Genomic DNA, 63466 nt, shown 5'->3' with positions numbered 1-63466 from the left:
CAAAATCATGGAATATCGACTTCATTATTATTTTGATAAGAAAGGAAAGAAAAGACAAAAGGAAAAATATCTCTTACGGGCCGCTGATTGCCGTATTTTTTATTAAGTCTGTAATTTACATTTTTTATTTTTTACTTGCGTGTGTGTGTGTGTGTGTGTGTGTGTGATTTCTGACTATCATCTGGTACACTGTTACATAGTGAATTGCAATATATATATATCTATATATATATATATATATATATATATATATATATATATATATATATATATATATATATATATATATATATATATATATATATATATATATATTCCCCGTGTTTCAATAATGTTTTTTAACATGACGCAATTTGTTAAAACGTAATAATTTAATACACTATAAAATAATTTAAGGCCATGAATATAAAACAAACATGGGACTCCGAAATATGTCAGGACTTATTCGATTGTCCTCGCTGATATTATTAAAGAGTTTCAACAGAAATGTACATCAGAAAGTGAAAATGAACTAAAATGTTGCTGGAAATAACAAATGGGATAAAATTATTTAATTAGAGAACGAGAGAGTGTATGTCATTATGTTTAGGAGAAATTACATGAACTTCAATTACTATTTAGCACATTTTGTTCCACTTCTAACATTTAGTTATTTAGAGCCAGGCTATGGCAGAATAAAAAATTATTATTGTTTACATATATATATATATATATATATATATATATATATATATATATATATATATATATATATATATATATATATATATATATACCTCGTGCATTTAATAGCAAAGCATAATTAATGATTCATTACAAAAACAATTCTCGTGGATTAACTAATATTTTTGTTTAAGGTCAATTCAGCAATAATGAGCTTTTTTTCATAGTTGACAAAATTGAGAGATTTTGTCAAATACAACAACTTGCAGATTTTGATATCGGCCAGTTGCATTTTCTCTATTTCAGATCAGGGGAGCTTCTAAGATGATACTTTTTTGATGGGATTTATTTTCGCAATCTCAGAATGAGTACGCACCGCCAAATATTTTCTTCTCTAAAAATACCTAATTCGCGGTTCATAGCTTTTAAGTGATATTTGGATTTTAATTGGAATATGGAAATTTAATAGTGAAGGCTTCTTTAAAGAAAGCAGAGATCATTAATATTTTTTAAACACTATCTACCTTATGTAAAATAGACCGGTTTACGTAATCATATTTTCTATATGACCGGTAAATAGTCTACGTTCAACGAAACCGTATTCTTATTGTGACATGTATACTAAGTGAATAAAAAAATGTACCAGCATTTTATTGGAATCCACTGTGCATTTTTAAGATCGATGAATTTAAATTTTCATTTACATAGCTACGAAAGTTGCCATAATGTCTTTATTCCTGGCATCACTAATTTGCATTTGGTCTGTCGCCAAAGAATTTAAATGACGGTCATTTTCGAAGTGTTAAAATTATCGCACAGAACAATGATTGCAAAGTATATAGTAAATGATGAATTCAGAATATGGAGTTATACCAGAAACCAGTTTATAAGGTTGTCAACCATTTCCGAGATCCTTTCACTTTTGTCCTTGGCAAGATAATTAAGCATGTCTGGTTGTAGTGGTTTGGATTATGCAGATATTTTTTTTTACCGTATATCAATATGTTACCAATATGCTGCGAGAAACTGCTAAGACGTGTACTCTTTCATATGAACCGAAATATATCAAAACTAAAATGCAAACTTTGTAACAACTATGGTGGCGCTACACAGGTAGTATAGACTTCTGAGAGAGTGACGGGTGCAAGGTGAAGTTGTTTGCTTTCGAAACACGCACAGTGAAGAGAATGTTGGTATACTTCGATGTCACTTTCATGTACTGAGGCTGTGATGTCTTTGATTTTTTACTTGTGGACATTCTACAATTTCGAAGCATAACGCTAATCAGCCAAAATAAGTCTAAAGTATACTATCTTTTATTACGTATATGTAATTTAATTTCTTATTGTCAGCAGTTATTAAAACAGTGAAAATGAATTTTTCCAGATTAGACCAATACCAGATACGGAAAGAGAAATGAATGAATTATCAAATATTTACAATCTAAAATGGTTATCTGCTCTGTATTTTTTGCAATTAACCTTTGAAGTCCATGAAATGAAAGTGACCATGCGGAGCTAGCAGCTTTTTTTATACATGTACATCTGAATCAAAGTCAAGCTGTATACTTAACAACCTATATTAACCCATTAAATCATATACCAAAATAAAGGAAATTAACGAGTTTTTAACAACACCTAAGATATACAATGTCCATTTTAAAAAGCCAGAAAAACTACTGAGGAAAACTTGTGAAATTCTTTTTTGTTTAAAACATCTAACTGTGCAAAACACGAAACTCTGTGTGTGTGTGTGTGTGTGTGTGTGTGTGTGTTATAATTTCAGATATAAAAAGAGTACGTACATCGAAACGAAATGCGATTTGAATGGAAATAACACTTTTCATGGTTTGTCAATACTCCTTTTTTCAACAATGGAATTGTATGTTCTCAAAATATTCCCATCAAAAACAGATCATCGGATTCTTCAAACAAAGACTTTCTGCTAAACTCATCCTCGGAATATAGCCCCCTTAATGTAAGTGTATGTCTGTCATCACACATTTTAAGGGACTCTTAACTCAACCAAAATGAGTTTTCCAGACAATCGTAGGAATCCGAAATACAGTTTCTCCATTGAATTATTCACAAAACAAAATGTTTCTAAAGACAGAAAAAAACACAAGATAGATTAATTATTTCACAGATTAGTTTTGAATTGTTTCAAAAGTAAGAACTGTACATGATATTTACATATTAAAAAGAAACTGGTCGTAAAGAATAAATTGTAGGGAATGCTCCAAATGGTTATTTGCAGTGAGTATCCCAACTGCATAGTGCACATAGCATTTTGTTTAAGCTAAATGTATTTGGCAGCATATAGTATTTCGTCAAAAAATGATTTCATTAACAAGAAGGGTTCCTAATTATTGTAGTTATTAATCTGTCGGCAATATGTATTAATAGGAATGTGTGGTATTTCGGGCAGGCAATAAGTTATATCTATTGAGGGTACAAAACAGTTATGGATGATTTTTTTTCTTCAAAATCATATGTAATGGCATTAGCATTCGTAGAAACGCAAATAAATCAAGCCGTATTTCCTCTCTCTCTCTCTCTCTCTCACTCTCAAACTATCGACAGTACATTTCCTTTTATTTGGAACACTTCTTTAGAGGGTACTCTACATATATTCTGAACTTTTAAGAGAGTGACAGGTGTAAGATGAATTGGTCTACAGCATTTGCAACATGCACAGTGGAGAGCATGTTGGCACACCTCCATCTTAATTTCAAGAACTTTCGCTAAAATATCTGTCGATATAGCTCTTATGAAAATGGCGATGTGTGTGTGTGTGTGTGTGTGTGTGTGTGTGTGTGTGTGTGTGTGTGATTTGGATTTGTAACGTAGCTTTTACAATTTTTCAGTCATATCGCTTCATATCGCTACGATGTCTGCAGTGTGGCAGTTTATAGTGATGTCTAGCACTGGGGAATCATGCCGCAGACATGTAGCATGATGTCCCACCCAGCCACATTATCCTGACACTAAACCGACCAGTCCTAACACTATACTCTTAATGCTGAGCGCCAAGCGAGGCAGCTTTTAGTACCATTTTTAAGTCTTTGGTATGACTCATTCGGGGATCGAACCCACGACCTCTCGCAACTGAGGCGGATGATCTAACCACTAGGCCGCCAGAGCGGTCGAATAGTTTAAATGATCTAAGCACACGGTTAAACAATATGACTGTTCCACTGTGTTAAAAAAATCAGCCTGAATTAGTCTAAAGTACATTAATTTTAGCAGTTATTAATATCGGGAAAAGGAAGTTCGATAGATTAGACAATACCAACTTCTGAAAGTGCAATGAATGAATTATAAAATATATAAAATGTAAAGTAGAAAAGTCTTCATCTCTGTTTCACAATTTGCCTCCGAAATCCAGGAAGTGAAAATGACTAAGCAGAGTTAGCAGTTTTTTGGATAGATGCACATCTGAAGTAAGGCTAACCTGTATGCTCTATAACCCATATTGTACCCACCACTCATCCACCAAAATAAAAGGAATTTACAATTATTTTAGCAATACCATAGATACATAAGGTCACTTTTACAAGACAGTATAACCAGTGAGGAAAACGTGGGAAATTCTTCTTCTTTAAAATCTAACACTATGCAAAAATACGAAACTATAGCGTGCCACCTTTGCCGCTTACCACATATCTCAAACACCTCTTTAGCCGCTTACTACTTATCCCCATATATATTTATAACTGCTTATCACTTATCCACGTAATCCCCGTAAATATTTTAGCCGCTTCATAGTTATCCCCGTAAATAACTCATTAGATGCATACCACTTATCCCTTTAAATACTTTTTAGACGTTTACCACTTATCCCCGTTAATATTTTAGCCGCTTACTACATATCCCCGTAAATACTTTCGTCGTGTACCGCTTTTCCCCGTAAACAGTTCTTTTCCCTCTCACCACTTATCCCCGTAAACACTTCTTTACCTTCTTACCACTTATCCCCATTTAACCACTTACCAATGATTCAGGTAAACCATTATTTAGCCACTTACCACTTGTCCCGTAAACACTTATTTAGCCACTTACAACTTATCCCCGTAAACACTTATTTAGCCACTTACAACTTATCCCCGTAAACACTTATTTAGCCACTTACAACTTATCCCCGTAAACACTTATTTAGCCACTTACCACTTGTCCCGTAAACATTTATTTAGCCACTTACAACTTATCCCCGTAAACACTTATTTAACCACTTACAACTTATCCCCGTAAACACTTATTTAGCCACTTACAACTTATCCCCGTAAACACTTTACTTCTTAACCTCGTTAAAATTTACTCCATCAACAAAAATCCCATATTTACCATTAAATATCTGCACAATCTTACTTCTCTGAAAGCTGTATGTATATTTTTTATGTATGTATGTATGTATGTACGTAAGTACGTACGTACGTACGCACGCACGCACGCACGTAAGTACGTGTGTCTGTATGTATGTACGTACGTACGTATGTATGTATGTATGTATGTATGCATGTATGTATATAGGTAGGAAAGAAAGTAAGTTGGTAGGTAGGTAGGAATATATGTATGTTTCATATGTGTAGGTATGTCAGAACAGCAAGATACGTATATAGAGACAATCTGTGTTAAGTAAGAAGTATGCATATGACAAACTGAGGATAAGTATAAAAAGGTGGTTTTGTGGGTTCGTTCGAAAGGATGTACATGGATGGGGAAAATTAAGACAAACTGCATCATAAATTAATCACTTTATCTATATGCCACAATAATAATAATGACAGTAATACAATTTTAAACTGAAAAGTCAGCATATATAATCACCGTAGAAGATACAATAAGGAGTGTGATCAAATTGACACTCCAACGTTCTAACAATAAATAGTGTAATCGAATAGATACTCCGACGTTCTGACAATAAGGAGTGGAACCAAATAGATGCTCCAACATTCTAACAATAAGGAGTGTAATCAAGTGGATAATCCAAAGTTCTAACAATTAGGCGTGAAATCAAATGCATACTCCAAAGTTCAAAAAATAAGGAGTGGAATCAAATGGATACTCCAACGTTCTAACATTAATGAGTGGAATGAAGAAGATACTCAAGAGTAGCAGTAATACTGGAATAACGAAGTATGTGATTATATATTATATTCGTAATATATAGAGAACTGTGTTAGGGGCTCCTGACACAGAAATGCTAACAAAAGGCTTGAACTGAAGTTTACACACCTACGGAAACGGACAACGCACACACTACGTGCCACTGTCTCTGTGGCACAACAAATAATGAAATTAGCGGTTTAGTGTCAGTGATTTTATTTACTGAAAACAACGGCCTTCTAGCAACCAGTGTTGATTCAGTTTTAATTTAGCGAGATATTCAACCCGATAGCATAAAATGTTCACTAAGCAACATAACATAAATTGCCAACTTTTAATTAAAGGGATTCATGTATCGACATTCAAATATGATTGCAGATTACCAGAGTGGTAAAATTATGAATACAATTCTGAACAATAAATTGTGATTCTAAAACGCATTCCATTATAAAAAAACAACTTGAGCATACAATACCAATGTAGAAGAAGTTGTGAATATTTGTATCAGTTATACTTATCTCTGGAAAATTTAGCAAGAATGCTGGGAATTTGATGCAATATATGATCCGGGCCTTCGCTAAAAGCTGAACAAAAGGAGCTTTGTAAAACTAGGTTTTTTTTATTACCAAATACGACACATATCAAGAATTTACAAGATAATATAAATGTATCTCTCTTCTTCATTTTCATACAATGTTCTTGAAATGTTCACAATATACGGATGAATATTGTTTCAATAACTGGAACTACTTTTTTATTTTATTAAAAGCATCGATTTGTAAAGAAATAGATAAACATATTAATCGAAAGAGGATATTATGTGGTTTTTTTTTTTATTATTCCCGATTGATCCTTAGTTCGAGTGCATGTCAGGGGTATTATTTTATTTGCTTTCGAGAAGCAACCTGTATTATCGCTGACAACTATGAGTACCGAATACATCATTTAAACTGGCATGTACGTTTATCAGGAGATTAATAAACTCGCACGTACATTTCTGAATCCGTTAAAGAGATATCGTCAAGTAGTGACAATATGAGATACTGCCTGGATTACTTATAACTAACTGACAGCTAGTTAAGCGATTTATCCGTCTTTCTATACAAACTTGTTACGGTAAAGTCTTATGTCAACTTTCTAAGTTTTTTCCCACATGAACAATATTACTAATAACAATTCACAAAGATGACTTGTCTTAGTTCTCTAACTGGATTGTTGCATATAGGAAAGAAAAGAAAATTTCAACAAGTATCTCATAAAGAAGCCTTGATCAAATACATTTGTCATTGTATAATCCAATCTTCTGCGACATAAACGTCTTGGATCTTACAAAGCGGATTGATTGATTGAGTGAGTGAGTGGTCTTCCAGCGCACAACACCGTAAGATTAAACAGCGCCACATAGCTTAATTTAATGTATTTAAAAACTCACAAAGGATGAAAACAGTATGGCTCCAAATGTTTAAATGTCGAAAAATAATCTACACACCAAATTATACATACCAATGAATAAAGAGTATCCAAAGCAAAATTTTACATCATGGGTACAGATATAACGTAGTCACCACGCTCAGAATTTAATGGATCACAATAGACAAAGACACTGATATAGGAATGTTTACAGCATGAACGGCCGAGCACTTGCACACTCAAAACTTTAAAGAAAAATTAAATAATCAGAATCTAATATTACCATTTTTACGAAGATTTCCAAAAACATAATGTAAAGAATGTATTTTAAAGTTACAACATGAAGATATTGTGTCAAATAACAAAGACTTTAAATAGACGTGATGTCTACCTCACAGAACAAAGTCATTAGTTACAAAATTAGCTACTATGTGCTTTACGCTTATTTTCTAAAATGAACACAACGCTCAGTGCACAAAATGACAAAAGTAATTCAATGCGGGCATCGGCAAAGACGGATATAAAATTGGCCTGACGAATTCAGCAGGGTTATAGAGACGCTTGCCATCCTGTACCAATATTGTTACAGCTGCTTTTCTTGCAGCGTGTGCGAAAGATTGTTCCTGTTGCAACTGTCTGCGTTTTGTCTTATATCGTCTGTTCTGGAACCAAATTTTCACCTGGGTTTCCGTCAGTTTCAAGCTTTGAGCTAACTCTGCCCTCTCTGGGCCACTCAAGTAACGCTGGTGCCGGAAACGACGTTCTAACTCAAATACCTGCGCATGCGAAAATGCTGCCCGTGACCTTTTCTTTCGAGGCTTCGGATGGCCTGGACATTTATCGGTTTTCCCATCGATATGTGCGTATTGGAATTCCTCGCCCTTGTTTATATTTTCATCTTTGTCATTATTTGAATCTGAAAAAAATTCGAAATTATATTGTATTCACCACAAAAATTGACTCAGTTAAATGAAGCATGGTGGATAGTTTTATGTGAAGAGTGTTGGGGAAATATTTTAGACTAATATTTTACATTTCTTTCTTTAAATGCACGAATGTAAAGTGCATTATGATTAGTTATAATTATATTTTAAACTTAAGTCACGCGTTAGCTTAAATCACCGTATATTTCTTTAATTTGATTAAAGCGAAGAAGATTTCGAATAATTTGACATTTGTATACCTCCTCAGGACTATGGTACGAGCATATAGTGTTACCTCTGTCTGTCTGTCACACTTTGGTTACGTTTTGCGTTTAGGTCCTTTCAGTCACTGCGGTTGGACATCCATGTTATGCAAATACATTTTAGTTTCGCACGAAATTCGTCATGCAACCTCGACCTGTTTAAAATTTCAGCGTTATCTAAATTTCTTTTTACCTTAGACACTTTTGGTAAGAAGACATTCACGTATATATATATATATATATATATATATATAATTTCAAAGAAAAAAGTATTTTACCGCATTGAAAATTTATTAAGTCGAGGGATTGAAAAGAATATTGTGAATAAAATCTGCTAAAAAATTTGAGTAGTTCCATCTTGAAAAATTCTTCATTGATGAGTTCCTTGTTTTATAATTTACAATAGTGTAAAGAATATGTATGTTTAAAACATGCCAGTATTTGTCTGGGAGAAAAACCATCTGTACAATCGCACATTAAGTGCCACTTATGACTGCTCTGGGCTTTTATTATCGGCTTACGATGGCCTCGAGAGGCCCGATCACGTTCTATATCACGACACGAATCTTCCCACAATATATCTGTCTATTATCGGTGAAACTTGAGAGCTTCTTGTCATTGGATAATAATAATAATAATAACAATAATAATAATAATAACACCAGCAACGACTAAAACAATAATAATAGAGCAAATGCATATGTAGCATTGGTAATAGTAGTTACAGTAACAGTTGCTGTTTTGTAAGTTTTCATACCAGATCCTAACAAGAAATAAAAAAGCTATCTTGGGTTGTATCTTAAAGACTGGACTCAGTTTTGGAGTCGTTAAATGCACTAGATCTAAAATCTTCTCCAAACAGGAAAACATGGCATTGAGCATACACAGAAGAATTCCGACGTACAATTGAGGCAAACTACAACATTCTAGATACAAGTTTGCAAGACGTTGTGCAAAAGCAACACACACAAAAATATCAAGGAAAAGGTCCATGATTCCATGATTCAGCGATATGGAGAATACATTCCTATTTCCTAAATTGTAAGTAGGCAATGAAGTGATGAATCTCGTCCAAAAAAGTTTAGAGTAAGTATTCAGAATATTTAACACAAATTTAGGAAAGATACAGAATAAGAAATTATAACAAAAGAAAAAGCAGGATTCCGTTTCAGTACGATTTTTATAGTTCCAAATTTTTTAACAATTCTATAGATTAGTTTAAATCGCACCATGTGACACTGAAAACTAATTCCATCAGTATAATTCAGCCAAGGCAATCAGTACCAAACAGACATATCTCATGGAAATAATATCTATATTGTCTATATCCCTGCTCAACAGACCACAATAATGTAATTTGGTAATATAACACGATGACACGAAGCCTAGTTTGTGAGTGACGTATTGTCAATGTGTTGCCATGCAGAAACCTATGATGCGTGTATGGCACTAATTTATAATGATAATTTAATAATTCCCTGAGATATTTTGCTTAATAAAACTTGTCTGGTCTGTAATATTACAGTATATCCAAAGTTTAAACATGTTACGTTAATGCAGTTGCAGTTTTGTCCAGTATACAATGCAAGCTCTTCGTGAAAATTTAAGAAACTAAAAGAAGGGAAAAAGAAGAAAGAAGACAAAAATAAGAATATGGTTATAATGGCAATGATAATAAAACAATAAAACAAAGACGAGGAAGATAAGAGAGTTGGAGAATAAAGATGAAATAAAGCAAAGCTACAACAATCTACAGTATAAAATTGACGCCTCTTTCATTTGATTTTATTTTTCAATAGTTTCCGTCAGATAAACCTGTGATCTAAATTAGTTTGGCAAATAAATGATTTCACAACGTCACGATACAGACTGACATTTGAAAACGGTTGTTTTTTTGTACGAATTCAGTATTAGATTTAAGAAGCAACATGCCTATTGAGAATTATTTTTATTTAATATATGAGGAATATTTATATCAACAAATAAAACAATCCTTGAGCAAGTATTTTTCAAACTCCAATATAAAACCGTAGTTTAGGGTTGGTTACCCAGTTATAGCATGCAGGATAATTTATATAATCAGTACTCAGTTACCGAATTCAGGATAGTATATAATCAGTACTCAGTTACCGAATTCAGGATAGTATATAATCAGTACTCAGTTACCGAATTCAGGATAGTATATAATCAGTACTCAGTTACCGCATTCAGGATAGTATATAATCAGTACTCAGTTACCGAATTCAGGATAGTATATAATCAGTACTCAGTTACCGTATTCAGGATAGTATATAATCACTACTCGGTTATCGCAATCATGATAGTATATAATCAGCACCCAGTTATCGCATTCAGGATACTATATAATCAGCATCCAGTTATCGCAATCAGGATAGTATATAATCAGCACCCAGTTATCGCATTCACGATAGTATATAATCAGCATCCAGTCATCGCATTCAGGATGCTATATAATCAGTATGCAGTCATTGCATTCAGGATGGTATATAATATGCACCCAGTTATCGTATTTAGGATAGTATATAATCAGCACCCAGGTATCGCATTCAGGATAGTATATAATCAGTACCCAGTTATCGCATTCAGGATAGTATATAATCAGCACCCAGTAATCGCATTCAGGGCAGTATATAATCAGCACCCAGTTATCGTATTCAGGATAGTATATAATCAGCACCCAGTTATCGCATTCACGATAGTATAGAATCAGCACCCAGTTATCGCATTCACGGTAGTATATAATCAGTTTCCAGTCATCGCATTCAGGATAGTATATAATCAGCACCCAGTTATCGCATTCAGGATAGCATATAATCAGCACCCAGTTATCGCATTCAGGATAGTATATAATCAGTATCCAGTTAACGCATTCAGCATTGTAAATAATTAGTGTCCAGTTATCGTAGTCAGGATAGTATATAATCAGCACCTATTTATCGTATTCAGGATAGTATATAATCAGCACCCAGTTATCGCATTCACGATAGTATATAATATGCACAGTTATCGTATTCAGGATAGTATATAATCAGCACCCTGTTATCGCATTCAGGATACTATATAATCAGCACCCAGTTATCGTATTCAAGATAGTATATAATCACTACTCAGTTACCGCATTCAGGATAGTACATAATCAGTACCCAGTTATCGCAATCAGGATACTATATAATCAGCACCCAGTTATCGTATTCAAGATAGTATATAATCAGCACCCAGTTATCGTATTCAGGATAGTATATAATCACTACTCAGTTACTGCATTCAGGATAGTACATAATCAGTACCCAGTTATCGCAATCAGGATACTATATAATCAGCACCCAGTTATCGTTCAAGATAGTATATAATCAGCACCCTGTTATCGTATACAGGATAGTATATAATCAGCGCCCTGTTATCGCATTCAGGATAGTATATAATCACTACTCAGTTACTGCATTCAGGATAGTACATAATCAGTAGTCAGTTACCGCATTCAGGATAGTACATAATCAGTACCCAGTTATCGCAATCAGGATACTATATAATCAGTACCCAGTTATCACAGTCAGGATATTATAGAATCGGCATCCAGTCATCGCATTCAGGATAGTATATAATCAGTACCCAGTTATCACAATCAGGATAATATATAATCAGCATCCAGTCATCGCATTCACGATAGTATATAATCAGCACCCAGTTATCGCAATCATGATAGCATATAATCAGCACCCAGTTATCGCATTCAGGATAGTATAGAATCAGCATCCAGTCATCGTATTCAGGATAGTATATAATCAGCACCCAGTAATCGCAATCATGATAGTATATAATCAGCACCCAGTTATCGCATTCCAGATGGTATATAATCAGAACCCAGTTATCGCATTCAGGATACTATATAATCAGCACTCAGTTATCGCATTCACGATAGTATATAATCAGCACCCAGTAATCACATTCAGGATAGTATATAATATGCACCCAGTTATCGCATTCAGGATACTGTATAATCAGCACCCAGTTATCGCAATCAGGATACTATATAATCAGCACCCAGTTATTGCATTCACGATAGTATATAATCAGCATCCAGTCATCGCATTCAGGATACTATATGATCAGTATGCAGTCATTGCATTCAGGATAGTATATAATTAGCACCCAGTTATCGTATTCGGGATAGTATATAATCAGCACCCACTAATCACATTCAGGATAGTGTATAATCAGCAGCTAGTTACCGCATTCACGATACAATATAATTAGTATCCTGTCATCAGAAAAGTATACAACCAGAACCCGGTTATGAAGGATACTATATAATCTGTATTCACGATACTATATAATCAATATCCATTTTTAGTATAAAATGTACATTATTAATAGTATCCAGTTATCGCATACAATATATCATCAGCGTGACGCTGTCAACTTTTCATCAGAAAGTCCACCTCTGAACCATACGGCAAGTTTCAAATTTACGCAAAATAATTTGATTTCGTATGCATCCTTACTATTGTTGAGAAGAAAATGTTTGACGAAGCAAAAATTATTAATCAAGCCATACGCCATTACTAACACAAACATTCATACCTTAGACAATTTTTTCGTGTTTCTATGGAATTTTTATATCAATTATTTTAAAAAATTTAACTAAATCTTTTTAAGACGTATTTTTATTACGGGAGGTTTTAAAGAAAAATATCGTATCTTTGGAAAGAGGTCAAACTGTAGGAACATATTTCTTATATATATATATATATATATATATATATATATATATATATATATATATATATATATATATATATATATATATATATATATATATATATATATATATATATATATATATATATATATGTATAAGAAGAGACACTGATGTAGCTCGTGTCCTAGGCTTTGATTGTACGGATTCCTAAATATGTCAAGGTGTTGGAAAGAAAACGTTTCATAAACTGTGTTATTTTCGTACAATTTTATACATTGTCTCTCTTTCATATCTTGCTGACCTTCTACTTCCACGTTTGGTGAGACAAACAGGTATAATCTTATCAATAGGAATAATTTTAATCAATTTTAAACTCTAAATAACTTGATATATAATGCTTGGAATTCACTCCAGATTCAATAAAAGGTGAAAGTAATGAGTCCGTCTTCACAAGAAAAAAAAAAGGGGGGGGGGGGCTAAGACAACAGAAATACCAATCCATTTCTTAGTTGGTAACAGGATATTATCCGTTCTGAATACAAGAACCAGAAATAACTCTAGTTATATCCATAATTATTTATATTCTAATCATTAAAAAAATAATACATGTTGAGCTTGTGGAGGGGATATAGAAAATGCACATCATCATTACATATGTATTTACTTTATTGAACATCGTAGGAAACTGGTTTAAGAGCTAACTCATCTCGATATACCAATGACTTTTTTAAAAAATTGTTATATGGAATATTCAAAATTCTCTGTCTGTCTGTCTGTCTGTCTGTCTCTGTCTCTCATGCATATATCCCTGAATCTTGTACCCTTATATATCATTGTGTTAAGCCATATTAATTCATTGCCGATATCCATGAAAATTTATTATAGATTGCAGGGGAAGCAATCTAAATTGTGAGATCTTGTCGCCCAAAGATTTTCGTCAACATTTATGGAAACAACATATGTTTAAACTATCAGCACAAATAATATAAAAGAACATAAATAATATAGAATTATACAAATATTATAAAATATCATAAATATTAAAATATTATAGAATTATACAAATATTATAAAATGACATAAATATTATAGAATTATACAAATATAATAAAATGGCACGAAAGATGGAAAATGGCACAGAAAATATAAAAAGGTTCTCTTGTGTTATTTGTAACGCTCTTTCTTTCCTCTTCACCTTTTCATTTTCATACAATTGTGTAAATAGTGATGTAAATCATTTGCACACTTTTTCCAAATATTATGAATGATAATTTGCGATATGTTTGTGCTTATATGAAGAGGAAAAAGAATTTAATATCTTGTGTCTACCCCCATTTATGTTGATATTATTTTTTTTTTTTTTATTTTTTTTCAGGGCCAGTAAAGCACGGCTGAAGTAAACTGTAGAGTACATGATGGGTTAGTTCTCGGAGTGAAATAAATGTGTTAGTTTTATGTAATAATTGTATTTGTTTCTTTATTCTTTCATTCTTTCTTTACTAGACTGTAATTTACATACTTGTTTAAAAAGATAAATGGATCAATTGCATACTCTGTGCAGATAAAAATGAAAAATTTGTAATATGTCTGATCCCTTCCCTTTTATTTTAAGGCCAAAAAGTATGCTTGAACTTAGTTCAACCGTTCCTCAGAACGTGTGTGTGTGTGTGTGTGTGTGTGTGTGTGTGTGATTTGGATTTTTAACTAGCTTTAACAATTTTTCAGTCATATCGCTACGTTGTCTGCAGTGTGGCAGTTTATAATGATGTCTAGCATGATGTCCCACCCAGTCACATTATACTGACACTAGGCCGTCCAGTCCTAACACTAACCTAAGTGAGGCAGCTGTTAGTACCATTTTTGTAAGTCTTTGATATGACTCGAACCCACCATCTCCCGCATCCGAGGCGGACGCCTAACTACTAGGCCACCGGAGCGGTTCCTCAGAACTAGAAGGATTATTTTAAATATATACTGCAATATTGGATAATTGTTGTGGAATATTTATTTATTTATTTATTTATTTATTTATTTATTTATTTATTCATAGACTTGATTTTAATAGTCAACTATTGTGATCATGCATAATTTTATTGTTAGTTAAAAATTATTCATGACACTTTTATTGAACACTCAAGTTAGAAACAAAACTGGAGAGGGCCGATGTGTCTGCTGTGTGTCTTTATACCTTCTTTAAAAAAAAAGTCATCTCCTACTTGCATAAAACTGTACATAAGCAGCACGTAAAATTCCGATATTTGAGTACAAAAGCGTATGACTTCAAAACCATTCAAAACCAACCGGATTGTGAAGTAATATATAAAAGGAATCACTAAATGGTCCTTCGAGGGTGGTCATCCATGATACAATTGATTATTTAAATGTGTTTTTATAAGACTAAATCACAATAATTCTTTCGTTTGAAGCAATGAAAGTTGATTGTTTCCATTCGTTATGAAGGAAATGCAGACCATTTTAAACAGGCGTGTGAAATTCAATGGGTTACTGGGACTGCAGATGACGAATGGACATTCCCTTATGAGGCACGGGGTTAACAAAACATAATTTTCCTTTTGTGCCGAGGCGGATCAGACGATATTTTTAGGGTTCAGATGAAAGATGCTTTATAAGATATACGTATATTAGGTGAAACACGAGAGTGTTGAACATATGTGAAATTTAATTTTTTAAAAGATAGCTTTCATCTTTTGCATTTTCAAAGCATTTCTCAAGAGCTAATCTTATGAAAACATCATTATGCATTTCTTCTGTTTGTGTTTGTTTCTTACGATTGTTTCTTATGGGCTTTTTTTATAAAAAATTATTAAAAAATATTTCTGATTTCAAATTATCAAAAATACATGTTGCACCGTGAAACAGCTGTTGGCTCAAGTCGTTTGATGTACCAAACAACGTCGATGGTAGTGGATTGAACGTCATTTCTTAGCACATGACAGACAATATATATATGATGGCTAGTATATTTGGTGGAGGAAGAACTCAGAAAGACTCGAACACACGTCAACAGAAGTGACATGTCGGTGATCCGGAGGATATGACCAGCAATAAGTGAATTGTCAGTGGTCCGGGGAACATTGCCTCTATCAAGGGAGGTTTAGTCTATGAAGAATATATATATATATATATATATATATATATATATATATATATATATATATATATATATATATATATATATATATATATATATATATATATATATATATATATATATATATATATATGTATGTATGTTTAAATTACCTCTTGCCGGTTCCTCGTTTCGCTTAGTTTATATTTCCAACTCGTTTAAGTAAGCAATCACTATGCTAAAGCCAGAGATTTCACTGTTCAACTATTTTCTTCATTTAAACCATTTTTCTTGTTTAAATCATACGTGTGTCTTATATTCATTTAATCAATAGGAATGGGAAAAAAAACTAAAAGAAGCAACTTATCAATTTGTAATGGAGATTATTGGCAAAAGGTTAAGAATTACATGTTGCAGCGGTCACACTTGACACGGCTTTGCAGCGTTCATTCATTTCGTCAATACACAGTTGATTGTAGTCAATTTTAACTGCTTTGGAAATACAAGAATGTAGCTGTGCATCTGAGTTTGTTTTTGCGCTATGATATAATCAGAAAGAGGGAATTTGTGGAGTACATTTGCGCTGTGATATAATCAGAAAGAGGGAATTTGTGGAGCACATTTGCGCTATGATATAATCAGAAAGAGAGAATTTGTGGAGTACATTTGCGCTGTGATATAATCAGAAAGAGGGAATTTGTGGAGTACATTTGCGCTATGATATAATCAGAAAGAGAGAATTTGTGGAGTACATTTGCGCTGTGATATAATCAGAAAGAGGGAATTTGTGGAGCACATTTGCGCTATGATATAATCAGAAAGAGAGAATTTGTGCAGCACAAAAGAACAGTATTGGCATTTGTTTAATATCACATATATCCGAATATATTTCAAGTATATTTTTGAATGATCAAAGTAGAGAATGGATTAAATTTATTTGCAGTAAAAGGTGGAGTTCTTTATGTGGACAATTTCATTCTCAGAAACATACGTTCGAGGATTATGCTCGAAATATGCAGATATTTTTATGAATTTATTTTGGACATTTTAATTTCACACTACTTGTTTTTATACTAAACGTTTTGTTTTATTTGATCATTTTTTACTTAAGAGATTATAAACAACTATATATGTAGTTAATTTGATTGCATTTCAGTGACGAGCTTATAAATAGCTAGAGAAATAGTTTATTTGAACGCGTTTAAGTGAAAAGGTTATAAATATATCGACTTGTGATTAATATGATCGCGTTTTAGAGAAGAGCCTATACAGAACCAGACATATATTGAATTTGAATGCATTTTAGTGAAAAAAACTTATGAACAGCTAGACATGTAGTTAACTTTGCTGCATTTTAGTGAAGAACTTATGAATAGCTAGACACGTAATTAATTTAGTTGCAGTTTAGTGAAGGGCGTATAATCAGCTAGACATGTCGTTAACTTGGTCGCGTTTTAGTGAAGAACTTACGAATAGCTAGACATGTAATTAGTTTAGTTGCATTTTAGTGAAGGGCTTATAATTAGCTAGACATGTCGTTAACTTGTTCGCGTTTTAGTGAAGAACTTATGAATAGCTAGACATTAATTAATGTATGGTATTTTGTGACGATGCAATAATTAATGCATTCTTTTTCTTTAAAGATCCCACTAATAAAATATATTTTGAAATTTTCGGATTTTTCAAGCATTGTCCTAAATTGGTATGGTTAATATTTCTTGGGGGGGGGGGGTGAGATTTCTGCGATATTTGTATTAGATGCACAGAATCGTAAGTCTAAGACAGATGAGCTCAGTTTAAGTAACGCTTCTTAAAAATGTAACTCCACCACGAAAAAATTAACGAAAGCAAGGAAGGGGAACAAGAATATCCCTTCTGATTTATGATATTCAAGAAACAATTGAATGACATTTCGTTATTTCTGTTAATTATATAACAAGTTCATGACTTGTTTTCGTTCCCGTTAATGTATTGGAAGAGATAAAATTTGGAAGAATAAAAAACAGCTCTTATTTTTTTTTTACTTTTCTATCCGAAGAATATATAGAGGTTAAAAGAAGAGACGACAGAAATCTCTTCCAAAATTTAATACTGTATATGTTCGACAGCTACAGGCATACCTTACTCTAAATGTATTTTACAAACATTACGAAGAAAATTAAACTAAAGTTTTTGATACCTGAAACACTTTTAAAAAGGAAATAAAGGTAAGCGAAGCATCAAAGGACACAAGTATAGTCTTTGTTGCTTCAAAATCTAATTTACAAAGTTATGTTTGATATTCTTTCAATTTTTTTTATGAAAGTTAATATTCAGTTTGAGACACTATTGGAGTTTTGTTGCATAATTCTAGCTAAAGAGGCACTGTAGTCATTTTTTTTACTTTGTTTTGGGGTGTGTGTGTGTGTGTGTGTGTGTGTGTGTGTGTGTGTCTTTTTGGCAAATTATTGATATTTTATGTTTAGGATTTTTGTTTACTTTGTTATCTCCAAATTTTAGAAATTGTTGACTTTTCTCACATAGTTTCAAAATCCACGTTAGCAAGAGGCGTCCGCCGAAGCTACAAATTGACGTTTGACATGGATGATCTATATACATTTCTTTTTTCTTTTTGAAGATGGTCTTAAATCATTCTTTAAAAAAAGACAATTCCTAAAATAGCAGTATTCGGTTCTTAGAATATTGAGGTTGACAGCACCTTGTTGGAATATAAGTATATTTATTAAAAGCTATAATATGATACCTCAGCAGAGACTTGAATCAGCAATCAACTTTCCTTTGCCAATTAAACATGCTTGATCATGTTTTTGCTATATATTGCTAAAACATTTGAAAATACGTAGACCTCTGTTTTACTGCTTAAATTGTTCGACAGTATTTGTAAATATATGTCAGAAACTTCCATATCATGCGTGGAGTTAACTAATAATTCAAACTTATCACAAGTAATCGTGGAAAAATTTAATAACACTTATGAAAATAACTGAGAAAAGTTAAAGAAGTTCATTTCAAAGATACACTCGTTAATAAGTGTCAACATTTAATCCGAGAAATTCTTTTTTTCGGTCCATGATATTCTATTGGACAAAATAACAAGATTTTGCTGATTCTTACTAATAATTATCTTTCTCTCTGACAAATCAACTGACAGTTTCTTAGGAAAAACTTACCGTCTCTCGGTTTCTTGTCCTTCCGAATGTGTTTGAATTTGTCTGAATGATATATGTGCATTTCGTCGTCGTCATCATCATCAACATCGTCGCTGCACCGTCCGTCGATGGACGCCTTTCTCTCCTCGCCAGTCCTGGAATCTCTGAGGTTGTTTCGGAAGGAGGTTGCCCGGTCTAAGGTCGGAGAACCCTCATCATCCGACGACGTATCTATATTATCAGACCAAATATCGCCTTCCTCTGCTTCAGCCTCTATATAATTTTGTAAATTCTCAATAAGACAGTCAGGTTCAGTTTTAATAATACGAGTTACATCACACTTATCATGAGCTACGAGTTTGTCACTGTTACGCACCATTTTATTAAAATCATATCCGGAATCATCGGCGCATTTTAATTCGTCTGACGTACATTTCTCCTCACTTTTCTCGAAATCAAGATTTGGACGAATTGTGAGATCCAGTGCTGATGAACAGTTCGACTCGTGGAAACCGAAAACTTTACCTTTCCGGATGAGGGAATCTTTCGATGAAAGGTCCCCTTGCCTCATGGTAAGAATGTGTTCTATTGAAAAGGGGGACAATGAAAACCCCTTCTTTTCCTCTGTCAATGCAGCCGAAGTTGGAAGGACTGCTATATGGTTCTGTTCCATTTTCTGTGTGTGGATAAAAATGTCTCTTTTCATTCAAAAGTAAACGTCTTTCCCCGTTAAAGAATCGTTTTATTTTTATAACTTTTCCGTTATGTTTCGAGACGTAAGATTCCTAATTTACAAACAAACATAACCGTTATTCCTTAAATTAAGTTCTATTAACGTGAATTATCACAGCATTTTTCTTTATCATCTCCTGCGAAGCACAAAAGAACTAATTCAACAAGAGTTTCTTTCACATAGAGACGAATAAAAGAGAAAGACTGCAGCGTACATTTATGTGATAATCCCCAACAGTTACTCGTCTGTGTCAATCAACGGAATAACAGCAATGAAGTCCAAACTTGTGCAACACTTTCAAAGTTCCTTCTTTATCTATTTAATATGCTAGCATTATGTGACAATAAGCAGTTAAGATTTCATCTAATAGATAATAGTTCATATCTGAAGCCAAGTTATACGAGCCTCGTTTTGGGACTCAACTTATTTTTGATTGACAGCCAATTGGAAGAAGGGGATTATTTTATCACTTTAACCAGGCGGGGGAAATGAGCAGCCGGCAACGGAACATTTGAGACTATTGCCAGTAGATTTACTCGGTAATCGAGGCAGCTAATAGTAAACACACAAGTCTGTGAGAGAAAGCAGTCAGCGAACAACCTGAAATCAATAAATACCATGCAAATCACATCGCTATCAACAAATTAATTTCTTGACGCCTTAAGGTATATCATCGTATGGCTATTACAACTCCTAATTTAAAATTATAATGTTTTCTCCCCTTCAAAAAGAACACGAAGTGGTTTCTAATTGTTTGAATGTAAATATTTAAGAAATGTATAGCTGCATTTTGCCAAAGGGTGTAAAACTAAAGAACTGTCGAAACAGGTGGAGAGGTTGTTTATAAATCATGGGCTAAAATTCAGTGTGGTACTCTATTTCTATATTTGAAATTGGCAGAAGGTATTCCACAAAAGTTAACGTTCTTTTATTCTGAAGAAATACAAGAAAACTAAATCGTACAAAACCTACACTGATGTAAACGTAGCACTTCGTTTCCAGAAGAGTTCCCAGCTGTTTCCATCGGCAATGATTGGTACTCACACTTTTATAATACATTGACTTTGAAGTTGCTCTTTGACTACACATTTGCACACGTGTGTGTGTGTGTGTGTGTGTGTGTGTGTGTGTGTGTGTGTGTGTGTGTGTGTGTTTCTGTGCTAGGTGTTTGACACGGAAGTTCATATAACAAGAGTGCAGCGATTGCAACAGCATTAGTAAAGACAGCTGAGGTAACAGCCAGTGAGGTAAAAACTATTTATTGAACATAGCTGTAGCTGTATCAGATTTGTGGCAAATTACCTCCATAAACTGAAATCAAACAAGAATAATAATAAGCTACAAAGCTGCACGTATGCATATAGCAAATTAATGGATTGTGACAAATCTAAAAATACCCTTAATTCTTTTTTCTATAGAAGTTAATCTGTATATTCCATTTTGCTGCAGCTGTCATTATTTACACTGTCATTGTGTCCAATGTTTTTAAAACGGCATCATTGACTTTTGGAGCTGTCCCGTTTTCTTTCTTAACAATGCACTTGTACTCATCTTAAACTTCTTCTACAGTATAATGATACTACTACTGCTTGTGCTACTAGTAATATTTCTGTGGTTGCTATTACTAATGGTGTTGCTACTACCACTGCTATTGCTACTATTACTGTTGTTGCTACTATTACTGATTTTTGCTACTATTACTGTTGTTGCTACTATTACTGTAGTTGCTACTATTACTTCTTTTTGCTACTATAGCTGTTGTTGCTGCTAGTACTGTTGTTGCTTACTGTTGCTTCCGCTACTAATGTTGTTGCTATTATTACTGTTGTTGCTATTATTACTGCTGTTGCTACTACTAATGTTGTTGATACTATTACTGCTGTTGCTACTAATGATAGGGCCCCGAGTGGCTGAGTGGTCACGGATCACTGCCATCTCACCTATTTCTGCGTGTGTTCGAGTCTCGGGCTCGGCAAATGTGGATATGTGAGAAAGCGTGCCGATAGCTTCACGTGGATCGGTGGTTCTTTTCGGGGTTTTCCCGGGTTCTTCCTCCACCATTAATACTGTGCTGAAAATGGCGTTAAACACTATAACAACAACAACTACTAATGATAGTACCAGTAACACTATTGCTATCAATATAAATACTTTCGTTCTAATGTCAACTTTTTTAAGATTTCATCTCAAGAAATGTAGGAACTAATGGTTTATTAAATACTAAATTTTAAAGTTGTTCTTAGAGTTTTAAGAGTGTAAATTGGCCAGTTTTCTCAAAAACTCTTTGTTCAACTTAGGCTATTACATAAGCAAGCAGGGCATTCCATAATCACAGCTTCCCTTTATGTTACTTTCGTCTGCACGATATCAAAGTTTTGTTAGATACATAAATGCTTTCAGGCCCACTTGCGTATGTATCTGATGATTTATTAATTAAGGGTCTACAGTTAACAGCACCAAGAGGTGTGGTTCAAGAGAACTTATTCTCGTCTGCTTTACGCTTAGTATCAGCACGTGACTTCCGGGGCAAAGAGTTAGAAGGAGCACTCGATTTTGCTCTTAATTCAAACAATTATACATTAAGATGATAACCCTTTAGACCCTTTTAGGACGTTATCGAACGGTCTGTATGCGAATTCTCGCTCCAGGAACATGTGCTGCCGTAATAAAAGTGTGGAGTGGAGTGGCGACCGTTAACAAATCATATCTCTTGCCAATAAAGTAAATACCACAACCAGCCACTGTTCACTTCTGATTCCGATAGAAATTATCCAGGCCTTCTCTTCTAATAAGTTTGGCATATACCGGTAGTTGTACATTGTCTTACATCACTGTTGTCACTAATCCTTGATCTCTCAGGAGAATTAAACCAAGTTGTGTTCAATTCATTTCCCACTATTTTAGTTCCAGTGATTGGATGGCCGCAATCTGTCAGATACGTTACGTTGTCTGCCTTCAACTTCAACTAAAGAGTCGCTTTGGCTAACTGTCGTACGAATATACATTCTAGTCTCATTAATTCGACATACGTTTAACCGACCATTTCTTTAATATGATTCACTATTAAGGATATATTAAGTAAACGCGATTAAAATCAAATCCAAAATGTTTGATTATTGCATGTATAGAGCGTGTTTAATGATTATAATGTTAGTCGGATTTACAAGACTGGACTGTATCTTTAAGGAAGTAAAAAGAAAGCGGCACAGATATTTGTAGTAAGATTTCGAGTCAGTCTGAAATTACGAGATGTTGAATGAAAACATCAGGCATACTTGCACCATGTTTAGTATCCGAAGATCACTCATTTTTATGGGGAAAAAGTTCAGAAAACATTTAAGCAACTCAGCTTCTTTCAGTGGAAGGTGAACACCTGCTAAATGGGTCCACAATTTTTAACTTATCATTGAAGAATCAGGATAGATGTTGACAGAGCATCTGGCACGCAGCCGGTGGGTCGAGATTTTTAATCTTAGAGCTGACGAGGTGTTTCGAGGACTCTTGAGCACTGTACCTTGCCTCACCTCAGTTTGTTGGATTTGTGTCTACAGCACTAATAGTTTAAAATAAAAGTCACGTTAAATTATTATTATTATTATTATTATTATTATTATTATTAAATATTATTATTATTATAAAAGTTTCCGTATGTTTCTTTTATTTAGCTGCCCATCCTCTCCGCAGTCATGTGAGATTTCATGCTGAAAGTAAAAGGAAAAACAAATCAGACTAGCAAGTTAACATACGTTTCCTTGTTATTTTTTTCTTCCAAAATAAATACACAGTCACATGTGTCTTGTTTTGTTTGACTTAAGCATATGTCTGTTTTGCCTCTCTCTCTCTCTCTCTCTCTCTCTCTCTCTCTCTCTTATAAAAGCATACCATGTTGAGCTAAGAGGCGTGCGAGAGTTTCTGTGAGACCTAATACTTGTCGAAAATTGTTGCGACTGTTGATTGTTCGTGAAACACAGACACGTGTTGCGGTAAAGGTGGAACTGCGGTGATCGGACTGCTGGCAATTTATTGCCCGGCGATATACTGACGGTGGGCGTGAATCGACAAACAGCTTGGAAGATATATCAAGTCATGTCTTTTAGCACTATATTTTAAAGCCATTTCCCTCGCGAATGACTCGATGAGAAATGGAAAATCTTTCATGTCCCACTCATTAGTGATTGTTTACACAAGATCTGAAGCCTCATTTGAAACCACTCTATGGTCTTTGTTCAATACAGAGATTTATTGCTTTGTCAGAATCTTTCGTTGGGTACAAACATTAATCTTTCATACAATTTGAACACATTCAGTTCAAATTTTGACTAGGATTTTACTACTCGGGTTTAATTCCGTGTGATGAATTTGTCTACCCTGGTCTGTAGTGTCCATTCTCTGTAACTTATCTTTCTGTTGAGACCATCCTTGACGTACATTTAGCTTAATGCAACTAACGTTAACTTAATTAACTTAATTCGTGTTACTTCCGCCTTGATCATCAATGTCATGTCCTCAAAGCGTCGTCACTTACCTCAGACATATATTCTTGCCTATTAAAATCTTGCATGTTCATGAATACAACGCATTCTACTGGTAGTACTGCTTGGTGGAAAAGAAATACGATGCATAAAGTAATGACTGTAGTGAATGCTTGAGAATCCCATGCCTGCGACTTCTTATTCTAGTTTATCTTAATTTTGTGTCCGCGTGTCTAAGTATCTTACCCTTGTGCTATCAGACCAATTAACGAGTGAACGTTCTGAGATCATGCTCTTTGTCAAAACCTGTACTTGTCCTAATGCAAAAATATGGTCCTCCAACTGCATTTATTATTGCTGCTTCTGTTTTTATCCAGTTATTGTCTTTGTCATTGCCCCTTTCATCACTGTAGCGGCGGTTGTCATGGGGAAAATAGGAATCTGTAACGTTGAATCGTATAGGTTTCGGTTCTAATTACTGTCATTTTGCACCTGTCTGAGGGATGGTGTTTCTAAAAGTTCATTTACAACACAGCATGTAACTTTCGCTGGATTTCAATGTCTATGTGTATTATATCCCCTAAAAGTCGTCAAGGAATACAAGTATAGGAATGGATGGATAAATGAATGAATGAATAAATGTGTGTATATATAAGTAAATAGTTTTGTTTGGTACTTGTTTAATTGGTCAGTTTCACATTTTCTTGGAAGCTGATTTCATTATACAAAACAAATCGATTATGACGTAGTTTCAGTTTTCTAGAATGTTAAACAGCGATTCGGTGGAATGGTTCCCTGATCCATTGCTACCTATGCACGTGGAATAATAAAAAATCACATGGTAAAAAAGATCTTGTTTTAAAACTATTAAATAGCGAACAATGCATTGTCCAAATTTATAAAATTCTATGAAACTTACGAGTAGCTCAAAACAGAAATCAACGTAATTCTCTCTCTCTCTCTCTCTCTCTCTCTGTGCGTAACTCTGTTTTTTATAAATTTAATTTGTGCGTGCTTTCTACAAATAGACACACGAAACGACTTATCAAAATTTTACTTTTCAAGGATATAAATAGTAACAGCGGGAACAGGTAGAAAGAATGATTCAACAGATCTGTGCTGGACAGCATGTCAAGAAAATATAATCTTTCATGTCAAGCTGGCGATTTTTGAACATATGTAATCCCAACTTAATTTCCATAATCAATTCTGATCCTTCGTAAGTGCCAACGATTTCTATGTCAAGAATGGATGACTGTATCATTTCTTATAAACCCCTCCAGAGAGATCAGCCATATACCGTATGAATGTTAATTTACATTCACTTCAGATTTTAAAAATAACTAGCCACTAAATATAAACTAAACATTGGTTGGGCTATCGGTGAAATATTTTGCGCAAGAGAGTGCGTTTTAGATAATATTTTGCGGATAAAATGTTATATGAGTGTCCCATATAATTTTACTAAGTACAAAATAAAACAAAAAGAAAACTATTTGAACATATTAGTATAAATGCTCATGTATATTTTATGCTTTTAAAAAGGATACCATTCAAGTAAGAGTAAATAAATTAGATAAACCTAAGAGTTATGTTTAACAAAATTGAATTAAACAGGCTGTCAGATCTTTTCATGGCAACGATTGAACAAATGTCAACGCCAAAGATTCGATGTGTGAATTTTTATATATAATTCCAATATGTTCACCGTGACAAATGTGAAGACGAGTTCAGTTCTGCAGATATGCACATCATAAAAATTGTATGAAGGACCGCCATTTGATAGCAGTAATATCTATATAAAGGCCATGTACAATTATCACGATTTCCTTACAGCTTTGTTTCCTTATATCTGTTGTCTGTTTTATAGTCTCGTTTAACCATACTCTCGCGAAGATTCGCGAGATAACAACTGTACGAAGGACCGTCTTATGGCTGAGATCTTGTGGAGCCGTAGTTGAACAAGATTACATATTTTTTTGTGTACGTAAAGTCACTTCGCCTCAAGGGAGTTTCTATACGGTAAGTTGGACCTTCAAGAGAAAACAAAGCGCCCTTTATGGATATAGGTCCTTTATACAAAGGTTAAACTAAGAGTAAACTACAGAAAAGAGGTCGGTTTATATAGCCTTTACAATGTCACGTGATATGTTCTCCAATTCTGACTGGATGACTGCCGAGGTCTATTTTCGGACAGTTTGCATTTTCTCTTGACGATATGGTGCTAACATTGAATACGAGAAAAAATACGTGTTACAGCTGTCCCTAATGATACACGCCGACATTATATGACATCACAGTCACATACGTTACGTGATATACTAAATACATTATTGCATCCCCAGTGCTCGTGTGTGTGACCAAACCTATTCTAAATATTTTAATAACGTTAGCACAAGTGTCATTTTTACTATACAATGTCATGACCAGTAAATATACGGTAGCATTAAATAATCTGATGGATTATGGCGAGGGAGATTATAAACACACAGACCTATTTAGACACTGTGTCCTAACTCTTATAGATTATGTCACGGTGTCTAACTTCACGTATCTGACAGCTTGAATCCGCCGACCACCCAGTGTGATGATGAAATAATCCCTCCGTACAGTTTTCAAAATAGTATGTCCTCCTCTTTAAGGAATGTCATTCAAAAATTTGATAAAGCTGTTTAAATATGGCTGTATTCCTTTTGTCCTGTCATACAAAAGGTCAAAATGTCGTTTGCAATGTCTAAACTGTTATTGCTGATATCAATACAAAAATACAGCAATATCCACACTATCTTTTGGTATTTTTCAGTAGTCCTTGCAGTCAACTTGAAATTAGCTATATGAATTTATATATATTGTAATACTTCATATACATCTGCCATCTCACTTTGCTCTTTGTTCTTGACTGTCATCTTAATGTTCTATTGCAAACTACACTGGTAGATTTTTGGAAATATTCAATAAAATGTATTAGATTGATTGAGACACGTTTTATTGCAAATTACATGGATCAGTCTTTCAAGAGATTTATTAGAATGTACTCGATTGATTTTTCGAAATATTCATTAGCATTTACTCAGTTGATGTAGACACATGTTTTTCGCAAACTAAATGGGTGGATCTTTTTATTTTTCAGCCTGTATCAGAACTATATCTATACGAAGACTTCTTAATTCATAAGAAAGAAAGGTAAAAAATGTATATATGGCGCCAAAAATGAAATTCATTTATACTGTCCTAACATAATTGTTCATTATGGCATGGTTGAACGATTATTATTTTATTCATGTGTATTCAAAATTCCTGAGAAATGTGCAAACTTGTGTTTTTCCATTGAAAGTTTACTAAAGGAAAGATAAACCATTGACGAACTGTTTCTTCTGATTGTCCATTTTTCAATGTTCGGCCAGGTTCTCAAGTTATCAATGTTCCACGGGGTTGTCAATGTTCGGCCAGGTTCTCAAGTTATTAATGTTCCACGGGGTTGTCAGTTTTCGGCCAGGTTCTCAAGTTATCAATGTTCCACGGGGTTGTCAGTTTTCGGCCAGGTTCTCAAGTTATCAATGTTCCACGGGGTTGTCAGTTTTCGGCCAGGTTCTCAAGTTATCAATGTTCCACGGGGTTGTCAATGTTCGGCCAGGTTCTCAAGTTTTATAATGTTCCACGGGGTTGTCAATGCTCGGCCAGGTTCTCAACTTATCAATGTTCCACGAGGTTATCAATGGTCAATTAGGCTATCTTTTTACAAATGTAAGAATCCCTAATTCTTTCGGCCACTTGTCGTCTCATCCATAACACATATATTTCTTTTTTTTTAAATTACGATTCAGTTCGTGTGCCTAGTATAGTCAATTATTAAAGAAATTATTTACATTTGAACAACTTCACCTGGTATTTATCAATGCATTGAGCACAATGACTCACGTTTCAAAATCTGTTTTATATCTCATATGATTATAGCTAAAGACCAAGTACGTCGCCGGCATATTGGAGATATTATCATATTCGGGTTGTCATGTAATGTGGTAATTGACATTGGACGAATCAGCAGGTGAATTTACTCTTTTAAATTGTTACAACTTTGTCGTTGTTTGAAGGTTTATCCTCACAAATGTTGATGATTGTTTTATCTCGGAATAATGGCCCTTAATGTCCCCGGATATATGCCCCTAAAGAATGCTGAGATGCCTGCAAACAACTCCTTCCGTTCGTTACAATGTTGATACTGTTGATAGAAACACCGTCATTTGATTAATGCTCATCTAGACTAAACCCCTGATCCGTATTAATTCTTGGAATCTTAATGGTCCTCTGATACTACTCAAAGAATGTATGACACATTAGTCTACTTTATTTATTGATTTCGGCCTATTTATATCATTTTTTTTCGTAACATACATACATACATACATACATACATACATACATACATACATACATTTAAGAAACGCACGAAAAACTTCATCAAAATAAATCAGTAAATAGGGATGTGAACTTTAAGTAATTTGCATAATTTAGACCTTTTTCAACCGCTATTTAATGTCAGAGAAAATAACGGCCCTAATGTCGGCGAATTACTTAATGTCCGCAGAACTATTTATCTATTTATTTATTTATTCTTCGATTGATTGATTGATTGATTCATTCATTCATTCATTCATTCATTCATTCATGCATTCATGCATTCATCCATTCATTCATTCATTCATTCATTCATTCATTCATTCATTTGTTTCATGAGTACATCATTTAATAAACAAAAACTATTGCTATTTCGAAAAACGCAATCAATGGTAGTGGAGTGGAGTGGGGTAGGGAGGGGTGGGGTGAAGTGGGGTGAGTATTTACATTATGGTACAAAGAAAAACTGCCATACAAAACAAATAAGAAAGAAGACTAAATACATATCAAGAGAAAAGACAACTACGTCTACATATATGTTCAAAGTATCTTGAAAAAAATGCATTTCAATGAGCAATATTACTTTTTAATGGTTTTCCACGGTTTCATTATTAATGTCTATATTTTTCCAACATAAACCCTAAAATATTAAGCCAGGAAAGGAACTTATGTTGAAATCTAAAAATAGCACGAAGTCTAAATTTCTAACATTTGGATATCAGCAGTTTTCTCATCAGCAACGGGGAATTTGCAAACATGTCAAAACTAAAAACAGTATTTTTAATCAAACCAATTAAACTAATAAATGTTGTAATATTCGCACACTTCTTTAAGTGAATAAAAAGACAGTGAAAACAATGGATTCCCATGTGTTTCCTATGTACCCTAATTTGGGGGTGAATCTTCCATGACTGTATACTAGAATTTACCTCACTTTGAGGTACTTCGAAATAAAAGCACAATCCAGAGAAATCAAAGAACGAAAATACGTGTTATTATTCATTGTTTGAATTTCACGTGTTCTATTACCCTAAAACAGACTAACACTTTAAAAGTTGAGCTTAACAACACTCCTCAAGATGGCAAGGGTGTTAATCCATCTTTATAATTCTATATGTTGATGCGAACAATCAACAAAGAAACATCTAAAAGTTTGTACCTATTAAACGGGTGATCAGATCTATTAAATTTAAATATCTCGTAATGGAGAAGTTATGAAATTATTACATGGTGTACGCGATATTGGTCCAAAAAGTTAATATACTTTTGCAGTGTAACATACTTTTGAACCGTTAAGATTGACGTCACTGATTATCGTATTCACGTTGTTTGTACTCCGCAACCATCTCCCAATATCGACTTGATTGTCACCATGGGGTCCCAAATACTGTCAACGTGTGTGTGTGTGTGTGTGTGTGTGTGTGTTTGATTTTTAACGTACCTTTAACAATTTTTCAGTCATATCACTACGATGTTTGCAGTTTGTCAGTTTATATTGATGTCTAGCACTGGGGCGGCAAACCGCAGACATGTAGCATCATGTTCTACCCAGTCACATTGTCTTGTCACCAGTCCGACCAGTCCTAACGCTAACCGCTTAATGCTGGGCGCCAAGTGAGGCATTTTTATGTCTTTAATATGACTTGGCCGGGGTTTGAACCAGCGACCTTCCACATCCGAGGCAGACTCTTTAACCACTTACGGCACAGGAGCGGTCTCAGCTTGTTTGTGTTTCAAATCAAACAGCAGCTTCTTTATTGTTCACTGTGTTGGTCGCCATATTTGCATGGGCAGATCTATGTTTTCAAGCAACACGTGTATGGTGGTTCAACGTTTTGGATAATCTCATTACTTCCGTATATTTTGGAGTTAATCTCTTTGAGCACATTTATACAGGAGTTCTTCTTTTTATATGTTCAGTTTGTTTTAGAAATATTCAAACTAGACATTGCAAATATTGAACTCAGACGACACAGTGTTTACTGGGAGTCCCGAGTGGCCGAGTGGTCTAAAGCGCTCACCGTTCCGAATCACTGCCATCTCACCTCTGTCTGCGTGGGTTCGAGTCTCGGGCTCGACTAACGTGGGTACCTGAGAAAGCTTGCCAGTAGCTTCTCGTGGGTCGGTGGTTCTTCCCGGGTTGTCCATGATTCTGCCTCCACCAGTTATAATGGCCGTCATGTATAGCCTATCTTGTGCTGAAAAATGGCGTTAAACCCTACTCCAACACAGTGTTTACTAAAAGAAAGACTATCGTAGAAACCAGAAAAGGACAGTGAGCAGTTTACATTTAGATTTTCCGCATAGTTGAAACATGAATAAGTTGACAGTGTCAATGACCTCCTGACAACAATCAGGTAAGAAATTATAAATTGATGAATGAAATGACAAAAATTTATGCATTTTTTTTATATCCCTGGTGCTTTTCTTTTATAAAATCGTTAGTGGGGTACAAACACACGGGAGGGTGTTACAATACTATAAACGTGTTACTTCTGCTATTGCTGGCAATATCATCTTCTAGGATGGATGGCCTACTTAACTGAAAACTCAATTTCTGGCAAGGGGTATCAGTAAAAATTTTAAAAATATCTTAGAAATGGTTAACTGTTTCTTTTTCGAAAATTGTTGAGTGCGTATTTGGCGACTGAGATGCAATTTAACATTTGGGGTTTCTTTTACTCACTTAAAATGCGCGCAAAGATTATGATACGATCAGATATGCATGTTACGGTCAGATACGCATGATTTGGGGATTTTGATTTCCATTAATACCAATAATTCCAGGCAAGACGTTATCACGTGAATTCAATGTATGTTGCAAAAATAGTGTGTTTTGGACTCCGGGTCCAATGTTATCTTCCGAAAGTATAATAGAGTGTACACAATTATTTTTGTGAGAATAGCGGGCTACATCGGGCAGGCTAAATTTTATCTTTACGGTCACATTCTGAGTCATTATAGTCATTCTTTTGTAAGCGTTCCGACTTTGTCCATCACACATTGGACACTTTTGCCACCTTCTCAAGGGACTCGATATAATATCCATTTGAGTTGTAATGGTTGCCGAGTTTAGTTTTGAGTTGATTGTTAATTTAGCTCTTCTTGCTATTATTTTCCCCTTTTGAAGTCCACAATTTCCCTAAAGCCGTAGTTTAGGTACAAAATCTGGAGAAAAACGACATTTTGTTTTGTAACATCATAGTTTGTGGTTGGTGTTAAAGCTACCTCCAATGGCTGAACACTGGAACGCTTTTAACTCAGGCATATGTCCGCATAGTAGGCATCGTTTGCATTTGCACGTAGCGTCTCCTTGGTGGAATTTAAAGTGATCGTAACACATACATCTTTAAGAGTCTCGGGTCTGCGGTACGCAACCATCGGAATCTCCTAAACTATGCCATCCGGGATATCAATTGTATATATAGTGCATCTTGGCGGTACGTAATCAAAAAAGGCGATGACTCTTTTTGTGATGTTTGTTTGGCACCTCAAAACAGTGTTTATATCGAGGGACCTAGTTTTAAGGACAGCTCTGTCTATGTTTCTCCTCTTGGAGCCCCTTCACTTAAGGTACCTCTTGAGTTTTTCTGGTCTATTTTCATAAGTCCTTTGGTTGGAAAAGATGCGCTTAGGACTAACGCAGAATCTTCATGGAATGTTTCTTATTTAACGTTTAGGGTGGTGTCTGCCTGGTATAAGATGCAGATAGAAGACATGTACATGTCCGTTAGTCCAATAAATCACACACCCCGCCGAATCAGTGTTGATAATGATCGACGATATGTGGGTGTGATGTCACCTGTTGTTTACAATGTGCAATTTTGCTGCATGCAAATCTATCAGGAAAAAAATCTGCGTACACTTTAGACACATATCTGTAGGTGGTAACAGCCACATTAAGCGCGAAATTCAAAATGGCCACATGACAGATGGTTGTGTTATTCTATGTTGATTTACAAGTCACTCAAGCATAGGATTTGCTCCTGAAATATAATATACATGTCGCCAAAAGAACCCTTCAGCCGACGGTAGCTACACAGCTGCGAAAAATACCGGTGTCTAAAAGTACACCGATATGTGCAGTAAAACGTGGCTGCAGCTTTTAATGAATATGCGATATCAGCCCCTAACCCGAAAATCAAGATCATCACGGGTGAGAGGCTGATTTATTGGCCTACATGTCCGTGTTTATGCTCCCGTCACAAAGCGCCAATGATTATCTAAGAAAACATTTTGAACTGCTTGATGACTGATGTAACTGTAATGGTAGAGTGGAAGTAGTTTGCGAATATAAAAAAAAATGTTTATCTCTAGTTTTTGTCAATTTCGTTCAATGTCATCAGCTGCATCCGCTGAAGGATATATCCGATACCTGGTTAAGGGCATTTTGTTCTAATCTTCCCAGGAAAATATGGATGTGTGAAGATGCAATTAATTTGCCAACTACTGTCCTATTTTTTGGTGGTAACGTTCATTCTTGGACACAACCTTGTTTAGCTTCTGTAAATAAATAAATTAACAAGGTAGTTCATTCGGACCGGTCGGTCGAGACGACTGTCCTCTTTTTGTAAGATTAGATTCCCTGTTCGAATGGGATGTTGGTGTAACGAGAGCATGCATCTATAATAACGAGGAAGGTGTTTCCCAGAAGACTGGTCTGGAAGGTTTTATTAAGTAGTCCGTATTGTCCTGTAAGTGTTAAGGAAGTCTTTCTACTGAATAACGACGATCAATGTCAATAAATTCGAAACTTTTTATTGGCGAATATAACAGACGGGTTTTCTTTTCTGTGACTTTTGTGGAAGCATATAAAACCTCCCTGGTTCGATGCCTACCGGAAGAAGGCACTCCATTCTCTTGCCATCCAAGTGTCCAGCACTGCCCATGAATGTAAGTGTCAGACTTAAAATATTGACATGTTTTAAGGTGGAGTTATTATCAATGCTTTTGTAAAATCGACCCTCAGATTAGGATCTATCAGCCTCAGATTTAGTCACTTGCATTCATGACCACGATAGAAGGACTCTTGTCGCTTGGATTCATGACCACGATAGAAGGTCTCTTGTCGCTTGGATTCATGACAATATTCTCCATATCTCGCAGTTTGTTTGGCGACTGTCTTTTGTTTTAAATCAAATCGTTCTTTTACTGTATTTTTTACCTGTCCGAATCGATACTTTCTTACGTCGTCCAGTTTACATCAGGTTTGTTGACAGACAAAATTAGATGCAGAAACATATTAATAATGTTAATATTCACCGCTATTAAACCTGATTTTAAACAGATAATTTTTTTATTGACAAGCCGTTTATGAATAGTTTAAGCTGAGTGTGGCTTTCAGATTAACATAGTATTTAAACATAGCACAAAGTCTCTACTCACTTAAACTCGGGCAAGTTGTAAATTTGTTTATTTATTGATTTATTTTCAAATTTAAATGACTCATTTGGGTCGGTATTAATTTATGAATTTAACCTGTGTCTAGATACCTTTGTTACTTTTGATATACTTTGATTGACGTTCTGCATAAAATAATATTGGTCTTGTTCTCCTTTTTTTTCATAAAATGACATATCATTCAAGATTTCTGTGCATTATTTATTCTAAAATTTGGATGCAAGAAATGTATAAGATGTTGTGAAAGATCTCATCCAAGTCAAAATCCCTTTTCATGACATTTAAAATCCATCCAATAGTATTATGTTACCATGGTGCACATAGTGAAAATAAAAAATTAGGTTAACTTGCAACTCGCAATTTTCATATCCCTTACAGTAGGTTACATCCCTTTTGAAGATAACGATATTGACACAACCGTGTAAATCTGGTGGTAAAATGCTACCTGGAGAAAATCGTACGCTTCGATTTTCAGTTCATATTGCATGTCATGCGATCTTTTCATTACAATGGTTCTAGTGCAGAATGTGTAGATTTTACCCAATACGCAGAAGGTTATGTCACGAATTCTTTGTTTTGCATGGATCGAACACAGGGCTGACGACGTTTCAGGGTAGCACGCAGAAGACGTCACAATACAACGATAACGTCACATTGAAGAATAGTCTGGTTGTTTTATCTCGTTTTTGGTTTTGTTTTATTTTGCTGGAGATTTTATGTTCTTGTTTGCTTTGGGACGGAGGGGTCTTTTGGAGGGGGTGCAATCTCTATTAATAGATACAAGATAGGATCCAGTCAACGTACTCGTGTATTCATGGGCAAAGCTGATGTGCTAAGTTTTAGATGGTATATTTGGAAAATTAGGAGCTGTATGGAGCATGCCAGTTTTCATGAATTGTGACGCACTAACCGTGATCCAGCCTTCAATGCATTTCCATAATAACAGTTTTTGGATGTAAATAATTTAAGTAGATTTAAATCGGATAATAAACATGTTTATCACATAGTCGGTACACTTTACCTATAGTGTATGCAGTTTCATATTTTTTATATTACAACATGTCAACATATATTTTTATGTGATTCTGATTGGACCAAAAATAGCTTGAAATTATTGTGCAGTATTCTCTTTACTGATTGGCTGCGATCGTAGGAAAGCTTTTTTAACCTCACCTTCTGGAATGTTTTGTTTTCAATTAACGTTGTGGTTGCCATTTTTCAACTCGACTCGCGAAATGAAATTGAGGAAAAATTATCTCGGCTGTTTGAATATGGATAGTTTACTTCCACACTGTTTGTTATGTCATGTATAATAATATCATCAAAAGAAAAATGGCGTAAAACTCCAAGACAAGAACAACAACAAGAAGTAAAACTGAAGGTATTGCTCAGTTCATAGCGGGTGATAAGGGTGGGGGTTGGTACAGGGGCGGTAAACCTGTAGTATGGAATCCTCCTTTTATACAAGCGTGGTTTAAATGTTAACTTACAGAAGTAAATAAGCTCATCTCTGTTCACAGAAGAACGTGAACATAAACCGGTCTCTAAACTGACAGACGTTTATCCAACCACTGCATATTTACGCGGTAAATAGGGGATGCAATAGGTGATTTCGGCTCAAAATGAAATTTGTTTACATATTCTGTAGTCTACTGTTCCAAATCAAGTGCTGCAAATACTCGGTCACAAATATATTGCAGTAAATATGGCAATTTCTGGATCCAGTAAATCTTTTTTTTTTTTCTGCATGAATATTGCAACAATGTCTAGTTGTAAAAGTGACATGTTACGTTATGTAAACATGGATCGTCTTCTGCACTCTAACGGGGTGCTGCATCAAACAATGCGACATCACACGCAATGGACATTCTGTGCTGAAAAATGATTTTTTTTTCCTCTGTGTAAAATGTTCTGTTTATTAGGAAGGACGCTTGCTATTTGGCTTATAATTTGTCAGAAAAATACAATCTACCATTAAAAGTTAATACTAGGTCAACTTTGTTTGGGACTACTTTTTACGCACAACAAATGAAAGGTGCAACGATTGACAGAATGAACGAAATTATTCGTTCTTCTTTCTATCTAAATAATTCCACTGAAATAAAAACTGTGATAAAAAGAATCTCAAATGGGTAATGATTCGATGTTAAATTTATGAAATTCGTTGTACAATGTCCAGCTGTTGCGAACCTTGTTTCATAAATTCAGTAATAAATCATTACCCATTTCAGATCCTTTATATAATATTCGTCAGATATGAAATCATACACTTTATGACGTCACGATTGCCTTTAAGGTGTCATATCAAACGAAATATGTATTATCTGAGACATGCGAATAATTTTTAGTCCTTTCATTAAACTTCGCTGCAATTTTATTGAACGAGTTCAGTACTTTTCGTCACGTGAAAAGTACAATTTGAAAATACTCTCATTTCAAATTAAATGACGGAAACGAGTTAAACAATTACTAAACATTCGCTAGCCCTCTTTGGAAAAAAAGTGGAAATTTAGAAATGTCTCTAAAGACAGATCGTTGCCAAATATAGACTTATATCAATAATAATATGGTGTGATTATTATGTATCTATAATAATTTCATGTACATAAAAGATGGAAATGTTTAAGACATGAAATTGATTGAGAGCAACCTTTAATACGACTTTAATTCTATATCAGTTAAGAGTTAAATATCATTATAAAGGTCCCTATAACATCATGTCTTTTACCACATCTGACAAAAAGAAAGGTGTCACAAATGACGAAGATGAGATAAAGTTACGATATTATCTTTCTTCAGAGATATTAAATTTAGTGTGGGATACCACATGTCCCAGTTAACACTGAAGTTCTTTATACAGACTAAAACAGTCTAAAACCAACTACATCACACTAACATTTCTTGGAAATAATTTCTGGTTGATGAATTAAGTTAACGTGTTAGCACAAAATCAGCAAACCTAAAACCTCCAATTAATCTCTTAAAAGAATCTGATGCATTAAAAGAAAAACATCCATCAGTTGATTTGACTCAATAGTAATTCATAAGGATGAAAACATTTGAAATAAAACTGATTTCCGAACATATGGTATGGTTTTATTGCTTTCAATATGTATTGTGGGGAGGTTCAAAAGAAGATATTTTATCGAAGTAATTAGATTTCACGATAGACCTAAATGGTAAAGACGCTTTTATCGGAAATGAATCACTTTACGCTTCGTGGATAGCATCTATATCGCGTGCACGTTATGACTGTTAACAATGCCATAAAACGGAATAAATTTTACGCTCTTATCCTTGACTTCATAGAGTTCTGCGCCCCTAATACCTCGCTGAACGCAAACAGACTGTTTTCCACCATACGTGTTCAGGTAGAACCCAATAGGTGACAAAAGACAGGTAAATTAAAATCCTGTCGAGCAGCTAAGACTTTTAAAGATGCTGTCAAATTAGATTAATAATTGTCATTCGCATTTCACTATAGATTACCATATGTATTCCCATGGTCGTAGATGTAAATTTACTATAAATATCAACATAAGCTGGTCTCATGTTCTCCCCATTATTTCCAGAACGTAACATATTATCGAGTTGAAAAGCTAAAAGTTGCAGAAGATGAGCAACGCTGTAGAATGCGACCTTATGCCCGTCATTTATTATGTCCTACCTTGTCTTAAGATGCATATATCGTGATTTGTACGGCAAGATTAACAGAACTAAGGCTTTATCTTATTTCCTATATGTAAATTGATAAAAGATTGCAACACTTAGTAAATTAAAACGTGACATAAGGAGCAATCTGTTAATATATCCTGCGTTTATCTTTATTGCTCTAGCGGCATCCTTTAAACTTCTCTAGACACGCAGTCTAACTTATTTCAGCTGTTTTCCCATCTGACGATTTGAATGAACATCGTGCCAAAGCAGGCTATTCTGAAAAAAAAGGAGAAAAAATAGATGTAAGAAATATATTGGACTGTGCTGAGCGTCAAGGTAATACATGTTAGGTTTAAGTAGTAACGAGCGAATTACAACGTAAAACATAACGCTATGATTTCCATTACATACATACATACATACATACATACATACATACATACATACATACATACATACGTGCGTGCGTGCGCGCGTGCGTACGTGCGTACATACATACATACATACATACATACATACATACACACATACACATACATACATACATACATAGCGCGCACAAAATCTGAAAAAAGTGTTGCTACAGTATGACAGCGCATAAGTCGTCTCGTTTCACCAAAACATCTCGCGTGGCTCAGTTAGACATTCCTCCGCCACCCCGACCCCATTTTTTCTCACCCATGCGACAGAAAAATCTAGCTGTTTTGCTAACTTTACATTTCTTATCTCAGTTTGGTTGTCTCAGTCAGGTCGTCTCGGTCATGGTGTCCATGCGATAGGAACAACTTTTAAAGAAGAAACCTTGTTGTCTTCTGCTGTGCCTGACGGAGTTTTTATAAAATAAACTAACAACAAAAAACAGATATAAAACAAAAAGAACTTCACTCATAGAGCAGCTTAAGGTCTCTCCAACTTTGATAACACACCGTACAAAACATTTTGAGACAGACAGACACATACAAGCACACGAAGTCGAGCTATTTGTTATGTTGCTATTTTTCATTCCACGTAGCATCGTGAATTTTTCATATGAGTAACTCAGTATATTTTCAGGTCAGAATCATTAAATGTTGCTAAAAGTACTTAATTCGTTTCCCACCAAGTATCTTAAACGAATTCGGTACTTTTGGCTAAATTTAACGCTGACCTGAATATTTACTGAGTTACAGGTAGGAAAAATTCGCAATGCTGTGTGAACAAGCAAAATAATATAGAAACTATTAAAAAAAGTCCAAAAACAACAACAAAAACAACGACGACAAAAGACACAAAGGCTATATACATCACTGGCTATAAAATTCCAAAATCTCTCAAGAGCTACAGAACGCCAGTAAAAAGCAGAAATGTGTTATGACCAGAAATACGTTCTTCAGACTTTGTCAAACAGCCCTAACCCTCCTCATCTGAACATGTAACACAATTGCAAACGAAAACACATGCACGTACCAGTAAGAGTGGTTTAGTCGTCAGTCTATACTATATTCCACAAGATTTCCATGTAGCGTATCACTGAACTAGCAAGAACAATAATTGTCATATTTACAAGACAGACAATACAAACTTCCAAGAAAATCATTAAGTAAAAAAATCTCCTCAGTCATTACACTCTTCGCAGGGCTGTGCACTTTATCCTACTTTACATTAGAACTTACAAAAGTTAAACGTTATCTTTATTAAATGCATTGATTATTTATTATTATTTTCAAATGACGTCGCGGGGTTGCATTATTTGTATCCCCACTCGGCACAGCCTCGTGGGGTGACAAATAATGTAACTCCTTGACTGGGTATTCCTTGTCTCGGTGCAAACCCCAACATATATTCCATTATTCTTTTCACACCAAAAGTAAGTTTCCTCATAAATTTGAAATCTGATTTCGTTGGATAATGATTTCAGGTAATGTCTTGGGTAATTGTGACAATGAGACGACCTTATGTTCAGGTACCCCTGAACATTTTACATTAGTTGTCTGCAACACACTTTCTGTATCATTGTCTGTGTACATTTATTTTTTCAAAGTTTAAATATAGTTTTGGCATGAATGACTGCATAAATTGTAGATATGTTGAGATGTCATTTGGTTTTACTTCTATATATTTTTATTTTACAGAAAACCACCAATCGATAACAGAGATCAATGAGACGTACTACCAGACTCTCGTATGGCGATGTTATTCGGTGCCGTACGAGAATCATGGTGCACGAGACAAACTCATAATGTGCCGGCACTTCAGTGTCTATTAAATCATAGATAAAATAAACAAATAGACCCCAGATCTGCTAGCACATTATGCAACTGTCGATCGGGATAAAAGCTGTTTGCTGATGTGTGTCCGTCATACACGAGGAGAGCGTCTGATTCACAATCAAGGAATCGCGGGTTCGAAACCAGTCCAGACCATCTTCGGTCGACTGTATTGGTGTGCCATTGGGAAATGCACGTTGCCCCCATTTCCTTTACATGATATAGCTCAATAAAATGCTGAAAGTGCCTTTAAAACCAATAATAATATTAGCTGTACTTGAGCCAATCCGATAACAACAAAAATATTTGTACACGACCCAATCCGGTAACAATATTAGCTGTACACGAGCCAGTCGGCAACAACATTAGCTGTACACGAGCCAGTCGGCAACAACAATAATAGTTGTACATGAGCCAATCCAGTAATAAGTCCAATGCAAAAATAACAACCATAATAGCTATACACGAGCCAAATCTGGTAAGAAATCCAATGGAAACCAATAACAATAATAGCTTTACATGAGCTAATCAGGTAACAACAATATTAGCTGTATACGGACAAATCCAGCTACAACAATAATAGTTGTACACGAGCCAGTCCGCTAAAGTAGCAAATGGTTCTTTTTCTCAAATTCTTTATAGATATGTTTAGTCCTTGATTGCGTCCGAGAGAGAGAGAGATTTGTCTTCTCCTTTTCATACTTATCTTGCTGCTGAATTGTTTCAAATTATCTTCCTATCATGCCAGCTTTACTTGTATAACTATTTTCATTTATATACATATATGCATAATATATACTTTTTTAAAACTAGATAAAAGGAAATTGTTTATGAATGACGTAGAAACAATGAATTGTCAAGGGATCCGCGAGTAACAGTATGAAATGTTTCGCTTCACTCGTGTATTTCATGATATCTAACACAAAACGTAGATTTTCTTTGTATTGTATTTTTTAAGTTTGTTTCTCTTCCACTATGTGTAAACTATTTTAACAGCTGCATCACTACATAAATAAAAAGATGTTCTGAAATTTTACAATAATCTTAGGCAGCGGCCTTTAAAAAAAGTGTACATATAATGCTTCGAATTGGGTATTATGTCAGAAAGAATGTCTGTTTTCATTCAAAAACGAATTTAGGCATTTAGCTGTTCACACACGTGTTAACTTCGTTTATAGTACCTCCCCTGAGAGAGAGAGAGAGAGAGAGAGATTTGTCCTTTTTTTAGCACATCTGTGGATGGATACGGTGAACATATCTTGGGCTGTGTACTGTAGAAACATCACAGAAGGGGTCGTAATCGACAGACGTCTGAGCGTAACGTCTTGAAACAAGAGCTACTACTGAGTGTTGAGTTTATCTATGCGAATTTCGGTTCTCTGTTGTGTTTGGAACAAACGTGGATCGTGTGTCAATGGCAAGCGTGCAGTCTAATTCGGTCACAGACACTGCACTCAAATTTCGAAGCTCACTTAATTTCGTTTGCAATCAACACTCGTTTATCCCTAATTTTTACATCAATTTCATGTGGAAAACAGGCTAATATCTGAAGCCTTTTTTGTAACTTCGTTAACGGTACCTCCCCCTCCCAGAGAGAGAGAGAGAGAGAGAGAGAGAGAGAGAGAGAGAGAGAAATACATATTTGAATAATATACATAAGGGCAAATATATAAAGAACTTTCAAAGTTATATCATCACCATGACAATGATATCGGTATCGCCATTGTGGTGATATAACTTTTCTCCAGCTGATACATTATGAAATCGATAATAAATAATTTCTGCTTGCAGTAATTTGTATTTATTTGTTTATATAGTATTGCTTTTTGTTCAGTGAATAAGACACATCGTATGCCATTGCGCCACTCTAATATGATCATCACCTGAAGGTTTTTACTTTTGCTTGATGAACCTCGAACCAATATATAATGGACTCAGGTGGACAAATACATATAATTTTTGCAATAATGTTTAATAACACCTTCTCCTGTTTAATTCTGTAAAAGAATATTTGAATCTTGAACTTTGGTTCGGTTATAATCAAAAGGAGTATCACATTTAGAAGGCCCAAACCTGTATCATTAAACAGTGATTTAGGGGGAGCAACCTTGTACAATCTATAAAAGTCTGAGTTAATCATCTCCCCTTAATAATAAAAAAAAACAACATTGAAAGCAATAAACAGACATTCGGAAACAAGAAAGTTTACCGCGTAAAACAGGTGGCTGTTTAATACAGGCTTTTAAAAAGTTTATTCTGAAATTTGGTTGTAAGGGCCTTGATAATGTTCCCACTTAGGACAGGTACTCACTTAATACAGATAACCTTTAACTAGTTTTTATCGTACATTATTTAATATTTAAACAATGTTTTAAAGTAAGATTAAAATCGTCTTCGTTTATTCATTCATTTGTTGTATTTATTAACATTATTTTTCATGCAGTTTGCTTTGTATTTGACCTGATTGTGAAACATAGTACACGTACTAAACTTGAGTAAACATAAATCTCGTCTAATGGCTTAACGGACTCGGATTATAATTTACAACGTCGTCGTCCTTATCATCGTATAATAATAATAATAATAATAATAATAATTAAAGAGTTCATCGTCGCCGTCATTTGTATTTATCTTTCCCTAATAATAAGAATAAGAATAATCAAAACAATGGTCCTTTTCTATGAGGATAACACATTTGTCTACAAAAGACCCATCTGCCTTGTAGTCCTCAACATATTTCCAAGTTATAATAAAATAATAATATCACCCCCACAGGTAGTGGTCAAGAGGTTCAGGGATAAACGTATATATTACATATGTATACATATTTCAACACGATTCTTTGTCACTTCTTGATCTTATTCATAACAGATTTGACGTACACAGTACAGAAAACAGGAAAAGTGTAACAAACAAAAAAGAAAACTCCCAAAAAACCACAAAAACGACAATAAAATATAGTCAGTAGAATTAATTTAAAAGAAACAAATACATTACTCTAATATGCAGACATGCACTCGTTGACACGCACTCAGAGAAGGATCAAGAGAAAAGATAACTTATTTATTGAATGTCTGAATTTAAAACTTGCTTATCTGATATCTCAAGCAACATTAATAATAATAATAATAATAATAGTAACAACAACAATAATAATAACAAGAACAACAGCAATGTGTAAGTTGTCTTGGATAACGCTATGACATTTGTTGGATACGTTTCTAACCTCTTTTCTATCAGCTGTGGCTTTCACTGTTGTGAAACTGAAACATTCATCTAAAAAAATTATGAAAACGTTACGTATTTAAAATATTGCAGTTTGTGGGTCACGTGTTAAACATCCTTTACACGGCAGCTGATTTTACACATAGTAATCAGAAATTGGCTAAAATGTATCAAGAGGATAGCCTGTGTCGATTTGGATCAGTAAATAGACGAAGACCAGTTATCAAAGTGGCGAATCTTGGAATATCGCTTGAGGGGGAGGGGGAGTAAGTTGTGGAACGGCCCCCGGGTGGTGACACAGATTGCCCTAGCAGCCCCGCTATATGCAAACGAATACGGACATAGCCTATCACTCGCAGTTCTGACACCACCTAGCAAAAAATTCTGATTTTGTTCTGGTTCACAATTTAGATTCGATACTAGCTTTTCAGAGATGATCTACACATGAACACATTACTGCTACTTGAACGATACGCTGAATTCCAGATTTAGCTGCCCACACACACTTACTGGATATATCTACTCTTGTAAGAGAATGGCTACATTGTGACTATTCTGCAATACAGATTATATTTAACATATAATAAACATGGATTATAATCCGTTGTTTTCACGTGACGTCACCAAGCATGTGCATTTCCACATCCGCCATTTTGATTCCCTAGCAACGCAAACATGCGCCTAGCAACATTGTCCTTCCCACATAATTATGAAGGCACATCTCATTTTGTGCGTAAGGATATCTTAATACATCACATTATGTTGTGCATGTCAGACGCACGAGACAGAATTCGCACCAATACAAACTATATTGTTCACATGACGTTTATGCGTTTGTTCTGTTTACTTAACGAATATGAAATTGGGAGACTGTACTGGCGACATGAAATTATGAAGCTATGCTATTTACATGAGAGACGTGAATTCATAAAATTGTATTGTTCCCAAACCAAATGTGAATCAATGAAATTGTGTTATTCATACGACATATCTAAATCTTTAAAAAATACAATATTCAATAAGGGATGCGAAATACGAATTCGTCTTATAATACTGTAATGAAAGGAATGAGCGTATATATAAAATAACGTCACTTTCCAGAAAACAAAGGCCTCAGCATATCAAGTTGACCCCTCAGACACTGAACCGGGTCACATATGGCTTCACACAGACAATTCCAATGGTTTCGCAATCATTATTAGTGTATGCTCATTTATTCCCCGTTAACTTTACATTGTCAGAATCGTGCAGTATTACCCGATACTGAACCCGCGCGCTAATACACATATAGCATTCACGTGCATAAAGGAACTACTTTCTATTGTAAACAAACAATGGACGCAGACGCCAGCACTTTTGATTTGTAAACAAATTATGTACACTCGCGTAAGAGGCGCTTTACGTTGTGGTTGTTTAAATTTGTTTCTGAATGAACTAAAACAGATGTTTCGTGGACTGCCACATACCAGCTGCTTTGGTACATTCCGCGTTGATACAATGTTTCGGATTTAGGCTAGCTACAGTATACAACAGACGCAAGAAAAGGTCCTAACAAATAACATACAAGTAACAAGTCATATACTGACTTCTTTAGCTGGTGATAAGAATGGCAGAAAAATATACTTACAGTTTTACATCCTGAATTTCCTCACAATGTACTTTCTTAGTTCTGCAAATCCGAATTACATGAGCCATGTCATAGGTTCTCAATCTTGATTACACATTCGAAATGTTACTGTAATTTCGATGATAAGTGCAATTACATCCTCCTTACTGCACTCAAAATGAAATAAGCATTAAATTCCATAGCGTCTTTTGATAATTGCAATTGAAAGACTTAATATTTTCCCCACATTATGATTTCAAACATTCAGTGACAGAAATAGAAACACATTTGCAGATGTCAACACGCTTCTCCCTAGCTTCTTCAATCTGATGTATTTCATGTGGAATTGTCACATACAAATCCAGTCCATAATCACAAAATTTCGTAGAATCGAAACAAATACCAAAATCTAATAATTCCAGATCAAATGGAAAAGTTGTTGCAATACACATTCATTCACAAAATGACTCCAAATTTTAATTTTAACAAGACACGCCATTTTCTTTCGAAAGTTATGTCGATCGCGTTCAGATTTATCTGGGCGGACTTATGTGCGCAGTAATAATGTTGTTGATTAATGATGAATATGCGCTTGTGTATTTAGTTTGGAATACGGCATAAATTCATTTACGTTGTTTCTTGTAGTGTATTTGTTTATATAATTAAGCCTTAGGTAGAATAAAAAATGAGCATATAATAAAAAGGTTACTGCATTTTTATGGGAAAATATGAACTCGTTTTGTCGGATAGATATACTGCACTCCCAAGGTCGTGCAGTATTCCATCCAAAAAACTCGTTCATATTTTCCCATACAAATGCAGTAACCTATAATTACTAGACCACGCCCGGGAAATCGGCTGGAAATTTAAACAATAAACCGTGTAATGCGTGCGTCAGAACCTATAACGTGTTCTGGCACAATCACCTCTATAGACGGTATGGATGCTTACGCAAAAGACATGGTTAAAAGTTAAAACTGTTCAACATTACGAACGTACATATGGAAGAACATGATGACCCAGTTCATACCTGAATCCATTTACATCCAGAATAAACACACGTGGTATAAAATTCTTCTCATCGTTTACTATATATAATATATTTCAACTTCAGGTAAAAATACAGGTGTAACTGTCAGAAGTATGATATATGATAATGTTGTGCTACGTGAAATTCATATGATCTAATTGAAATTGAAGAAATAATTCCGAACCAAGTAACGCAGCAAACCACTCTGTATGTCAGACACATACGATAAAAGAGAAGTTACATCATTAATTTCAGATGAAAGATCTGAACAAAGAACTCTGTATAATGGTGCGTGGTGGGAGTCACAGACGAAAAACATGCGGTAAGTGAGTTCCTATCGTCAACACTTTGCACAAGCCACAATAATTTGGTCCACAAAGTGAGTAAAGCAGACAACGTAGGTAATGATGTACGCGGCGGCAAGGTTAGTATTATTTTTACAATAACACAGAATACAATTGCAACTTTGTGCACACCTTACTTGACACAGTATACTGAAAATTGTATTTTAAAAATTGCGTTTCATATTAATCTTTCACTCCATAATAAGGAAGGAGACAGTTAGGCTTTACACAATAAAATAAATTATACAGCAATCAGTTTGTTTTTATTTTCTGTTTTAGGAGTTCCAAACGAATTTTGTTGAATTTGCAAAAACGACCTACTGATTGTTTTGTAAAAATGAGGATGTTAGATGTTACGCCAAGCAAGAAATTAATTATAAAAGGAGATAAAATATTGTATCCTTTCTTTTGTCACTTTGGGGATTGTTTACTATTGATAAGAAATACGAATAATAATTTTGCTGAAGATTAGATTTTCTTCTCATGCACAAAAGATAGAATAAGGTGGATATATTTAAATGCCTAGAAATTATAGGTTTCGTGATAATTGTCTCATACATGTACAAGTTCAAGACACTACATGTGGATATTAGCTTATTTTATAATGTACACAGTATCCGTGTTTGAGAACAAGATGAATTCATAAAACTTTTTATGGGCTGGTCCAGGCATGTTTAAATTGTTAGAGCTTTTCGAGAAAACATACGAAAAGAAATTGTTTTGAATCTTTGTAAATATCTATTGTAGAATTGCGATACATTTCACTGTTTATTCTCTAATTGATCAGAAATTAATGATGTACATTATAATGCAGTTAATGCCACAATCACGTGTATATTTGTAGATAATACGTGATATTATTTGACGAATCAAAAATTTTTTTTAAAAATTTTTTTGTTGCTTAAGTGGTAATAAGGATTATTTTCATTTAATCTAATTTCAGTAAAATCAAGTGTGGGACGGTTAATTGTTATTATATATGAAGGAATAAAATATGCTCTGGGGTGAAAAATAAACCTTGAGCTACTTTTAGCGGAGGGGAGGAAAATACTCTAGTTTTCCCATACTTTCGTGCACTCTAAAAGTAAATCTACGGCGTTCATTGTAAACTCCACATCTACAAATATTTCTTCAAAGAAAAATTTTCATATTCTTGTATATGTGCATAGGGGTTAATAGCACGTCAGGACAATAATGGCTTTCTTGTGCCGATAAAATATAAGGTCTTAAATTACATAGGGAAATATTGCGAAAAGCTGTAAGAAGATAAGAACTCCAAAATGAATGTAAATATGTAAGCATTCAAGATATTAAGCAATTATCTTCAAAAGGTTGTAAACATGTCAAGGTTATCGTTTGGTGAAATATTCAAGACAATATCGTTATTATATATGCACATAAGTTCAACTTGATTAAAGTTAAAATTTTAAAAATCTTTCATCATAAAACTTGTTTTAAAAATAATTCAATTGAAAACTTTGAAATAATTGATGTCAAAATCCAATTTTGCAATTAAAGGTAAGAAAAGGATTACGGACATTCCAGAATTAAATGTATACGGTGGTGTTTTGTCAACTTGACACCAATTACAAGTAAATATTAAATTTTAAAAATTTTAACAAGATCTATGCTAATGAAGAATGATGATGGATTCCAAAATTCCAAATTTAATTTTTTTAAAAGCAAGGGAAAATAAAAAATAAATATACAAACATTTTCTATATTGCATGTAACACTTTGACTCAAATATGATATACAATTCGACTACAAGTATCCAATTAGACTAAGACTGTATTCAAGATAAGATTTTCACAAGTACAATATATATATATATATATATATATATATATATATATATATATATATATATATATACATATATATATATATATATATATATATATATATATATATATATATATATATATATATATATATATATATATATATATATATATAATTCATAATATTTCAGAAAAAGTTATCAATAGAGAAATATGTATCTTTAAGATCCAGTTTCGTGTATTTTTGTGTATAAAAATACCATTAATCTGTAATCTGTGCTGTACATGCACGTTTCCATGTCAATTATTCGTTAAAGAAGAAGACAAATAGGTGAAAAATGTACAATGCATTATATATATATATATATATATATATATATATATATATATATATATATATATATATATATATATATATATATATATATATATATATATGATTGAAGTAAAGCAAGACCAACACGGAGAATATGTGACTGCTTTCGCTTTATTGCTTCGTCCGACTGAATTGAAGCAGAATTCAATATCATTGCCTACGTCATTAAAGATATTCTGACATAAACAAAATGACGACATAATTAAAACATTCACCAAACGTAACTGTTTTTTTTTTCTTTAACGAATGACTGACATGGAATAATGCAAGTATGGTACAGATAAATTATATTTAAATACATAAAAATACATATAACTGGATCTTAAAGACACATATATTTATATTGATAACTATATAAAAATATTTATGAATAAAAGAGTTAAACAGTTTTATTAATATTTTTATTATGCATAATGCACATTTTTTAAAGAATATATTATAACTTGATATATTATTGACGAATGTTCAATATTTCATCAGAACTCAAATTATATTATTATTATTATGTCGATAATACTTATAATCATATAAATACATAAGTATTTTATAAGTAATTAAGTATAATGTATTAAAAATTAATATAAAACTGGATATGGATTATAAACAAAACAGAAGAGGCATTATATATATATATATATATATATATATATATATATATATATATATATATATATATATATATATATATGTGTGTGTGTGTGTGTGTGTGTGTGTGTGTGTGTGTGTGTGTTTATATATATATATAGCTGATTCTACAGATTTGTACACCTGTAAATGATAAACTCACGTGAGTAATACATAATATTACTTTTAAAAAAAAATCCTTTTTTGAATTATAATAATGCTAAATAAAGAGTTCGATCAAAGTCTACATTGCACGTTCAAAAAGCATTATGATTATTGTAAGCATTAGTATTTTACATCTGCAGTAACATTACTGTAGTGTAATCTTAATTTGATATATTTTACTTACGCTCTTTCTATCCCTCTTCTCATACGCACCATAGAGCTTTCTACGGGATTTAGGAGGCGACGGAAATGATTTTTTTCTTCTTATATTTGACAGTCTCTGGGAAAATTGTAGGCACTGCTGCCTTTAACAAATTTAGTTTCATTTGAACACCAATGGATTTCATCACCGAAGGAAGGTGTAAAAAGCAACTGTCCTCAAAATGTCGTACGCACAAGCGGGATGTTGCTGTTGGCATAAATAATACAAATTTCCCATCCCTCCCCTTATTCAATTGCACAGCTTCAATCCACTTTTTTCTGGTAAACAGGGTCTTTCGGAAAAAGAAAGATCCCTTTTGTCCCATTATCACTCTTTTGCTTACATTCATATGCAACTCGGTGCACCATATTTGCTGTGAAAAGCACTATCGTATGATACATCACATAGACATTTACGTCGGCAAATTAAACACTTGGATAGCTAGGTTGAATAGAAGAGATAAATGTACGTCATATCCGTTTAAGTGACGCGGAAACTACAGACTGTATACGGAGGTTGCCGAATAATATTGCCTGTTTAAAAAAGCGGATTTTTTTCTGGTGTGCATACATAACAGATGAGTTTTTATGACTATAATAATAACACACGTTTGTACAATATATGTGGCCAGTGACCTTTAACACCCGCATATTTTCAGAAACAAGCTGTTTTAGTGCTCCACTTAACACGTCTTGTTGCCAAGCAGTACCGGATTAAACCCTGAGGAGGCCGTTGGTCCCTTAAGCAGTCAAAATCTGCCCCCCCCCCCCCCCGCAAATTATCTCCTAATACGTTTTATCAATATTATTTAGATCCGTTGTCGCGGGGCCCCTAGGCCGGTGCTACTCTGCCTATTTGGTAATCGGGCACTCTTGCCAAGAACTTCTTGTTAGCGTTTTCGTTGTCTCAACATAACATCGTTCAAGGAATTTAGAACGGTCTTTCAAAATGATTAAAAGCTGAGTTTAATTACCTTCGAGAAATCTGGTCGTCTCCTTCAAAAGCTTGTATTCCATTGCACATTTAATGTATATAGGAAATGAAGGCATACGTTCCAAGCAAATTACTTGGGGATTGATCATTTATTTTGGGGGATAAAGCGTAGAATTTTCTTTTGATCCGAAACAATTGTTTTTCTTTTACCTCAATATATTTTCCAGCTAATGTAACAATTATAATAGATTCTTTTCTCCCATAAATCAGAACAGGAGTATATTTCGAGCTATTTTAGGGCCAGAATTTTATTTTAACCCCACCCCAACCATGGAATAAAAAAGGTAGGTCCCTTATACCATGTTAATCAACTTGAACACATTTCCCGATAATAAATACTGTTATACCGCTATTTCATGCATCTTCCGAACAGCTGATTTTAGTCACAACACGTTGTTGTAGTCGAGCGTAGCCATTTTGAGATATCCCCTCGTACATCGAAATGCTCGTTACCCGTATTTTGTACAACTATACAAGATTTTAAAAATAAATTACCTGCACAAACATTCGAAGATAAGAATACAATATTCGTGTAGGTTTGTCACAACTGATCTTATTGTTTAATATTATGTTAAAATAGAAGAATTAAAAGAATTAAAACACGGAGTTGTGTGTATTACTGTCGTGAGGTCATGTTCCGTCAGCATGGCCGATTTGGATTGGCCTATCGATTGCAATATCCACCAATCCATGCTTTGTATACCAGAATGCTTACACATTCCCAACTTGTATATAAAGATCGCCGTTGTTCGAAGTCGGGGATAGGAAGATAAGAGACAGACGGAAAAAGGATAGAGAAAAGGAAAGCCCCAGAATAAAGATCTCAGAAAAAGATTAAGTCAGGAAAAATGAGAGAGGTAATTTTTGAAAAGGAAAATTTAACGCATTAAATTTTGAAGAATAATTCGGATTTTAGACTTTAATCTACAAGTTCTCATAAACAGTTGAATTTTCTATACACGAATTTCGGAACTCAAATTTGGATTCCGAAATTCAAAACTTACTTCAAACAACATAATTTGCCCACTTTATATTGTTAACACTCAGTCTATGAAAATTGTGAACTTAGATAATCGAGATATATCCACTACGGTTATATCTACTGGTGTATTTCTGTACGTAAAATTTGAATCTGTAAACTGGTAGAAAGGGTGTAGTTTATTAATGTTTTTTTACAGATGAGAAATTATTGAATAAATCTGTCCTGGATTTTTAATCTTTCTTTACTGCTGGTCAGTTGAACCCTTGTAGCTTCAAGGTCTGGAAAAGAAACCTAAAATCCTGAGTAATTTTCCAGACCCATGAGGTTACAATACCATTACTTTATCCTTGAGTTTGTATCCTATTTTAAAGTTTTGTTTTCGTGTTTATTCCTTGACGGCTGAATTAAGTTAGCTACATTCGCTATTCAGATTGTAAGTGCCGAAGTCATCTAATTATCTCAATTTTCTAATCTTTCGTTTCCCTCCATTTTCATTGTAAGTAGAAACAAAAGAGTGAATTGGGAGTCATTAGTCTTCTTAATTATTTCAAGATTGATATACTGCCTAATAGGTACCTGTGTGTGAAGATGAAAGTCAACATATAAATCCGACAATGTAGGAAAAACAAAGTTCTGCACCTTCCGGGAATTTTCATCAGTATGCAAAGAAAACGGCTCTGGATTTATAATTTCTTCCATCATACGACTTGCTCGGTCTGTGTTTTACTTCAAAGTCAGATTGAAAGTTTATCTGGTTAATCAGCTTCAATGCCACTAAGGTCAAACGCTTGCTGACCTACTTTTCATTGACGTCAGCGCTAATTAAAAATGTACTTATTCATCAACATTACTCACATCGATTCATATCAGATACTTTTTATTTAATATAGCGATCCTCAAGGGCAATAGTTTTTAGCATGAGCTATTCATTTTCAAATTAAAATCAATCAACAATATCGCTATGCTACCCTCTTAAGATGATCCTTTCCCAATAACAGCCTACAGACCTTTCCCAGATCGTCATGGTTTTGACCCGATCGTTGTCAAAAAGACCCAGACCAAGATGGTTGTGACCCCGTCGTTGTCAAAAAGACCCAGACCAACATGGTTGCGACCCTGTCGTTGTCAAAAAGACCCAGACCAACATGGTTCCGACCCCGTCGTTGTCAAAAAGACCCGGACCAACATGGTTGCAACACCGTCGTTGTCAGAAAGACCCAGACCAACATGGTTGCGACCCCGTCGTTGTCAAAAAGATCCAACCAATATGGTTTTGACCCCGTCGTTGTCAAAAAGACCCAGACCAACATGATTTGGACCCCTTCGTTGTCAAAAAGACCCAGACCAACATGGTTTTGACCCCGTCATTGTCAAAAAGACCCAGATCAACATGGTTGTGACCCCATCATTGTCAAAAAGACCCAGACCAACATGGTTTTGATCCCATCATTGTCAAATAGACCGAGACCAATAGATTCATGATTTTATGTACGTTAACAGCACGAGGATTTTTAAAAAAATATACGTCATTGAAAAAGCAAATCATTTTGTAAAAAAAATAAATAAAAATAAAATGTATACCTATTACGGTCTGTATAACTTTTACACTTTAATTATGTTGTCCAACAACATGCGCCACAAAAAATTTACTTATTTAATAAACGTTGCAAGATACCCGTCAATGAAATTAAAGCAAAACGTTTTAGGTGATAATTTTTGTTTCCTGCCTCACCGAACAGAGCACATAAAATGAGTTTGGAATTCATGCCTTTGGGAGATATCTCCGTTTAATGCACGTATTTACAGGTATATGTGTTTCGGGTTTTCTTCATTAGATTTCACTCTTTCGGTCCCCCTTTTATTGGCAGATATATAAAATATATTAGCTTTGGATGAAACATAAAACATTGTGTTGAGTTTTGTGACATTATTGCTTCTAATTTGTATTATGTCAGGCGGATGGCAACTACAAAATCGTTTTTTGTGATCAGAAGATATAAGGCTACACATTGGTTTAGGTTTTGGTTTGCTGCGCCATAGCAAGGATATTGCCCCCCCCCCCCCCCCAAGAGGAAAGTGAGGAATTTCGTCTTGGTACACAAGCTGTTAGTAAATACCAGTTATAAAAACGTTTCTCGTTATATTGTCTATTTTTTTTCTGTCCATTTTTCATTTCAAATCAAAATTATTGCTATTCTCTTAAGTCATCTCATAAATCTGCAAGTTCAATTTCTAGATGGTAGAAATTGTGCACGATCGGCGTAAAATACGACTGTACTGGATACATATAAAAGACCCTAAGATAAACTTATTAAACTTGATTGATATGAACACTTTTTTTTGTGAGATGAATATCCAATGTAAAATTAGTGAATGATTGCAATAACTCAATACCGACATCGGTATCATTCTAGTTCTAAATGTTCTTGTTTACCACTTATGTCAATGCCAACCTGAATGGAATGATTTCTGCTTTGTTTTATAATAATCTTTCCCATGTTTGAAAGTCACTGCTGGTTACGTCACAAATTATTGTCCATGATAAGTAACTTTTTAATGGCCTCTCACGTTCAGTCAGTGTCTTTTAAAATTATATTTACCATGCACTTCTTTGGGATTAAATTTGATTTTGCATTTGACAGTTTAGTGTCCAACAAAAAGCTCTCGAAACTGAACTGAACAAGGTGTGGACGTCAGTCGTTAGAACCAGAAGAGAAAAAAATGTACTCACAAACTTTAAAATGTGTCTGCGATAAGAATTGTACATCCAGCCACTTATTCACAAAAGAAACCTTAATATTTCAATTTAAAAAGAGGCCTACAAACCCTTACATTTCAAAACAGAATGATAGCATTTTAATTATTTATAAAAATATATTAAAATAGTACTTTATTACTTTGAAACGCAATGCTTGGATGTATGTCAAAGATTTTTTCAATATGGCAGAGAATAATGGAAATTGCATTTTGACAACATCTATCTTTTGGGGTACGGTGGTGTGGGGTGAATTATTCCTCATCACGTATATTTGTGTACATAATATAAAAATTGGAATCGTTTTGAAACTTACATGAGGCAGTTTCTTATGAAATCATCTTATACACAAATCATCCTGTGCAATGAATTGATTGAAACTGTACCTCACCCAGACTGGTTTATCTACTAAATTGTTCCTGACGGGATTATCTACTAAACTGAAATAATGAAATAAAAGTAGGAAGAAAGCTGACTGTAAGTACATTTAATTTACGCGACTAAAGAATGTAATTTTCTTCAAAATCTTACTTTTCTAAACTAAAATAAAAAAAAATTATATTAAAAAAGTTCAAATATGGTTATCCTTATAGTGTGTGTGTTTGTATATATATATATATATATATATATATATATATATATATATATATATATATATAAATTTATATTATCATAGTGTATTATTATATTAAAAATTTATATAAATATATAAATTCTTATAGTTATATATATATATATATATATATATATATATATATATATATATATATATATATATATATATATATATATACATATATACATACATACATATATATACATACATATATATATACATATATATATATATATATATATATATATATATATATATATATATATATATATATATATATATATATATATATATATATTATATATATATATATATATATATATATATATATATATATATATATATATATATATACATACATACATATATATATACATATATATATATATATATATATATATATATATATATATATATATATATATATATATATATATATATATATATATATATATATATATATATATATATATATATATATATTCCTTCTGTGAACTATATACAGGATTTTACAAAATAGCATATGAAATAAATGTCAAACATTTGAGGATGGTCAATAAAAAAAATAAAAAAATATTAAATCGTTTGTCTCAATTAATATAAATATGCCAAAGTGTAATACTTCTATTGTTTGTACGTTAGTGGAAAATGACAGGAAACTTTGGAGACAAAAGTAGAAAATAATGATTAGAATTTAATAAAATATCCTGGCTAATAATATTGATTTACGTCATTAGGTATTCTGGTTTCTAAATTAGGTAGTTCTCTACAATTCTCGTTAAAGTAAAGTATACACATCAAAAGACCAGCTGGTTAACAATATTTGCGAATGATTTTTTTCAAATTTCCTGTTGATTTCTCCATAATAAAAAAAAACTTTTTGCTCACTCTATTATAAAATTGTTTTAGATTTGGGCATTTTAAAATATTGCAATGATACAAGGAGTGCATATTAATTTTGTGAGATAATTTCAATGCTGACGAGAAGCAAACAGATTTTCAGGCTTCTTGGAGAACTAATTAGAATACATCAGGAAAGTAAAAAAACAACGACATTTTATGATAATCTTTTGGTCTACTGGTATCACAATATGAAAGTTTAAATATTTATGATACAAAATTATGTGACGTGAACAATTTAAATAATAGTTCAACAGGTAAGGGCAATGACTCCTGAAAATACATTTCGACGTACGTGGTTAAGTAAACGGTAATCTTCAAAACACATTAAAACTAACATTATATATAACTTTAGTTTCACAGCAGTTAAGTAAAAAATTTCTATAAGTTTTGGAATTTAAAACATTAATGCCTAACCTGATAATTTAATTTTTATGTTTTTTTTATAGCTTTCTGTATTAGTAAGTATCCCACTAAATCTGAGGTACAGAATAATACAATTTCCAACATCAAAACATACTAAGTTGCCAATTTAAAGCTTGGAGATTGGGAGGAAAGAAAAATAAGGAAGAACATTCCATTTTTGTTCGGATGAAAATTTGCTTTATTGTTTTCTTTTATTGGTTTATATTTTTGGCGTCATTGTCATCGCGAATGGTTACCATACAAACAACATGAATTAGGTTTCCAAGTTTATTTTCTGTTTGTAATGACGTCATCAAAAAAGTTGTAATGATGAACAACATGGTTCGTCTCCAAGCATATTAGCGTCTTTCTCGTTTAAAATAAACCCAATATGCACTTAATTTGTTTTGGTTTAATACACAAATATGCAGATGACCTAGGCTGAATATTTAATGGCTAGTTTTGACACCTTTAGCGTGCTAATAAACGCTCGCTAATCTCTAAGATACGTTTTGTGTTGATGTTTTCGTTAACCACATACGCCTACACGAGTTGATAATCATTGAGTTTTTTATACAAGTGGATTACCATGTAAACCTTATCAACATCAAAGTTATCCGCATATAGGGACGATTTTACAGATTAGGGTGAAAAACTCAGTTTTTTTTATATATCTTGTCACAAATTGCGTACTTAAATTGCTTTTTATATTACGGCATTATGACGAGATTTGAACCCTGCAGAAATGTTGGGATTCTGCACTGTAAGATTAAATATTGGGACAATTAGATATAAAAAAATCTATAGATACCGATCGCTCAATACGCGTTTTCCAATAAACAAGTTCAAGCATATCTACTCTATTATAAACAAGTACTTTATATTCAGCCGGAAAACATATATGTCGTATTTTTTAATGATTTATTAAATGCTTGCTTAAGTTTGTAATAATGCCTTCAACTCGATCCAACAGCGATGTTATTTAATGCTAAATAGATTAGATGGGCCCCGCGCTTTCAGGCAATACAATTATTTTGCTTGGGGCCCCGCTTGCTCATCGCTTGCTGCCTTGGGCCCCGCACATCCTGTGACCGGGCGTGGATGATGCCAACCGTGTCAACTGGGCTAACAAAGTTAAAAACACTATTTCGCTTCGGTTGTGGATATGTCTGGCTAAATCAAGATTTTGGAGACAAGAAACAATTTTTCTCATTATGTTACATAAATAATTTAGGATTCCGCTTTCCAAAACTAGCAAGTGATATTAACAATTCGTCTAACTTGGTGTATTAAAGAATGCATACAACTGACTTAAAACCGGGAAAAAATATACCATGTGGATTATGATATTTATTGAGGAAGTTGTTTGCTAAATTCAGGTGGTCAGTGCACGTGCTTAAAGTAGAGACCGGTAGGCATAGTATGATAGAGAGAAATAACTAATACTATGAATTATGCCGGAAAAAATAATGTTTATTTGATAGAAGATGCTAAGTTCAGGTGGTCAGCGCACGTGCTTAAGTAGAGACCGGTTTATTTGATAGAAGATGCTAAGTTCAGGTGGTCAGCGCACATGCTTAAGTAGAGACCGGTTTATTTGATAGAAGATGCTAAGTTCAGGTGGTCAGCGCACATGCTAAAGTAGAGACCGGTTTATTTGATAGAAGATGCTAAGTTCAGGTGGTCAGCGCACATGCTTAAGTAGAGACCGGTTTATTTGATAGAAGATGCTAAGTTCAGGTGGTCAGCGCACGTGCTTAAGTAGAGACCGGTTTATTTGATAGAAGATGAATTCCATCTCGTTGGTAATTGTCCAGCTTACGACCATTTGCGAAAAATACTTTAATGATATATATTATCTCTATCCGTCTGTATTAAACTCGTTTTCTAAATGAATTAAGCATGGTACACAATTTCATTGAAATCCCTTCTGCTCTCTCTCTCTCTCTCTCTCTCTCTCTCTCTCTCTCTCTCTCTCTCTCTCTCTCACGTACATGAGACAAAAGTACGTGTACATCTGGGTTGTTAGGGAAACAAAATGAATTTAACCTGGATGAAACCTTGAATGTCCACTAAGTAACTTACAAGAACTTGGTTTGCCATAATGTTATGTGCTATATGCTCTCTCTCTCTCTCTCTCTCTCTCTCTCTCTCTCTCTCTCTCTCTCTCTCTCGTGCATAAGACCTAATCTTTACTCTCTCTCTTGTGCATAAGACCAAATTACGTGCACATATGGGATGTGAGGGAAAATAGGAATTTGGGCTGGATGAAACCCTTGAGCGCACACCAAGTAAACTACAAGAACTTGGTTTGCCATAATTGTATGTGTTCTCTCTCTCTCTCTCTCTCTCTCTCTTGTTTCGTCTGTCAGCATATCAGTTTACCCCACCCCGAACTATCTTCGCAAGCTAAAGGCTAAAATTTGAAACAGAACGAGCGCAGCAGATTTTCACCTGTGTTATGTGATGATGTTGCTGGACTTATGAATGATAGGGAAATTCAGAGACCAACCAACTAACAGAGAGAGAGAGAGAGAGAGAGAGAGAGAGAGAGAGAGAGAGAGAATATAAACATTCTTATAATCGGTAGAAATCTTAAAACAAAATAATGATTTAGCTCAACTATAAATAAACGTAAGTGTTTGTATTACCACTTGTTGGTTCTTCATTTCGCTTAATCTATATTGCTGATTCATTTTCAATAAACTCGCCTGTTGTAGTGCTCAACGTTCTTTTTAAACCAACTTTCATGTTTAAATCGTGTCTCTTTTATTTATTTAATCAATAGGAATCAAAATAGACGCTCAAAAAAGAAAATAAACACATGTATCCATTTCCAAAGTGGAATGTGAATAGTTGCGATTGGCGCAGAACTACGTATTTTGCAGACATGATGTGCATAGACATTGACACCTAATTGAACCTTCAGAATATCTGATTATTGTACTTTGAGTTGCGTAACGTAGACCATAGAGCATAAAACCTCAACAATCGTCATGTACGATTCCATATGAGTCGAGGTCGTACCTCCAAAACAGGCACTTGTCATTGTAAAGACAATTTGCAAGCGTTTGTTGGATACGAAATCTTAGCGAAGTTCAACAACAGGAGTGAGAATCAACATCGACACACAAATGGATGTTGTTGCAAAAATGTCATCTAAGTCTTGACGTTGAAAACCTGTACCGTCCTATATGTTGGAGAAGCTGTGGACTTTAAGAAGAGGATAAACACACAAACTGCACATTCACAACGAAAATTGATACAAAACTGTCCAGATACCACTAAAACTCAGCCGAACATATTGTGGTATTTACCTAATGAGTCAATTTCGAGGTGGACCGACATTTAGCATGAGAAATATTTGATTCTCTAGTTGAACATGCACTGAAATAAGTCCAGATGAGAAAAACTAACCAGTGCACTGCAGCGTTTGATAAATACAGTATCAGTGATCTTCATTTTTATTTATTTTTAGTCTACTTTCAATTGACAGTGTTTCACGGCCTTGATCGGATGCACATTTCATTATAAGCATTATTTATATTATTGAATATTCGTCCCTTTTTGGAGGGTTCGCATACCATGACAACATTTTTTGTTGTTAAGGCTTTCTAGGTACACTGCTCCGGTGGCCTAGTGGTTAGAGCGTTCGCCTCGGATGCGGGAGGTCGTGGGTTCGATCCCCAGGCGAGTCATACCAAAGATTTACAAAATGGTACTAACAGCTTCCTCGCTTGGCGCTCAGCATTACGAGGTTAGGACTGGTCTGCCTTTTGTCAGGATAACGTGACTGGGTGGAACATCACGCTTCATGTGACATGATGCCCCAGTGCTAGACATCACTAAAAACTGCTACACTGCAGACATCTTAGCGATATGACTGAAATTTTTTTAAAGCTACATTTAAATTCCAAATCACACACACTTTCTCGGCACAGAATAGTTTATTTGGAATTTTAATTTTCAAAGTTGGCATTTGTCACGGAAATATAAATCCTTTTATTTATTAAATACATGTACTTGGGTTTCTTTTTTTTGTGTGAAAAGATGCCCGAGGGTGGTTTAAGTATATTGTACAAAGATTTCGAAATAGTGAGTTCGGTTCATCCTATGCTGCCAGTGCGTAATGCTTTCGATAGGAAGAACCGAATACTTCCAGTATATAGACAATGTATTACGGCATTATCTATGTATAAATGCCTCACCGTAGGTCAAAATCTTTACATTACGGAACGTCTTGTCAATGAACGGTCTACTTTAAGGACTTGCACATCTTCAGCTGTAGAGGTATGTTAGTTATTAATTTTTTGTTTATAAGTTATAACTATTGTACCACCACGTTTATTTTTGTATATTTTCAATTTAACGTCGACTTAGGTAGTATCATGCAAATATTTTATATTCTTGTTTGTGACTTAGCAAGAGATTGATATTAGCAATAAATAAAGTTGCATTTTTAAGAAACGCTTAGTACCGTATGATTCTTGTCGGGCACGGTTAGGTTCACTTCTGAACCTGTTATTGTTTTGTAATGATTGTGCCGATAATGTAATCTGTGTAGCTTACCGTATATAAAGTCATTACGTTTTACGTATATGCCATTGTCATGCATAGTACACGGTGTTAGATGTATTTTCAACTGACCAGAGTGAATGGAGTTTCAGTTGTATAGCTGACCAGAGTGATCGGAGTGATCGGAGTACCAGCTGCAGAGCTAACCATAGAAGTTGACCATAGCAGCTGTGAAGCTGAACCATAGCAGCCGTAGAGCTGAGTAGAGAGTGTTGCTGTCCGAGTAGCAGGTGAATGGACGTTGCTGAACACGATTGGTTGGCCCTGATTGCTTGATTGACCAACCTGGAATACTGACTGATTGTTGACCAGTGTGACTGGTAGCCAAGTGTGCTGGTGACGGAGTGTGTAACTCCATACCTGTAATCTTTTAGCCGTGTGCTAATCTCTGGGGTTTGTAATACCCAGTGTGTTTTTGTGACTTTGAAGATATTGTGTACATCTGTCTCTTTGTTTTCATCATTTTCACTATTTCAGAGAATACATATTTTACTATGAGTAAAATACCACAGTTTTACTATTTGAGTAAAACACATCATTCTTTCGTTGTGTAATCACTGTGAATCATTCATCCCTTGTCCTTGTACTGTGTAAGGTCATTTATTTGTATTTTCATTATTTAGTTCGTGCGGATTATGTCAATTGATCCAATTTTTGGATATTATACGCACGTATTGATCATAATTCTTTTCTCATTCAAGTCATTCGTCATTAAACATTGTATTTGTATCACCATCAAAAGTGTTCTGTTATAAATCGAAATCCCACCCGGTTATCTTGTTACAACATTTGTTAGTCCCTTTTGTTTCTTGCCATTTTACGTTTATCTTTCGCACTTGCTTGTCAGTGTCTCTATTTTCATCACTTTGCGTGGTCCCATTTAAAGTTTGCGCTTGGTTAGATTATCAACGCCTTTTGATACATGTAGAACTGTGATTATTATTTACCTACCTTCTGTATGTGTTTCTTTATTTGATATATAGAATAGGATCTCTTGTAAATCTTGTATAGTTATTTTTAAATTTGTCAGGATTGTGATATATAACGATACGGTCCCCACTGGAGAGCAAATTTAAAGGAGTTTGTACCTATTTTGCCAATTCACCATAGACACCTACTCAGTTAACCATTCCTACATTCCAAGGATCGTCCATCAAATACATACCGAATTTCCTCAAACCGCAATGGGTGGGGAATGCATCTTCACTAATCTTCTAATTTATATTATCTGTCTTTGTAAGAGTGTCACCATATTTGCTAAACATGTAACTTGTACCCTAGAGACAATGCTTATGTCTTAGTATTCACCGTGCATGTATCGAGCGCTGATGACAACGTTATTTCCATCTATGTTTTGTCTCAGTGATTCGTGCCCTTAAAAGATATAATTCAATTAATTCATGCAGTGATTAATTTTCAGAATCAGTTTATCCTAAACAATTCATACAAGAAAGTATTTTTATCAAATTTTACAGGCATTAATAAAAGCAGAGTTCAAATGTAAAAAAATTAAAATTTAATAATAAAGTATTCCCCAAGTATGTACAGCTCTAGCTTTTCTATATGAAAGTTACAGGCAGATTTAAAAATATTAATTATCTACATCTAAAATAAATATCAGGGATCACCAACCTTTATTGTATTTAAGACCTTTACGAAAAAAGAAATGTATGTACAGCAACTGAAACGTTTCCCCCGCTAATTGTTTCCAAACATTACTTTTATGGCAAAATTCTAATTGTACTTCAGAGTGTGACACAATATTTAGGGAACACCAAAATCTGTATCTACGATGTCTTAGCATAAACACACAAATCTTATTGACAATTAGAATAAAGCGTAGCGAGAGCACGCAGATCAGATTGACAGTTAGAAGAAAGCCTAGCAAGAGCAAGAAAACCAGTCTGGCAATTATAATAAAGTCTAAAGAGAGCAAGAAAACCAGACTGACAATTATGATAAAGCCGAGAGAGCAAGAACTTATAATTATAACAAAGCCTAGTGAGAACAAGAAAACCAAACTGACAACTGTAACAAAGCCTAGAGAGAGGACGAAAACCAGCCTGACACTTATAATAAAGCCTAGAAGGAGCAGGAAAACCAGACTGGCAACTATAATTTGGAATCGGGTCACAATTAGTACTTCCAGTTTAGTACGAATGTAGTTCTAGTCTATTTTTAGAACATGTTTTCCTCTCTCATTTTGGTGATGATAGAAGAGTTTTATTTATGCATGTTTGGTAGGGATTTAAAGGTAAGTGTTTATTCTTGAGAATATGAGCTCAGGGTTTGGTTGTCCGTGTGTATTTCGGCGACAGTGCACAGTGAGTAATAAGGCCTTGGTGATGATCCGGAAGTGAAATCTGTGTTCTGTTTACATGCTGCTCTGTTGATAGTCCAGCATCTAAAAAAGAACAGGTTAACCTTTGACAAGAACTTCATCGTGAAGTCATCATTGAAGGCATTTTAGATTAACATATGATTTGTATTGATTGTCACACAGTGGCAATGTCAGTACTGAGAAACTATAATTAAGACATGAGAGAACACGCACATCACATTTACAATTAGAATAACGTCGATCAATCGATCGATTGAGAGCACACACATGAGACTGACAATTAAAGAGAGAGAGAGAGAGAGAGAGAGAGAGAGAG

General features: G+C 34.1%; 1 protein-coding gene across 1 annotated transcript; it reads right to left on the bottom strand.

Annotated features, from left to right (window-relative positions):
* Positions 1-5404: 5404 nt before the first annotated feature.
* On the bottom strand, positions 5405-20358 carry LOC149795532 (uncharacterized). Its single transcript, XM_089964109.1, has 2 exons — positions 19346-20358; positions 5405-8094 (listed from the first exon to the last, which is right to left on the bottom strand). The coding sequence occupies exons 1-2, from the start codon at positions 20028-20030 to the stop codon at positions 7646-7648; spliced, it is 1134 nt and encodes a 377-aa protein (XP_089820235.1). The 5' UTR covers positions 20031-20358; the 3' UTR covers positions 5405-7645.
* Positions 20359-63466: the final 43108 nt, after the last annotated feature.

Source organism: Sinohyriopsis cumingii, chromosome 7 (assembly GCF_028554795.1).
Source record: "Sinohyriopsis cumingii isolate HCF-2022 chromosome 7, ASM2855479v2, whole genome shotgun sequence".
Classification (NCBI taxonomy): domain Eukaryota; kingdom Metazoa; phylum Mollusca; class Bivalvia; order Unionida; family Unionidae; genus Sinohyriopsis; species Sinohyriopsis cumingii.
Note: the sequence above shows the minus strand (reverse complement) of the source record. Positions and strands in the feature narration are given on the sequence as shown.

Coding starts and splice junctions, on each gene's coding strand:
- LOC149795532 (XM_089964109.1), bottom strand. CDS start 20,030: ATGAAAAGAGACATTTTTATCCACACACAGAAAATGGAACAGAACCAT. Junction 8,095..19,345: donor GGACAAGAAACCGAGAGACG/GTAAGTTTTTCC, acceptor AATTTTTTTCAG/ATTCAAATAATGACAAAGAT.